A 72,089-nucleotide genomic window follows, 5' to 3' on the forward strand; every position below is an offset into this window, starting at 1 on the left:
ACCCCATCTGCCCTATAAAGGGTGGCATTAGCGGCCTTAATGCGAGGGTGAGGGAGGTAGATGCCGAGGCCAGTAGCTAAGGCTTTTTGAATTGCCCTATTAGCCCTGCGCCTGGCTCGAGCCATACCACGGGGGTCCAACGACTCCCGCCATCTGCGGCGGGGGAGCATCTCCGACCAGAATATATATACACTGGGCCAGCGGTTCTTAATTACCCGAAGGTCAGCAATCACCTGCAAGGACAGGGCTCTGCCTTTCAACAAACCGAGGTCATTACCACCCACGTGTAAGACCAAAATATGGGGAGGAGGACCGTTCCTTCCTCCAAACAAGAGAGGCAGCAACCCAGACCACCGAAGGCCTCGCCTTCCCAGCCATTCAATTGAAGCGTCTTCGCTCAGCCCGAGCTGAGCTCCAATCGGCGTCCGTCTGGCTTGCACCGCAGCCCAGAACACCATACTGTGGCCCGCGATAAGAATCCGCTTCCTTTCAAAGATGCTCCCAGCACCTGGAACAAAATTCAAACTGCGTGAGATGAAAACAACGGGAGAGGGCGAATGTATGACCGAAAAGCAGCCGACCTCCATCTGCCCACCTTCTGAATGGTCTTATCAGCATAGCCCATGGCCGCTGCAGTAGATGCAGCTCCAATCCGGAAGGAATGAGTGCCAAATTTGACACCCACTAAACCCAGCCGCCTCAGCGCTCTATCCGTGACGGCCCAGAATTGATAGCGGGTTAAGGGAGAGCGATCCTGGTGCCTAAACAACACCCCCTCATCTTCGCCCCGAACTGCCAGGTAAGAACGAAGAGCCCGCACTGGGCACAAGGCCTCGTCCTCACAGGGTCCCAAGGTCAACACAGACCCCACCCTCTTCTGATCGGTCTTAGACCGATTAATACAAATCAAAACTTTATCGCCCTCAAACTGGATGTCGCGGGATGATAAAGCCCTCCCAGAGGTGTCCTTCTGCGACTGAGTCACCAACTCGCTCACCCTTAATGCGCCAAAGAACGCCGTGAGAGAGGCGGCATGAAACAACCGGCATTCAAAGCCAGACTTGCAAATCTCCCCCCAAAGAGTTCCAAGACCTCTAAGGATCGCAGGGGAAATCGGCTGCCTCAAATCCTTAATGCCCCCAGACTCTCTGGACCAACCCTCGAACATCTTCCTGAGTCTAAAATCCCCCGTATGCTCCGGCAAACCACGCGCCTTGCTAGCAAATGCTAACGCAGCCATCTGGCCACGAATGGTCTTGACTGCAAGACCACGAGCCCGTTGGGCCACACAAAATTGCAGCAGGTGTTCTACAGGAATGGGCCAAACCTGACTCAGCCCAACCCCATTTCTAAAGTCCTGAAGCAGTCCTACCGCCCTTTCATAAGACCGCTGAGTGCTGGGAGCAATGGCCATCTGAATAGCTCTGGTCACCTCGACCTGCCAATCCGCCACAGCTCCGGTGGCATCCTGGAGGGAAGGCTGTCGGCACCGGGAGCGAGACGCCGGAAACGATCCATCTGTTGGCGAGACAAAGCGTCCGCCACACCATTGTCGACTCCCGGCACATGTCTAGCCCTAAACAGTATGTTAAGCTGAAGGCACTTCAATGTGAATGCCCGCACCAAAGACATCACCCTAGGTGACTTGGACGTCAGGGAATTAACAACTTGCACGACTGCCATGTTGTCGCACCAAAAATGCACAACATGGTTAGCCAACTCATGCCCCCAAAGAAAGACCGCGACCAGAATGGGGAACAACTCTAAGAAGGTCAAGTCCCGAACTAAGTCGCCCGCTGACCACTCGTCAGGCCATTGTTCGGCACACCAATGCCTGCGGAAGAACACCCCAAAACCTGTGGACCCAGAAGCGTCCGAGGCAACCTGAAACTGTGCCCCAACCAGCAACTCCTCTCGCCAAAAGGTAACCCCATTGAAGGAACCCAAAAATTCCTCCCAAACTTCAATGTCCGCGCGCATCCCCTTGTCAATACGAACTTTATGGTGAGGGGCGCGAACAGATGACATAGCATCGCACAGCCGACGCAAGAACGGCCTGCCGGGGGCAACCGCCTTGCATGCAAAATTCAAAGAGCCTACCAACCGCTGCAACTCAAGAAGGGATGCCTTCTGCTTGCCATGAAATGCAGCCAACAGCTCCCGAAGCTTACTAATTTTATCAGCCGGAAGTCGCAAGGACTGGTGCACCGAATCAAGCTCGATACCCAAAAATGTCATGATCTGGGAAGGGCCTTCTGTCTTTTCATGCGCAAGGGGGACGCCCAGTTCCCCCGCCAGGGACACAAAGCCAGCCAATAGGTTGGCACATTGTCCAGAGCCAACAGGCCCAACGAACATAAAGTCATCGAGGTAATGACAGGTGTCCCGGCATTTGAATCGTCGCCTAAGTTCCCACTCTAAAAATGAGCTGAAACGCTCGAAGGCAGCACAAGATATCGAGCACCCCATAGGGAGGGCCCTGTCCAAATAATATTGACCCTCAAAGAAAAAGCCCAGGAGATCTACGTCTTCCGGGTGCACCGGGAGCAGGCGAAAGGCTGACTTAATGTCGCACTTAGCCATCCATGCCCCGATACCACATCTGCGCACCACTTTGACCGCTTGGTCAAAGGAAGTATACCGCACAGAACAGAGTTCCTCTGGGATGGCGTCGTTAACCGACGCTCCCTTTGGAAAGGAAAGGTGGTGAATCAACCGATATTCACCTGGGGCCTTCTTAGGGACCACCCCTAAGGGAGAAACACGAAGATATGGCACAGGAGGCGTGGGGAAGGGACCTAAGACCCTACCCTCAGCACATTCCTTCAAAACTTTGGACCGCACAACAGCTTCCATGCTTGCAACAGAACGTAAATTTTTGGACATGGAAGAAACCCGCGGGCCCTGAAACGGTATCCTAAAACCGTATTTAAAACTGTTAAACAGGAACTCAGCATCCTCCCTCTTGGGATAACGCAGCAGCAAGCGCTCAAGCGCTCTCAGATTTACTGGGCTGGGACCCTTTTCCAGTCGAAAACTGGCCCCCGCCTGAGCGCTTCCCCCCACCACCCGACTTGGCTCTGGGGCAGGAGGAATAAGCATGTTGCCCGGAGCATGCCGGACATTCGTGTCTGTATTTACAGGCCCTCCTGGTACAGACACCCTTTGAGGTGAAGTCCCAACAGAGCAGCCGGGGTTGAACCTGCTGCCCCGCCTGGGAGCGGGGGGGAACAGCCGCCTGTGGGCGGTGGATCAAATGACCGCTATCGGCCCTATCTCCAGAATTGGGTTTCGACGGGGACATCACCTGCAGCCACAGCTGCTGGTGAATCTGGTCCCATGGCATCTGCGGGTTAAGCGCCGCCCTCATCCTGAACTCTTCGTCGTACTGCAGCCATGCAGTACCAACAAAGTCAGTATAACTCCGATAAATTATGTTGAGGTACTGAAAAAGGGACACCGCCCGTAAAGGTTGCGCCCTTCCTAAAACACCCGCATAAATTAAAAACCCCGGGAGCCAATTATGCCACGAACGATCCACCTTACGACGCTTAATTTTCTCCTTGTCCCGCTCCTCCAAATCCTCCTTGTCCTTCTTTTCCAACTCCCGGAAAAGAAGGGTGAACACATCCACGTATTCCCCCCGAACTATCTTATCCCTCGTGGCCTGGGTAAGATGGTCCCCTAGGGGGAGAGCGGTATCCCCATACGGGAGTGCTCTGTAAGGAACCTGACCATACATACCATAAGGTGGCAAGCCCCAAGGCGAGTAACCACTATACTGCCATCCAAAGGGATGAACGCCCGCGGCCATGCCATCTGAGCCAGGCCAAGGCCCTGAAGTGGCCCCCGGGGCCGGTGAAGCATTGGACACTCCAGAGGCCACACTGGCTAGACTCGTGTGCCCCGGCAACTGCCAAGCTGTGTTGAGTGAAGTGGATGGAGTGGTGAAGCCAGAGGACCCGGAGGCAGCGGCCTGACCCCAGGGTCCCCATGGCCAGGTGCATGCCTGTTGCGGCAAAGGTGACTTACCCTCATGACCACTAGGCTCCACCGCCACAGCCACTTGGCCACCTTCAGGCTGACCTTCTGGTTCGGCACCGCCAGCCACGACCTCCTCCTCCACTGGGCGCTCCTGTGCAGCCACCGGTCCCGAATCCATTGATCCTGTATTGGACTCGAGGGCGGATAGACGGGTTAAAATCTCTTTCCGAAATGCGGCTTTAGAAGCAACCCTAACAGGCCTACTCCATCCTGTAGAGGAACCAGCCGGGTCCGGCGCCCCCTTGCCCCTTTCCAAAGCTTCCAAACGTTTTAAGATAGCAACATTAAAACCAGACTCCTCATCGTCATCAGAAGATGACACAACAGGGGGAGGCCTTTTTGGAGGTTGCCTTTTAGCAGGCTGCTTGCCCTTGGTTGCTCCTTTCCCTTTTTTAGAAGCCATTTCAAATGACCCTGCACAGGGACAAGGCTAGCAAGGGCCTGACCCCACGAATGCAGCTGGACACCCAGAAAACCACGTGGGGAGGGGGGGAGAAGAACCAGACCCTTCCCCCAAATAATAGCCCTGCACCCAACGACCACAGCAACTACGGGTGTGGGCCAAAATGGCGGCCGCGACGCCGAAAGAGGCGGACTGGGACCAGGCCAGGGAGGCTGGAAACCCCCGGCCCAAGCTTCCACTGCAGGCCAAACTGGCAGGCCCAGCTGCAGGGAAGAGCCACTCCCCCCCCTCGAAATGGGCCCTAAGGAAAAAAACGGCGCGAAGCGCCCAAACCCGCTCCAGACGATGCGGGCCGTCGAAAGAAGGCCGCCGCGCCGCTGAGAGTGGCCAGGCAGCCGCCCGTCCCGCGCCTCGCTGCGCCGCCGGTGACTCCCGCCCGGAGCGCTCAAAAGCGGAGGCTGCAACGCAGCGCCGCCAGAAGGGCCGGAGAGAAGAGCCAAGCCGATCCGGCCGCAAAGGCTCCCTCCAGAGCGGGCTCTCCAAGCGACGGCAGAGCGGACTTGGAAGACGTCCTGCTCCTGCCGATCGCTTGGAGCAACTGCGAAGTGGGAAGGGCGGAGATAGAAACGGCTCTATCTCCGCCCGCCCCCTGAAAGCCCCGGATGGGCGGGAAAGTCCCATCCTCCATCCGAGGCTGCAAACCTGGCCCCCCGGTCATAGCCACTTGTGGCTGCCGGGAGTGGCCGAATTGTCTTAGAGAATGATGCAATGGAAATGCAATTATAGAACCACCTTTCCCATCTTGAAAGGAATTCTAATTATCCCATAATCAAGTTGATCTTCATTTAAAAAAGAGGTCCCTTGAGCTGAACTACACAAAAAACAGCAGCACAGTTATGGCTGCTCCTCATCACTGCTGGGGAATGCACGTTTGAACAACAGATTTAAGATTCCATGAATAAGGAAAATTAGCATGTCAGGAAGACTGGTTGGCTCCCATCCCCAAAATTGGTGTTGCAGCCACTGCCTGACAACCAGTGGGAATTCAGGTGTGCCATCAGGCAACAGCATGTTTTCACTTCTGATCTGATCTGTGAAAACCCAGTAATGATATCATACCTCTGTACGAATCTAAAACCATAGAGTTTCTGGTGATTCCTAGAGCTGACTGACATCAGTTCCAGGTTTTTCCCAAAAGTGAAATCATTTTTCTCCCATCAGTTGCAGGAGTAGTGATGAGAAATGGGAGCCAGTGGCAGGGGATTCCTAGCCCACAAGGACATTGGCAAGCCTGCCCAACAACAACATAACACATAAAAATTTAGTTTAACTGAAATTTATTTATTTACAGCTGATCTAAGCCTTATTAAATAACCATCTCGCTGTGTGGGCATTCTACCTACAAAGCTTCCAAAAACATGCCATCATTACAGAGTTTCACATTCTGGCTCCAAGATCAATGTGGCCGTAACTGACCCTGCTTACAATGGTATGCTATAAGGACCTGTCACTCCACTACTATCCCTCAGTGTGGCTACCTTACTTACTGGCTTCCAGGGACATGCTAGTGTTATGAGCTATCTCACCCTGGCTTCAAGCACAAAGTGGTCATAACCATCTATAACTTTTCCTACATATATGGTGCCTACATTGAATAATCCCTGTCTCTGGTTGCTGTTAACTTTACCTCTACAGGTAAGAGTACAGAAAGCAGAGCTTAAGAAGACAATGTGAATTGGTGGGCCAGGATATGGTCCGTCAAGTTTGTGTTAGGAAACAGATGGGCAGTGAAGGTATATCTTTCAACATATTGATGATATGATCCCTGAATCCAACTCCTGACAATTACCTGGCTGCTGCTTTCTTGACTAAGTGATGTTTCTGAACAGTTTTCAAGGGCAGCCCACAAAGAGCGCATTACAGTAAACTAACCTACAGGTGATCAGAGCATTAATCACTGTGGCCGGATCATGGAAGGCAATAACATGGGGGGGGGGGGCAAGAGAGATATCTGCAGGAACCCATGGTATAAATGTCACAATGCAAAGCAGCAACCACTCAGCACTATCTTCTAGGATCAGTTAGCCAAGTATCAGGAGAACCACAGAAGCATGAGACCCCCCTGCCCCAACCAGTCCAGCCAGCTTCTGCAGGAGGATTCAATGGTCAAGAGTGTCAAAAGCCACCGATAAGTACAAGAGAATTAACAGAGATACCTTCTGTCACTCCCCCAGCAAAGGTGAACAAAACCATTTCCATCCCAAATCCCAACCTGAATATGGATTTAAATGAGTGTATAATCTGGCTCCTCCAAGACAGTCTGAAGTTATAAAGCCACCATCCATTTGAGCACCTTGTCCAAGAATGGAATGCCGCCCAGTGGATGATAGTTATTTAGGTCATATGGATATAGGGGCATCTTCTTCAGAAAGGGTCTCATAATCACCTCTTTCAAAGTAGCTGGAACTACACTGTCCCAAAGAGAGGATTTTTTTACCTCCTAGACCCACTAGACCAAACCAGCCCATCTTGACACCATCAACCATAAAGTACAATGGATGTTGCTTGGCATACGAAAAGCCTCAGGTTCAATCCCTGATACCAGCAGTTAAAAGGCTCAGGTGGTAGGTAATGTGAAAGCCCTCTACCTAAGACCCTGGAGACTGCTGCTAGTTTGGTACCTAGTTTGATGGGCCAATGGTGTGATTCAGTATAGGGAAACTTCATGTGTTCATGTGTTCACAAGGATCCTGTCTAGCCATGGTAGGCCAGACATCTTTAACAGCTTGATATATTGTCTACTCCATCAGGCCTCATGAACTGAAATTCATCTATGCAAGTTGGACCAGACTGCACTGGCATATATAATGGCTCCCACTTCATGGAACTCCATGAAGAGTGGAGGCACCACTGCAAGTTTTTAAAAGGTGCTGTCAGATCATTTTGGTGTAATGGTTAAGAGTGATGGGATTCTAATCTGGAGATTCCCCACTCCTCCACTTGAAGCCAGCTGGATGACCTTGCGTCAATCACAACTCTCAGCCCCACCCACCTCACAGGGTGATTGCTGTGGGGATAATAATACAGCAACCAGGGTAACAAACAGCCAAACAGTCAATGTTATTAACATTGACTGTTTGACTGTTTGTTACCCTGGTTGCTGTACTTTTGAGTTGTTCGTGTTCCCAGGGGGTTCCCTTTGTTGTTTTTTCGCATACCTGTGGGGATAATAATGGCATACTTTGTAAACTACTCTGAGAGGGTGTTGTCCTGAAGGGCGGTTTATAAATCAAACATTTTTGTTGTTGTTGTTGTTATTATTTTATTTGATAGGACTTTTAATGGGGTTTAAGATGCAGTGGTTATGAGGGTTTTATTGTGTTTTGTATATTTTTAATTTGGAGATCGTAATTCTCCATGAACTACAAGGTAAAGGCAGTTTATAAATACTTAATTAATAAATATGACTAGCAAAGCATAAGCTCTCATGAGTCAGAGTTTGCTTCCCCAGATTCATGAAGTATACATGGTAAGATACTTTTTGTTTTCTCTAGAATTGCTTTAATTCTTCATGAATTTCCATGGCTTGTATGACAATACCTAAATGCCTAAACCATCATCACAGATAGGTGCTTAACTCTCCAGCTGAAACAATATGTACTATACTATTTCTATTGTACTGTTTTAAATTGTGTAGTCAACCTTCAAGCTAAGTGAGAAAGAGGAGCTGTAAATGAAGTAAATGAATAAATAAAACTTCTAAGAATTTATCTTTCCATAAAATTGAACCTCTCTCTGGTTCTGATGAGCATTTAGTGCTAGATCACTTTGATATATGAGGAAGTAGTGTATAATCTGTTCCTAAACTGAAGCCTTTCTGATTCTAAATTGTCTCAGCAATGCCTATTATTTCTTTTTATTATTATATTTTCTTATTTAACATAATCTAATCCATGCACAGCAAGTAGCCCTTCCCAATAAAAGCACATGTGAACATATTGTGCAAACATTCTCTAGAGAGAAATAATAATGGAACAATATTCTCATAAACGGTCCACCAGGGTGACATTCCTCTCCCGTTACAGATCTGAACCCAGTGTGACCCATCGGACAGATCCTTCTGCACTCAAATTTGTTTGCCTTGGCCTCCCACTGGCATTTGTTTGTGCCATTTCTGAGAACTCTGCAGAGCCACATTTAGTTCTGGCACAGACATTATTTGACCAGGTTTCACAGGGGAGAAATACAATGCAACTGAATGCTCTGGCTTCAAAATTGACAGAGTCCATTTTCATTCCTAAAGTCAGGCAGGCATTCACTGAACATGCATTAACCCTGTGGAGGAATAATAATAATGCTCTGTTTTCAGTTTTTAAAAAGACCATTACCAAGGACACATATTCAGTGAAAATTCATCAGATCCCCCCTCCCTCCAATCTATGCTCTTTGCTTTGTACATTGTGCGATGGGCTATATCTAGAGGCAATTCATTTTCTTTCTATCCTGTCATGAGCTCTGAAAATCTTGGGATGGAGGGAAGAGATTGAATGTGATTAGGCATTAAACCAAGGAAATGGGGATGTGGGGGAGGGTGGAGAGAGAGAGACTCAAAGGACTTCTATAATTCTTCACGAGAACTCAACAACAGTAATGGGCAGATCAGCTGGCAGAGTTATCAGGGATCCTCTTGCCAATTTGAGGATTCCTGCCCACAGAGCAGTCACCATATGTTTGGCTTCCAACCAGGCAACAGTCAGTCCTGAGGATGATACACTGAATTCAAACAGATTCCTCTCTCAAGAGCGTGCGGAGACTGAACATTTCCACTTGTTTGCCAAGCTATTTTTGTAGGACAATACTGGTCATGTTTGGTTCAATGCCTCAGTGCTTTGCACAAATACAGCATGGTCCAATCACCACCAAGCAAAATGGGCACATGCACAATAAAGAAGCAATTAGTGCTGAATAGTTTACTAATAAACAAAATGGATGAAACAGCCTGATTAGTGGGTCTGAAGAATGCATTTGTTTATCTTGTGCTTGCTCTAAATGCCTAAGGCTCTCCTCCAAACTAATTTGTTTGCCATACATTCTTGGAGTTAGTACATACAGCACATTAGGTCTCAAGTTAAATGAGATCTCTGAAAGCAGAGAGATGAATACTTTGAAATGAATGTCTCTCTGTTGGCACTGCAGTTCTTTAAGGGTTCTTATAAGTAGGATTTTGTATCCTTCCTTTCCAGGTTTGTCTTTTCTGGTTCATGTCCATAATGAAATAAAAGATTTGATTGCCAGCTTATCATTCCTATTAAAAGATACAAAGGGTATGGAATAAAAACTGTGCCTGCAGAGACCGTTTCTATATTCAAAGAAGTAAATTTTAAGTCGAGGATACTAATTAGTATTTTCTGATTTTTAAAGCATCTTTTCATCCTATGTTGTTGAAATGGAAAGAGTTTAAAGTTTACTGTTCAAATACTGCCTTTTATCACTAAGGTCAGAGAAGAAATATTCCAGTGGCAGAGAACTAGATGAGCAATGCTTATGAAGTTATGGGAATTGTATGTGATCAACTTTGACTTTCTGAGTTTCATCAAAGTCCCTTTTTATGCAGCCCCTTAAGCAACACACAACTAGATTTATGCATGAATTCCCTCCCTGTCTTTCTATCTCTCTGTTTATATACCAATATTTGTGTTGGTTATGATTAGTTCACTCTGTGCCAAAGAAGCAAGGAAGTGTAAAATTATAGGTCACTACACTTAATTTTTCCTTTTACCTGAAAGTGATGTCCATGTAGGAAATGCATCATCTCTAGCAAATGTTTAATCTATGCTTCCACTAATGAACTCAAGGCAGTTCCCTTTTCTTGTTTTCCACACAATGACCCTGTGAGACTGATTAGGCTGAGACAAATAAATAAATACTTACATACTTAAAATAATGTATTACTTGTCATCTGCTATTATTTTTCCATCATGGCACTCAAGGTGACTTACATAGGACTCTCAAGAGATCTCCTATCCAGGAGCAGCTAGACCCAGACCTGTTTAGCTTCAGCAAGGTTGGGATGTGCTTATCATTATGGCTGAAGAATAACACATTTCATGTGCATATAGCGAAATAAGCATGCACATTTTTCATATATATGCCTGAGGCATACATAATCATTCCAGCATATATCTAACATGCATGTAGAAAAAAACATGTATGAAATGTCCAAGTAGTCTTACAGCAGGATACACTTCCCATTCTTTTAAAGTACTGAGTAATATTACTGAGTTGGCTCCATTAACTTGTCAGCTGTAGCACCTTGGAAATGTAGTCATTATGGGTGTGCAAAATGAAACAAATGAGCTGGAAATATACCCAGAAATCACAGTTTTGTTTCTTTAAAACAGCTTCCAGAAGAGAGAACTGAATGTGGGAAACCCAAGGCTCTTTTCGAGGGGGAATGCACAGGAATGCAGTTCTGGCAGTTCCCCAAAGAGGTCACATGTCAGGTGGCCCCGCCCACTTGACTCTTGGCCATTTGGGGCCTGTTTCAGCCTGGATTGGGGCTGAAACGGCCCGGATCGGGCCTCTGATGGGTGGTGGATCACTCTCCCACTCAGCAGCAGCCTGATCCTGACCATTTGGGGGGCCCTTTTGGCCATTTTCAACCCTTTTTTGCCATTTTGGGCCCAATTTCAGCCCTGAATGGCCAGGATTGGGTCCAAAACAGCCAGGATAGGTGATGTCAGAAGGTGTGGCATATGCAAATCAGTTATCACCAATGACACACTTCCAGTGATGTCAAGTGGTGTGGCATATGCTAATGAGTTATGCTAATGAGTTCCTCCAGCTCTTTTTCTATGAAATGACCCCTGGGGAAACCAAATAGTAATGATATTCTCCCACCAAAACGTTTGTAAGTTTCCTTTCATTTTGGTCCTTAACTTGCCACAGCAGGCAGGCACTTGGACCACACAGCAGCATCTTGTTTTTCCTAAGGGCATTCACCAATGAGATCCCAAGGGGAGAGAGCTGTTCATCTGTAGAATGCTGGACACGGGCATTTGGGGTAAGACAGCACTCCTGACACTTGCTCGGTCTCATGTAATTCGTATTGTGTGGTTGGACTCTTAAAGGTGCTACTGGACTCTTTTCTATTTTACATATTATCTGTTGCTTTAAATATGTACTCCTATGTACTACCTGTGCTTTGTGTTGTCTAATGTCAGTCCTAGAATTAAGTATGCTCTGTTTCAGCATTTCTTCTACTCTATATTGGAGTCTTGCTAATGCTACGTCTTTGTAAACTTGTATCTATTTACCCTATGGCATTGTTTATGGAAATATCCTTGATACTGTATGGAAATATACTTGATACTGATTGTACTAATCTCATACTGTGTAATTTGCCTTGAGTCTCAGTGAGAAAGGTGGATGATAAATGACATAAATATCAATATATCAATAGAAGCATATGTAAAAAAATTAAAAGGGGCTGCTGTTATACCATTGATGATGCTACCAATGAGGAAAACATACTTGCTTGAAAATCCTGACTATTTAAGGTATGTAGAAATACAGAGGGAGGGCAGATGTGCAGAAGACCTGTACCCAAATTGATTACAATGCTTATTGATCTACTGTTTGGGGGAAAGGGAATAAGTCGAGAATATGGAAAAGCTCAGGGATCATTTGATTGGCTTAGTACCTTCTGGGGTGGGAAAAGAGCACCTATCACTGCAAACATGTTAAAAGCCTGAATAGGGAATTACATTTGCCTTTCCCAGGAGTCAGCAAAGGAAGAGGAGGTCCCTTGCTAGATAGATCCATGCAAGCCAAAACATGGCTCAGGATCTGTGATTCAGTAACCTAAGAAACAAGTTTATTCAGTTTGTTTTTGCTTTTTGTTATTTTATCCATTTTGCATTCTCCTGTCTAAATGAAATCCTTCCTTATTCATCCCTTACAAGTAACCTACCTTTCTAACTTAATCTGTTTTCCCCCAAATAAAATTAGAACCTGTTGTTTAAGAGAGCCTCTGTTCTCCCCAGAATGTTTGGGCATTTGGACTGGGTTATGTGTAGGTCAGTTGTTAAGTGAGCCAGGATGCATGTTTAAATTAATTGCAGGGGTGCGGGTAGATTGAGGAAGAAGTAGTCCTGTCAGACTTGGCTTCAGATTGTAAAGTGACAGGTGGTGACAGCTACCTGGTGAGAGTATGTGAGGGTGTGTAGGCTATTATTTCATGGGCAAACAATAGCCAGGGAGGCTGGAACAGTAGGGCCCTCTGTATCTGGTTTCCTCCTTGCCCTTATTAAGGGGCCTGAACACTCTCTGTTCTCTCATAGGGTTTGAAATAGGAACTCTGCATTGGAAGATATCAAAAGCCTCATTCCCTGTGAACATAATCAAAACATTCAGAATACCATAGTCTAAAACTGTCATGTAGAATCACCATAGAATTCGTGAGGTGAATTCCTGAAGTGGCAAGCTAAAAACCCAACATGCAAAACAATTCATCTAAACCAAGTGTCCCCAATGTTGTGCCTGTGGGCACCATAGCACTCACCAACACCTTTCCTAGTGCCCACCAGGTGTTTTAGAAAGTGAGTGAGGTCAGATGGGGATTTTGCCCAGCAGAGCTTCTGACTGGCCAGTGGAGATCTGGCTGGCTTCAGCAGCAGCTACCACCACAGCACAAGGATCTTCTCCCTGCATGATTGAAGGTAAACTGTAAGAAAATATTTTAAAACAATATTTTCATTTTAAAAGTCATCCTGTTAAGTACAGCTTCTGCTTGAAATGTTGAAGAGTTACTGTTAGAGTTATGAATAACTTCACTGCCTTATATTTTTTGGCTGGCTTCGCTTCCTGTGGCAGCCATCTTGTGACTACACCCACCACCATGTTAGAATTCCAAAGGAGTTCCAAAGCGATATGAAAATGGGAATCTCCTTACTATTAGTGTATTGTTTAGTTCTAGTCATTAAATGCTCCCCATAGGGAAAAAATTATGTGCATATAAGCACTGGTATATATCTCTTCACCAAACTGATCCTACAATATCATGCAAAGCTTTTATGTGGTATACAACTGGGTAGAAAGGAGATATAGTAGCAATGCAATAAAGGAAGCAGTGGCTACAATTCAGTTACATGTCTCACTAAAGGATCTTTCAGCCACTATACAGCTTTTTTTAATTAAAAATTTAATACAAGAAATGATAAAACCATAAAATACAAACAAGAAAAGAATTAAAATTAAACCATAAAATAATCAAAACAACTCTTGACAAATTGTTAAAAACCCAAGAATTACAATAAACAGGCATTTAAACTTTGTTGCATTTAGGGGATTACATCTTTGGTATTTAAAACATCTAAAACTGGTTTCCATATTTCAACATATTCGAATAAAGGGACTACCATATGCAAGTTCCCAAAAAAACTGATTATGCATAATCCTGCCTATCAAATAATGCTCCTAGATTTTCTGATACCATTTTTTTTAGCAATGGGCCTACAAGGGATTTCCAATTCCTAGCAATGACCACACGAGCAGAGGCAACCAACGTCAAAACAAGAGATCTGGTATTCCTATCTAGCATAGAGTCGGGCCAAAAATCGAATAGGAGAAATTCTGGGGAGTATGGCAACGAAAGACCCACCATGTTGGATATCTCTTTGTGAACCACTCTCCAAAATTCCTGAACAAAATGGCATTTCCACCACATATGTAGAGTCATGCCTTCCTGCTTACAAGATCTCCAGCATAGAGGACTCAACGACCAATTCATCTGAATCAGTTTATGTTGCATTAAATACCAATTGGACGACAGCTTGTAAAATTGGAGTTTAATATTCCAACAACTAGATTTATTGGAAGGGGAGTTCCATATCTGTTGCCAATCAGATTCTAAGAAAATTCGTTTTAAAGCATCAGACCATTTTCTTTGGTATGGCAGAGGGTCTTTATGTTTCACCGTTAATAATAATTTGTAAAGGGTTGAAATCCTACCCTGTTTACCATCATTCCCACTTCAAATCATTTCCTCAAAAGGATATATTGTCGAAGGCTTTCACGGCAGGAGAACGATGGTTGTTGTGGATTTTCCAGGCTGTATAGCCATGGTCTTGGCATTGTAGTTCCTGACATTTCGCCAGCAGCTGTGGCTGGCATCTTCAGAGGTGTAGCACTGATAGTGAAGGTATGATGCCCAATCTGTCAGTTTCCTATATGGTCGTACCGCCAAATGGTTATCTACATCCCTAAATATAGTCAAATCCAAAAAGTTAATTTCCTGGTCACTATACTGCCAACTAAAGTGTATCTGTGGATGAACCCCATCCATCCATCTGCAGAAAGGTTCTACTTGGTCAACATTAGCATATATGATGAGTAAATCATCAATATAGCGAAAGAACAAGATGATATACTCAAAAAACGTATTTACAGTGGGGTTACAGAAGAATTTTTGTTCCAAGGTGTTTATAAACAAGTTGGCCACACTAGGGGCAGCGGTGCATCCCATCGCCACCCCTCTGGTCTGCAGAAAGAAAGTATTATCAAACTTGAAATAATTCTTTTCTAATATTATTTCTAGCAGGGAGACCAGAAAGTGGGTGGGTGGTGAAAGTACGGTGCGTTGGTTTAACGTATCCTCCCCTACAAGTCTAGCCTCATCATGTGGAATGCTTGTGTATAACGAGGCCACATCCATGGTGATCAAAAATGCTCTCTCTGGTAAATGAAGCCCCTCAAGTTTACCTTCACTATCAGTCTTTCCACCCTCCGTATATAAGAAATAATGTCCCATATGGACAATTTCTTCGGTTAAAGAGGAACTCTAAATGGCCAGAAGATTACAGAATATACAGCAGAGTAATGACTGCCCAGTTCGTGTCCAGGGGCTATCCCACAACTCTGATTAAGAATGCACAACATAGGGCCAAGCTGACAAATTGGGAGACTCTTAACTTCAACTAAAAAGAGCAGTGGGTTCAACATTAAATGTGTTTTGGACTATACTCCCTTTGCCAATAAAATAAAAAAGGCTGTCATCAAGTACTAGGATATAGTGAGAGATATCCCAGGGTGTAAGGAGCCACCAGTAGTAGCATTCCATAGGACCCGTAATATTAGGGACCTCCTTATACGTTCAGAATTTGTGTCTACTCCCAAACCAGTCCCTGGTCAATTACCTGTGGGGCATTACAGTTGTGGGGGCTGTAAAGCGTGCCCATTAATACTGAGCGAACAGGAGTTTCAAAGGCTGGCCATAAAGACAACCCGGGGTTTTTCAAACTGAAACACACAAAATGTGGTATACGTGATCAGGTGTAACTGTGGGCTGCTATATATTGGGAGCACCACATGCCATGTGAAACAACGCATACTGGAGCATCAATCACGTATAAGGAATGGCATGTTGAAGGCTCCCTTAGTCAGCCACTTTCTGGAAGTGGGCCACACACGTAATGACTTTAAGTACACAGTCTTATATGTTTCCAAATTAAAATCATATGAGGGTATCCCTAATGATATACATAGGAAGAAAACCTTTTGGATACACAGATTGCGTACACTAGTTCCGACAGGACTTAATATCAACAATGACTTCTCGTGTTATCTTTAATGGAGGGCGAGCCATCGGTATGTCTCTTTAAGAGATTCTCATTAAGGATTCTTCAGCGTCTGTTTAAAAAGCCTTGCAGCTGTTGTTTTTGCACATGCACTTTATTATGAATTCCTTGTGAGGGTGATGGGCTGACGTGAATGGTAAATAGTCATCCTATTATGTAAGTATGGGCTTTTATTGTACAAATAGAGAATAAGGGACAGTGGCATGAATATTATTGGTTTGCTGTTACCTTTGTCAATTTCATAGAAGCAGAGTAAGGATTGTGTCAGCTTCTGTTTGACAACCTGTCATCTTTGAAAAAGATCCGAAACGGTCCTATGCCCTGGAACCGGTCCAGCCGTCAGATGGCACGTCCTTGATTGGACTTCTTCTTCCCCTCCACTTATATCCACGAGCTGTCTGCTTGCAGAATTTCTATGCAACGTTATGACTGTGGAGTGGCACATTGTGCTCTATGAATTATAATCATTGTAGCATTTGCACTTTAATTATGCAATGAGTGTTGTATAAACATTGGAATTGGCACTAGCACTTAATGTTTAAAAAAACCCTGTATGAACTCAACTTATTGTACTGCATTTTGCAGCTGCCATGGCAAGTTTTTTTTGTGTGTGTGTGCAATTGGTTATCTTGAATACTGTTTATAAAATGCATGCTGAAATATTGTAATAACTGGTTTGTGGGAGTAATTATTATTGTACTTGTTAGTTAGGTTGTCACGAATTTTTGTTTTGGCTACCACACCTCTGAAAATGCTAGCCACAGCTGCTGGCAAAAAGTCAGGAACTACAATGCCAAGACCTTGGCTATACAGCCCGGAAAATCCACAACAACCATCCTCAAAAGGAGTTAGAGGTCGAAGTAAATCCTTGGACCTGATCAGCTTGGTGAACAGATGTTTCAGCTGAAGATATCTAAACCAAGATATCCTAATTCTGAATCTTTCTTCCACTATAGATTTATCTAGACTTGTCCCATTTTTAATCCAATTAATAATCAACAATAACCCAGAGTCTTTCCATTCCCTAAACTCATTTAAATCCTTTCGTGGGGGAAACCAATCTTTGTTAATGAAAGGTGTTATGGGGAGAAATACCCAGAGATAAGATTTTCCTATATTTATCCCAGGTTTTCATCATGTTGTCTAATAGGGAATTGAAGGAAGTCATAACTGGCCTATTTTTAGCTGAGGACCAAATGGTTACTGGTAAGGAAAGTGGTAAAGAAAAGAAACTTTCTACAGAGATCCAGGCTTCCACTGGATTCAATTTTAAAGCCTGAATCAATACAGCCAAAGAAGAGGCAGCATGATATAAGGACAGGTCTGGGACAGTCAGACCACCTAAACCTGAGAGCCGACATAACGTCCAAAACCCAACTCTTGGTTTGCAACCAGACCAAATAAACTCATTGAGACAGCCACCATATAGCTATACTTCGACTGTGATCATCATGACAGTAAAGCCCCCTTACCACTCTTAGAAACCCATTTGCAGCTGTATCAGCACACACAAGCTACACTATGTGCATCATTACAGTTACACGTAATACAAAGAATAAGGTCAAGTTCTTCAAAAGTTTAATTTCTACTTTACAGACATCTATCCATCTGCCCATTCATCTGTCCATCCATCCAGCTAGAAAGCTATTTGATATAGAAATGGGGTGAAAGAGAGAAAATACATGCAATTTGCCTGGTTAATCTCAGATTTCATCTGAAGTAGAAGTATTCCTTCAAAATTCCTACATATTTTAAGTCTTGCTCACAAGGTTTGGATTCATCTCTTAAAGCACATCCCATACTTGCTTGAGCCATAACAGAAAACACATTAAACCAAGGATTTTTAAAATATTATAACATTTGAAGGGATATACTCTTTACTCTGGGTTGAGAGAAGCTGGTGAAGATATGGGATTTTGTAACTTGTCTTTTTTTAAAAAGCCTTGAGAATTTTCTGGCCTAGATTAGCCATTGGTGTGTTCTCATAATATCTGTGCGCTCTAGACCCAAGAAATAAACAAAAAATAGCATTCTTAATCCAATTTTGGTAATTTTGATACAGCCTTATTGGTTAAACACATCCTATTTGCTGAATCTTAATCAAGCAATTTAAAAATACCTATTTTAGTTGTCTTGGGAAAACGTTGTGATCTTTAACTAGAAAAGGCACTGTGGCATCCAAGCCCTGACAGAACACAGCTCTGTGTTAGAACAGGAAATAAATTCCTTTGTCTATATAATAAACGATAGTATAAGCAGAAAAGATTGTGCTAGTCCACAAATAACTGAGGCATGTTGTTGGAATATGTCAGGAATAATCCAAGGCTAATGAATTTTATAAATGAAAGGATATACCTATCTCTACATAAGCACCGTATTACAGAAATACAGGTAGAGATCCACAGAGGCAGTGCTCCTCATGTACAGAAGGGCTCTATTGCCCCCCTCCAAATTCCCGCTACATCTCCCTCCAAGAAAGCTGATAGGGAGCTGTCTAGAATTTAATTTGTCATGTTTTCTGTAGATACCTCGAGTATATTAGTTATTATGTGTTTGTACCTTTAAGACTGTTGGAGAGTGCACCTTTAATGAGTCCTCTTTAAAGGATTAGTTGAGTGTTATCTTGTTGCGGCCAGTGGATTAGTTGCACGCGACAAACGCAGGAGAGCACTCAAGCACCAGTCTTGGTAAGTGCCTTCACAATATATGTTTTTAGAGAAAAGAGGCACAATTGGCTATAAAAAGCTGATTAGAATTTAACATCTCATTACAGATGCATGGTGGCAAGGTTTAATGACCCTGATGAAGCTTAGTTTTTGGAAACAAGCATCTTGATAGCCAGTCCCCTGTTGGATCTGCGGGTCCTTGGCTGCTGTATATAATCTGTCTCCACCTGAGAAAGAAAAAAGAAAATGAATAGCTCAAGATACCTTTCTATATTGCCTTCATTACTTACCTTGATGGTTGGGGCAGTTCCTTGGGAATGCTCCATCAGTACTGCACCTTGAAGAGAGAAGAAAAAGAATTATTCTTGTTATTATACAAGAACCTATGAAAAATGCTTTAAATGTATTTCCATTATTTACATGATTATGTTTACTCCATGGCTGTTTGTTGATTGCATTATGCTACTGTCATGAAATCATGTTCAAATGTGTATCTCTGCATTTTTGATTCTCTATTGCACCTTGTACGTACTTTTGTTTGACAATTTTAAATGAGGGTTATATCTATTATTATATGTACTGGGTCACTTTAAGAAAATAATAATACATTTACTATTAATTACTCTTGAATGTTCTTTGGGGTCCCTTAGTTGTGGTTTTCCACTTTTGGTTTTGGCATTTTCTAAGGGAGCTTCTTTTGTTAACAAAGGGAACTGTCCAGGGCAGTTCTCAATATGCTAAGCACCATTGGAAGAGAAAGAGCAGTAACTCCTTTAGGTACACTTGGAAATCTTTAAATATGCAGCATTCTTTAGACAAAATCTATGACCAATTGATAGAACTTGAGCTACATGAAACTATCACTTTAAAATATATTTTGATCCATGTTTGTATCACCTATTTCCAAGATCTTAGAAAAGGAGAGGGCAACTTGTTTGTCCCAAGTGCCAAAATTTAAGATGTCTACTTTTGAAGATGTTAGAGTGCTAGAAGAGAAAGGAAGGGGGGGGGGTTATACTTGGAGCAGGGGTCAGGTATGCTGAGGAAACCAGAGTTGGATGTGAGACAGCTTGTATTGCCACCCTGCCTGCTCCTGCCATGGAGTCAGTGTCTGCCAGGGCAAGCAGCAGCCCTAGTAGGCACCCCTGGCCCTAGTGGATGTTTCATGGAGAACCAACTCATTCCCTCCCTCCCTCTAGAGTGGGCAGGAGCCATCTTCCTCTGTCACCTCCCACCCTTCCTCCTTTCCACACTTGCTTCCCTTTGGTGGCACTAGACTGCAGTGCCCTCCTGCCTCACTTTGGTAAGAGCACTAGGAGTGTGCATGATTGTTTCCCACCTCACCTAGCTTCACTGTCTCATGGTACCAGGAAAGAAGAGTGGGCAGAGGGGCTCCCAGCTACCTCCCATGACATAGGAGGGGGAAGGAGTGCAGGTGGTGAGTACTTGGCTCCCTTTCTATGATGTGGAAAGGGATATAGGAGGTAGGCGCTTGCACCTCCTCATGGTGTGGGGGGCAGGAGTGTGGGCAGTGGGCTCCCAGCTCCCTCCCTATGGCATGGGGGGTGGAAGGTGAATAAGTACCTAGAAAGCAAAAATCCCTTGGTCTCACCCTGCTTGAAGAGATGCTTGGAGCAAGCCAAAATCCAGCAATACTGCCAGCATCTCAGGAATTCATCTTGGACTTAGTTGGTGGCTGTGTAGTTCTGGGGGAAAGACAAGCATAAGCCAAGACTGTTGCCTTCTTCTGCACTGTTGACCTAACAGTACTGCCAGTGCTTCAGTAGTCTGGCTGGAGATCTGGCCCCAGATGCCAAGCAAAATAGTCTGGTGTGCCACTTTCAGCACACTAGAGAGGGTTTGCTTGGAACAAGCAGTGTTTTTGTAATATAACATTTATCAAATCATTCAAATCAAATTAAACATAATAATTATACCCTCAGAAGCCTACAAAGAGTCCTACTGCTGCTCCACATACAGTAACATGATGATTGTCTCACCCATTTATGCAAGACAGGCTGCAGACTTTTCATCAAGCCATAGAAATATGTCATGCAGGGAGGCAGGAGTTATAGAGGTGAGACAGGATCAAGAGTCCAATATCATGTAAAGGATCAGAGATAGCCAACAACTCTCTAGGGTGGGGCAGAAATGGGGTCAGGGTTTTGGCCATACATCAGGAACCCACCAGCAGTCCAGAGCAGAGGTTCATTCAGAAGAACTTGTACATTCTTCACACTAGCTAAGCTGCTCAGACCGAAGGGCTCAGTCAGTAGAGACAGCAGCTTTACATCTCCAGCCTAGATCTTATTAGATCCTTCTATTAGTTGTTTCCAGCAACTCTAATTGGGTACCTCCAGGCAAGGTATGTTTCCTCTGCTATTAGGGTTGCCCACTCCGGGTAGGAGATTCTTGGAGATTTAGGGGTGGAGCCTGGAGAGGGTGGGTCTTGGATAAGGGAGGGGCCTCAGCATGATACAATACCACAGAGTCCACCTTCCAAGGCAGCCATTTTTCTCCAGAGGATCTGAAGAAGATGCTGTGGTGCAGGGGCGACTGAACCAACAGCCACTTTCATGAAGACAGGCAACTCAGGTAGCACACTGAGCAAGGCTCTAGGCCAAAACTTTTATGATGCCCATCAGAATAAAGTGCTGATAGTGGTGTGCAATTCGGGTTTCAGATTCGAGTAAAGTACCTGAATCAGACCTGATTCACAATGATTTGGGATTTCCGAATCAGGAACAGCATGTTGGGCCCGATTCAGAAACCGTGAAACAAAGCTTCCCAAAGCAATTCAAATAGCTTCGGGAAGCTTTGGGTCAAGGGGTTTAAATGCCTCTTTCTGTGCTGCTGCTAAGCAGCACAGAAAAGGGCATTTAAACCCATGTATCAGTTGTTTGGTGAGGAGATCCCAACCAAGCAGCTGATCTGGGCCTTCCCTGCTGCCCTGCTAGCAGCTGTGGTGGAGGAAGAGGTGGCGCGGGCCCCAGAGGAACTGGTTCTGGGCTTCCCTGCAAACCAGCTGGCCACTGCGGTGGAGGAGGAGGCAGTGCACCACTCAGCTGGCCGCTAAGGCAGCGGAGGAGCTAGTGCAGGCCCCACAGAAGCTGGCTCCGGGCTTCCCCACCACCCAGCTGGCCGCTGCAGCGGTAGAAGAGGCAGTGTGGGCCCTGCAGGAGCCAGCTCCAGGCTTCCCTGCCGCCCAGCTGGCTGCTGCAGTGGCAGAGAAGGAGGCGTGGGCCCCAGAGGAGCTGGCTCCAGCCTTCCCCACCACCCAGCTGGCCGCTAAGGTGGAGGAGGCAGCGGTGCAGGCCCCAGTGGAGCCAGCTCCGGACTTCTCCATCACCCAGCTGGCCGCTAAGGCAGTGGAGGAGGCAGCATGGGCCCCACATGAGCCAGCTCTGGGCTTCCCCACCACCTAGCTGATTGACCTCCCCTCTCCCTGCCAGCCAGGTAAGTGGGATGGGTGGGTTTGCTCCAGAGGTTGGGGGTTGGGGTGGGGCTGTTGATTTGCTCCCCCTCACTTCAGTATACTCTGAATCTTTATGGAGCATATCGAAGCGAGCACCCTCTGATTGGCAAGCTACTTTGGGATTCCAGGTAATTCTGGATTTTTTACCACTTTGGTAAACCCAAAGTGGGAAACCCACATTTTGGGGGGATACACACCCCTATTCAGGACCAAAGATTTAATCTGGCATCACCTGAAAGCATTTAGAACAACAACAACAGTGTGCTTATATAACACTCTTCTAGACAGATTCACCACTGAGAGGGGTAAACAAAGTCAGTGTATTATTATCCCCACAATATAGCTGGGGCGCTGGAGCTGAGAGGAATGGCTGACCCAAGGCCACCTGCTGAGCTCATGGCAGTAGTGCGAGTCCAACCAGCAGAGTGCTGATTTTCAACCCAGCCACTTAACCGCTATGCTATAGCTGATTAACAAGGATTAGTTATCAATAGAGGATGTCTCTGTTCTTCATAATTTCCTTCCATATGTCAGAATGCCTACTATCATCACAAACCTTTTTGAACACATTAGCAACAGCTTGTGTAACAACAGTTTTCCTGAGCAGCTGACTTTCCAACACCATCCTTCCCATGCTGTACAGTAGTGGGGTACAAAGGGTGGAAACCTGTCCCTGAGGGGATCTCCCCAATTCCCATCTGGTCAACCATGAGAGGTTTGATGTATTGTCGAAGGCTTTCACGGCCGGAGAACGATGGTTGTTGGGGGTTTTCCGGGCTGTATTGCCGTGGTCTTGGCATTGTAGTTCCTGACGTTTCGCCAGCAGCTGTGGCTGGCATCTTCAGAGGTGTAGCACCAAAAGAGATCTCTGTCTTTTGGTGCTACACCTCTGAAGATGCCAGCCACAGCTGCTGGCGAAACGTCAGGAACTACAATGCCAAGACCACGGCAATACAGCCCGGAAAACCCCCAACAACCATCATGAGAGGTTTATTTGAGAAACCATTGCCCTCATTAAGATATATCTCAGGGTGTTCAGGAAACATCCATAGTCAAAAATCTGCACTGTTTCAGCCTACCAGTCAGAGACTACCCAATCTCTGTAGTAAATAGAAGGATGAAGTAGGTGAGGAAAAAGACCTTTTCAAACAACCAATCAAACACACACACACACACACACACACACACACACACCGCTTTTTCCCCTCCCCCCCCCCCTCTTTCCACCCTCTGGTTGGCTTTGAAGCCAAACAACTATTATTCCCAGGACTCAAAGTGCCTGTTGATTTTACATTTCTTTAAAAGGAATGCTAGACACCACCACCACCATCACCACCTCCCTGCACATAATTAAGGTGGGAAACATAGCTGCAGCCAACCGGATAAAGCAGAGGGCAGTTTGTATTTGCTAAACTCACACCATTGTATATGGCTGCAGAGCTGCCTTTCAGCAAATAATGAATTCAATTGTAAACACAGCAAGCCTACATTACCAACATAACTAGTCCAATAAATATCATTCTTTGAACCCTCATCTGTTTTTATTTGTTACTAAAATGGGAACTACACTTAGAGTGTCTTGGCTTCATCTTCCCTTGGTTTACCACATCCATCCCTGATCATGAGTTACAACCAAATAAGCTCACTGTTATGTCAGGGAGTACCTTTGTGACTACAAAAGAAATAGTTGATTTTTGTAGAACCATACCCTCTGCAATTCTCAGAAAATGTGTGAAGCAAGAAAGTATAGATCCCGTGATTACAAGTCAGAGACTTTTAAAAAAAAGTTATATCAAGATGTACGGTTGTAGGAAGGAACTCCTCTGATTCTGAGCAAACCAGTTGTATTCTAAGTTAAAAAAAAAAAAACCTTCTTCCTCTGCAAATCTGGTCTCAGGACTTAGTAAGACCCTGAGGGGGCATATCTTGCCCTTACTATTAATACAGAACTTGCTTCAAGGAAAAAGAAGTGTTTGTTTGTTTGTCACATGGGTGTGTGACTGTTCTGAGGAAATTTGCTTGGATTTACTTTCTCCTGAAAGTTTCCTTTGTTAACAATGGTTTTTAAACTATTGAGACTAGCCATAGGCCAGGACTCTTGGAGACAAACAATTTAAGGATTTTAAATTTGAAACAGCTTGTTAATCCCCAATGGACTGTGCAAACTGAACATATCCAATATATATTTTTAAGTTTTGAAGACATTTATGATATTCTATCCTCCTAGGAAAGCTAGATTATGTGGGAAGTAAAAACACCCACCAAAGGGTTTAGAAAGTAGAATATTCTTAGCCACAGTGATTTTTCAGTCTAGATAGTGCCATTCTAAACAGAAGGATCCTACGCCCATTGAAGTCAGTGGGCTTTAAAGGGTATCACTGATTAAGATTGCACTGTTAATATTTTAAATATATTATCACTGATTTCATCATTCGGTTTAGTACTGAAAATTCAAGCCTACTTGGTTTCTGGGAACATATACACTACAATGCCCAAGAAATATACCAGAGATCACATAACTACAATTTGCTTTTATTTCAAGTATACATAAGGACACCATTAATGGAGGAAAGCTTCAGCTGTGATTGTGTGTGTGTGTGTGTGGGTGGGTGGGTGTGCATGCGTGCACCTTCAGATACTGTGTGGCTTTTCTGGGAGTTTATGTATCTTTGAACAGCTCACTAGTTCTACATAAATACAGAATGATTTATTATTATCAGTGAAGTGGTACTATGCACTAGGTTTGTATGCCAAAAGCACAAATCTCTGTGCTTAAAAAAGAAAGAAAATAGTCACTAGAAATGTTCTCAGTGCTCCCCCACCCCTGAACCTTGAAAGACTTTTGATCCATGTTGAATCTTTCCTCCATCCAAATTGCCTTTCCCTCTCCACCCTTGATGCAGCCTTTTAGAAACCATCTTTCTGCAAGGTGTATTTATCCTTGGAGAACCACAGAGAACTCCAGAAGCAGAGTTGATTTTTGTTGCTGCTTGAATTAATGTGAAGCTTTAGATCTTTGATGGGATCTTCCATACATTGCCAGCATGTTACTATTAGGACCCAGATCTGTGGTGTGGAGCGGGAAATGGCACACTGCCTGCCTTTCTCTTTGCTGTTGTATTTTCTTAATGCAACACAATGAAGTGGATTTTGTAGACTCTACAACTTGATGCCATAACATGTTAACATGATAGCAGAATATGGAACTCTAGAGAATGTGATGGATAGAGGATGACAAGAAATCTGCTTCAAGAGCTCTTTTCAGACCTTGTGTACCATGAGCCCAACAACCACATGTATCAGGTGTGTGAGTTACTCACAATGCTCTCAACCTGTGTGGTCACAATGTTGTCTAAACAGGGGTGACTTGCTTTGGTAATGCTGTCTCTGCTATTCTTAAATATATATGGGCTGTTCCATTAAAAACTAAACTGGTTATTCTGTTGTCTTTTTTTACAGTCTCTGACCTCCTCTTTCATCCACTTCTTTCCTTCTTTTTTCACTCACTTTTCATAGCCTCATGGAAAATGGTAGTCCTCAGGACAAACCAATAGAAACTCTAAACAGACAAACTTCTCAATATGCACAGGGGGAAAGTCTACAGTCAAGAGGAAGCAGCCATTGTTCTGTTGTTGCCTACATGATGGATTCTCCTCTTGTGTTGGTAATAGTTTGCTTTCTTGGTTTCTGATTGATGACCCAAACTCTTGAGTTTGCAGCCAGTTCTCTAGGAGAGATGCAAGAGTAGGATCTGATCTAAATGCAGCATTGGCATTTAGACAGAAGAACTTCCCCATGTGACATCACATGCTTACGCAGACCACTGTCAATATGTGTGCCTGCCACACAGCACATCAGTTCCGTCAAACATGCCTTAACATGACACACATCTGGCCCCATATAAGCATAACAGTGAATGTGGACAACGTTGCACAGAAAAAATCAAGATCATGTTTCAATTAGGACTAAATCTAGTATCTACACCTACTTATATGGCTGTCCAAGTTAAGCCTTCAGATATTTTCTACCAGTCTCATATAGTGTGGAGATCATTTCAGAGGGGTAGCCATGTTAATTTGTTGTAACAAAATAAAACAGAAGCTTCCCAGAGTCAGACCTCACTCTGAGTCTCGGCAGTCTTGCTGTGGTTTTACCATTTTCCCTGTCACTAAGTATGCTTCAGAGCAAGAGTGTATATGAAAAAACACTGCCATTTCCTCTTCCACTTAGCAACTCCTCACCTAGCTCCAAATGTCATTTAAAAACCTACTATATTTACAGAAATTCATTCAAATGTAATTTGGTCAGTCATATTTCAACTGCAACCCCTGAATCTCATACTGAACCTCTTGCTACCTATATAATTTACAAAAATGCCTCCCCTCCTCTTCCTTTTTGGTGGCCAGATAATTCTCCCAATTCCATTTAGTTTCCAATAAGGGTTTGGTTGTCCTTTTCCTCCTACAACTCCAAAGCATTCACATAACCTTATCTCTACACTGATACTAGCTTAGGAAATTGCTTTAAAGCCCAAATGAAAAACCCTTTTTGTCCTGATATTTTCGTCTATCACCTCTTTGCAGAGGACAAATTCCTTCATACCTAGTTCTGCTGAGAAGCACATGATTGGTTTCACTGAGTCTGGTATTATAGCTAGGCACTATTGCACAAGGATAAGGATAATAAAGTCTTGCCCCCTGGATTCCACTGTATATGTCAACAACATACTGAATTGCAGGCTGAAAAAAACAAGATATGACTTAGAACCATTTCTGCTGCAGCCAATTCCCCCATCTCCAGCTGTACTTTGAGACATTGACTTTATTTAATATAACACTTCAATACATATGACTCCTTTAAACCACCATCCCCTCCACTTATAAAACATAATGCTAGCCTTCTATGATTGTTTTCATGAAAATATTCTATCATGTGAGTCGAACCTGCAACATGAAGCTGTAAAGCCCAGAAACAGGTTTACTACCTCAGTGCAAATTGCAACAATGTTCTCTCTGAGTTTGGGCAAGTTCATTAAGGGACCAAGACTATTTCTGGAAATAAATTTCAAGGCAGTGCATAACAAGTACACAAAGTGACCTCCAAAATGACTTGGTTGGGTAATGTCTCAGAGCCAAGCTACAAGTGACGTCTTACACAGGTTGGACACTTGTCAGCTTCCCTCAAGTTCTGATGGGAAATGTAGGCATCCTGGTCTTGCAGCTATAATGGAGAGCCAAGCTGTAAAACCAGTACGCCTACATTTCCCATCAAAACTTGAGGGAAGCTGACAAGTGTCCAACCTGTGTAAGGCATCACTTGTAGCTTGGCTCTCAGGTTGATAGCAGGAATTTAACCACAACCTTTAACCTGTGAATTGGTTATACTGAATGGAGCATAAATCCAAGGGCATGGGTGGTAAAGCAGCTATATTAACTGTGTATATGTTTTCAGTAAGGCAGTAAATTAATGCACAGATTTGATCTTTCAAGAAGCCTTTGCAAACATTTAGTATGCATATGTTCAGTTTGCTTCATTATACATGTACTGTAGACTGTACATACACATATGGTATTCTTAAAGCCATGTGTGTTTTCATTCAATGCACACATACATTAGTATGTGTAATCAATATGGATTTTCCAGCTACATCTAGAGGCCACTGTGCTCCAATAAATAGTTTTGGAAATCTCATTTCAAAATGTACTTTCCCTATTACTGGTTAGATTTGTTTAGTGTTTTTCTGATTTTTTGTGATGCTTATATAGTTCTGCATGAACCATATGCATCTAGCCCTCAAATATTATCCCAATATAACCAGGGCCTTTTTTCAGCTGGAATGCAGTGGAACGGAATTCCAGAACCTCTTGAAAATGGTCACATGGCTGGTGGCCCCGCCCCCTGATCTCCAGACAGAGGGGAGTTTAGATTGCCAAGGGCGCGGAGGACAATCTAAACTCCCCTCTGTCTGGAGATCAGGGGGCGGGGCCACCAGCCATGTGACCATTTTCTCCTAGGGCTACCCACTGAGTTCCACCACCTCTTTTCCCAGGAAAAAAGCCCTGAATATAACACAGTGTTAAATGCACTTTAGCCAAATAATTCCAGTTCCATACCGAATTCTGTATTGGCTATAATTTTCTGAAGTTCATGGTCAAATACTTTATGTGGATCCTACTCCAATCTCACCACTCCATTGAGCCAAGTTGATTGATTGATTTAAAACTTTATGCTCCAACTTTCCTTTTGGCCCAAGTCTGAGTACTCCCTCCAATCTAAGGAGTCTTTCTCCAACTTTAAGGGGTTCTGCCTTTAGAGGAAGAGTTGGAGGATGACTACTTAGATGATAGTTGGATCCACCCTACTGGATCCAAGAAACATGGCTTTTGACACATAAAAATCCTCTTTCTGGACATGGGGCATTATTGGGTGGGGATGCCAGTTACACCGATGCCTTTGGAAGAAAATAAGACCAACAATTTTAGACTGGCCTTTAGTTGTTGCCTTATGGATAGTTTTCTTTCAGCTCAGTGTCAATGTTTGCCAAAAGATAAATACATATTTGCATATATTCAAATGACTGAACTGAATTCAAATGACAAAAAATAGATAATTTGTTTTAATTGCAGGGCTAGCCTGACATAACAAGGCAAGAGTGAAAACAGAATTAGGCACAACACATCAAAAGGCATTTTATCTACCAACATTAAACATTAGATGCCGTGAAATGGTAATTGAAATTGAATGTACTAACTCACACTGTGTAATCTGTCTTGAGTCTCAGTGAGAGAGGTGGACTCTAAATAATGTAAATAAATCAATAAAATAATATAGCTGAGGGAACAATACCTGTCTACGTGCTCTGGGAAAGTCCTAAAACACCGGAAAGCTGCCCTCACTCTTAAAGTTTTCAGTTTCATTTTATCTATTTGGGAATGAGACTCCTTATTTGCATTATTGATAAAGCTACCCCTATTTTTTTTCTCTTTCAGTTATATGGAAGAATTGATTAGTCCCAGCCTGAAAACAAAAAAGAACTTATTGGCTGTCAGAGAGTTGAGAATTTTTTATTATAAAAATGAAACATTGCAACAAGATGTTCAATTAGTTATTGAAACTATCATTTGGATAAGGTTTCACCTGTCTGAGTCTGAATCATAACAATTCATTCTGGGGACAGGGAGAAACCCATGGAATACTAAAACCTTTAATCTGCACTCTTTACTTAATTTGCACCCTTGTGCAAAGAAATACTGAATACCAGACACAAATGGTGTCAGGTGCTTATATGTAGGAAAACATGCTTGCCATGAGAGTACAAAAATAAAATTTATTTGTTAAATTACACATAAATATAAGGTACAAATGTATTTTTAAAATACAATTAAAGATAATCACACTTGCATTGTGTACATATGAAAATACAGTATTTTAATATTCAACATACACAGACACATTTATGATAAATGTAACTAATTGGCAATGCCAGTTCTTGTCATTCTGGGTTTCCTTCCCTCAGTTTTCCATAAATATGGAAAATTAATACGCTATGAAACAAACCCCTCTAGTTCTGCCGGACATCTTGTAGAAGCTTGTTAATTTCTGCCACAAGCTCACTGGCATCCATTAGTTCATGTTTCCCATCGCTAAGGTGATTAAGCACATTGTCAAAGTCATCTTCTTCATAATTCTCTGGAATTTCCTCCATGGCAGGCAACCATTTAGAAGATGGCTGAGCCCCTGCATGAGTCCCCAAAGTCAGCCCGTTATTATTCGCAGGGTTTTGGAAATGGGTGCTGGCTGCCCACGCTGCAACCCCTTGGGGGTAACTTACAGTCTTGGCAGGCAAATGTCCTTTCCTGCGCTCTAAGGAGCTAGGAGGATCCATTTCATTGCATTCTGTGTAGGCATCTAAGGAGGGAGGCAATAAACGCTGGAAAACACTGTTCATTTCAGAAAGCAGGGAGGAAGTGCAAAGGTCAGCTGCTTCTTCCTCATTCTGACTATCTTTGCCAAATGTTGAGAAGCTCTTTTTCTTTTCAGATGATTCGACAGGCTGAGAATCATCTTCCAGTACCTGCTGCTGCTGGGGCTGACTTTGCTGGGGCTGAAATTCTTCTCCGGGGATGAACATATTACTTCTATAATCAGAAGATGGAGAGGGCAGTGGTGGCATCCAGCACTGGTCAGAGTGTCCCAAGACTCTGCATTCCTCTGTGCATAACCTCATTGCTGGAATCAAAATGAAAGTGAGAAGTTAGTATCTGTCAACTTAATTCAAATGGAGACTGTATGCCTACAGAGAGAGAACTGTTGTTCTTACCATGTTAGACTTTTGTATTGTACACCACCTTAAATGTCTATAAGTGCACAAGAAATAATCAACATTGGTATACATAATATTTATTATTATTCCCAGCACAGTCCGTGGTATGAGCTTAATCTATACAGATCCATTCAATACGGACCCTACTTATCTGACAGATGATGGCCATGTTTTCAACTTACATTTTCTGCCTTGGAATGCATTGGATATGTTCAAATCTCTTTGACCATACGTTAGGATTTATGTTTGCCTTCTAGGATTGCCAGCCCAAGGTCAATCCCAGGGCTGGCAACGAGTGGGAGACTTACCATGGAGGGGTGCTGCTAGCAATGAGATGATGTCACTTCCGACACAACCCAAGAATGATATCATCACATGGGGTGATGTTCTAGCACTCTAGTACAATGCTAGAGTGCCAACCAACATGACGACATCAATTTGAGGTTGCACCAGAAGTGACATCATGGCAACAGTGTGACACTGTTTGCCTCATCCATTTCCCCCAGCATTTACCCCTCACTGCCAGCTGAGTAGTGGTGGACAAAGCCAGACAGGGGGATCTCCATCCAGAGCAGACCTGACCACCCTGCTGTCTTTATCCCGAAAGAACACTTCCTCCCATTTCTATATTGCATGAAGAACGTTTCTATGAGTGTCCACGGCAGGTGGATGTAGGATGGAGAGCTCTCTTGATGGTGGCTCCCCAGTTATGGAAATAATTGCCCCAAGAGGTTTACCAAAGCTACTTCTATCTCTGCTTTTAGGAATATAGGCAAAACAATTCCTTTCTCAGAGGATATTTATTTAAGTACAATAATTTTAAAAATTAAAACAGTTTTCAAGGTTTTTAAAAATTATCTTAGCAAATTATACAAGTGGTATACTTAGGAGCTTCAGGAAAGCTATTTGTGTATGAGAGGGAGGGGATTTTGTCATCAGCTTGACTCCAACCATTCTGTTCCTAAGAAGGAAGGGCACATTGGAAAAGGACGTGGCAAATTCTCCTGAGTTCCTCTTTCTGCTGTAGACCTCACTTGGCATACATGCCCTGGTTCCCAATGGTAGTATTTCAGGGGTTCAGTGGACTGCAATGGAAGGGGAAAACTGGAAAGTCCTGGTCTGTGAGGTCCATTCCACAAGAATTTACATAAGCTAAGAGCATTCCTAGGTTGGGTATTTCAAAGAATTTTTTGGGGTCTATTGCTTTCATAACATTTTTATATATCTTCTCTCTAAATCAGAGAGTAAATGGACTCATTGCAGTTTGCCAGTTCCACACAATATATCCTGTATTATTCTGGTGTTTTTTTCTATTTCGTTTTTCAGAAAGATTCCAAATAACAATTAACATTGATTTTTATATTGGGACTGCAGTGCTGCTCATTTCATTTGCCATCCAAATTGTATACATCCAATTGCATTCTTTGCATTTAATGCTCCTCCAGGTTTGCACTTGCTTCTGTGTTTTTCTTTGCAGACACTGAGGCAGCTAGGATCCAGTTACTATTACAATGGATGTGGCGAGAAATAGTTGGTTTATTGATGAGCTACAAAAAGGCTGTGTGGAAAGAAGACGGGGACTTAAAAGTGCTGGCTTAAAAGGCCTGCAAACTCAGGATAAAAGATACTGAAAAGTGAGCAGCTGAGGTTATACTCAGAGGCCCATGATTATCAGGGCTCAGTCTGATTGGTGTAGGGTTGCCATTGGGCTGGACATTTCTGGAGGTTTGGAGGTGGACCTAGGAGAGGACAGAGTTTGGTGAAGAGAGGGATGTCAGCAGGGTATAAAGCTACAGATTCCATCCTCCAAAGCTGCAGTTTTCTCAGGGGGGGCTGATCTCTGTCATCTGGAAATCTTTTGTAGTTCTGAGAGATCTCCAGGCCCTTCCTGGAAGTTGGCAATTCTAGATTAGTGCTAAAATGGGATACTTGTTTGTAGGCCTTGTAGAGTCATCTAGTTATTCAATGTTTGAAATAGGATTCTGTAATAGATCAGCTATTAGCCCAGTCTAGCGCACCTGATCTTTTAATTGCCTAAGTAAGCCTGATCTGCCCCAAGGCATTAGACCACCACAGCAGCATGGCTTGGTGCAGTTATACTGGCCTTAACCATCATCTTGCCATGTTAGATTGGAACATTGTCCCAATCAGCAAAATGGCATAGGTTTGTGGCATGAATGGGAATGCCTTCCATGGAATTCCAAAAATATCCCATACATCTGAAAGCTAGCAGCTCTAGCACAGTTCTAACTAAGTACTTCATAACTGGCAGCAACCTTTTAAAATCCTTGTTCTTGCCAACAAGTGCCAAATGCAGGCTGCTTCTACTTCTGGGTCAGCATTATGCACATCTATAAGACTGATCCATTTTTAAGAAATAACGAGAAATATTATCAGCTGAAACATCAAATGATGAAGCACCATAACTATCTTCTGTAGGTAAGATTATTGGGAAGCATTCTGATTCTATGGGTCTACTTTACCTGCTACTGCCAGTGCAATGGGTCAGAGGCAAGAAACTCCCCTTTTGCTGTGGCAGGCCTTAAAATGCCATGCTGCAGGAAATTTGGAGCGCATTGATACTGACACAAGGTGGTCAAATATTACCTTGGCAGCTGTCTGTATCCTGTGCACAGCACAAGGAGCTAATCTCCATTCCTGTCCTGTTGTACTTTCATTCCAAAATAGCACACTTCACAGCACACAGAGCCTGAAATACGGCAGTTACACAATGTTACTGTTGCATCATGGATGCAACCCCATTGTCACCAAGGGGACAGCTTGCTTCTTTCCTGTGGGCCCTAGATTCTTCATACTGTGAGCTCTGCTTCAGTGCCGATAGTTTCAGGTGGGTAGCTGTGTTGGTCTGAAGTGGAAGAGCAAAATTTGGGTCCAGTAGCACTTTAAAGACTTAAAGTCTTTTAAATGTCTATTAATACACTGTTGTTTTAATGTAGACGAATTTTTATTGTATTTTAATATGTTGTTATCCACCCTGAGCCCGCTCATGGGGAGGGCGGAATAGGAATTTGAAATAAATACACTAAATAAAAATAAGGTGCTACAGGATGCAAATCTTGCTTCAGTGCGGAAGCTCTTGGGATCAAACTGTTGGACATTTCTTCTATGGACACTCATATTCATTACTATAAAGCTCTTTATTAGAGAACTGAAACATTTGTATAGTATTTTAATACTCTTATTTAATTCAAAAGAATCTAAAAATAGTGTCTAAAAAGATTCTAGCGAACTTCAAAAAGGCTTGAACTAAGCTTTCTATTTGACGCATTAGCATTGGGGCTGAAGGTTCAGTATTCATCAAATTTTACACCAAGTTGCTTCATTCAACAGGGTATAGACATTGATTGGATTTAGATGGCCTACAGTGCAATCCCACACAGAGTTACACCTTTCTAAATTGACTGATTTCAGTGGACTTAGTAAGGTGTAACTCTGCTTAGGACTACTCTGCTAAATTGGCTTGGTGATTCTGCTACTGTAGTGTTTTAAGAAATGTATCCCATTATTCTATATCTAAAACTCTGGTTAAATCTTCTAAGAATAATGGATGTTCCTTGTCATTTTTACTCTCACCTGCTACCACAGAGACAAACAACTCAAGTTATTCTACAATACCTGGAGAAGAGACTGCAGTATAAACTGGGTTATACTTCTCAGGTGTACAACAATCTCATGCTTATTTGTCCCTTGTATTTAGGACAATAAATATGCTGTGGAAAAGATGTTACAAGAACCAGTTTGTCAGTAGTCATCACACAGAGAACTAACCACAGGTGACAATGATAGGAGCTTACCTCAGCTGACAGCACAGAGACCTTAAAAGGAATATTTTATATCGCTAAATAACTGAATGTAGAAGTAAAGATCCAAAACTGGCTTGCAAATGCCAAACATGAACTGTAATCACCACTCTAACAACTGTGATATCCAGTATTTGAAGCACAGGGGAAAAGGCAGGGGGGGCATTTTGTTTCAAATCAGGCCAGATTCAGTTTAGCCATGGTCCATTCACTATCTTGAAGCATATAACTGATCTGTAAACTATTGAAATGGGTGTTCACAAAATCATCAGCCATTGCCAAGAGTGGAATTACTATAAAAGACAAAGGCACTAATGAATGAATATGGCCTTGTATTCATCAATACCAGTGTAATGCTGCTTTATCCTGGGGTGGTTTTCATTGGTTAAAAAGAAGTGGGATGGTTTTAGGTCCACTTGAAAATAATAATAATATTCGATTTATATACCGCCCTTCATAACAACTTAATGCCCACTCACCACGGTTTACAAAGTACGTTATTATTATCCCCACAACAACTATCACCCTGTGAGGTGGGTGGGGCTAAGAGAGCTCTGGAAGAGCTGTGGCTGACCCAAGGTCACGCAGCTGGCTTCAAGTGGAGGAGTGGGGAATCAAACCCGGTTATCCAGATTAGAGTCCCGCTGCCGTTAACCACTACACCAAACTGGCTCTCAGTTTGGGATGTCATCCTAACCCAACTCAGTGAACTCTGGTGTTAACTAGAATGTATCTGGCATAAATGTGGGCTTTCCTCATTCAGTGGATACCAGTTTCAGATATTCAGCTCCAAGCAGGTTTTACTACTGAATACAACATATTCCAATGCAAAGTACTTAAAGCATTGTAGGTGTGGAATATGTGCATAAAATCACAGAGGTAGAGGTATATATTACATTGCAATTCAAGTACTGGGATTCAAGTTTGGTTCCATTACAAAGCTTAAGATACAAGAATTACTTGTGGCTGTTTGCTTGTTTGGAGAAGGATTTAAAGAGCAACTTTATGGAGATGTGAGTAATACCAAGAGCTGCCATCCAGCTTTGGTCAGATTTTTAACACCAGCCTTCCAAATACACCAGCAGTGTACCACTTTGAGGGGGGGCACTTTGTGGGAGGGGGAAATCACAAAGTGTACCACTTTGAGGGAAGGGTTGTTACAAAGAGAAAGGACAAAGTAAAAAGGCAAAAAGTTTCTTTTTCCCTTGATGTGAACTTGCCTCATTGTGACAGTAAGACAGCAATGTAAATGAACTATTCAACTTTCATTGCATTCTTACCTGCAGGAATTCTCCCGTCTGTAAGGAAAAGGTCACTGAATCCTTCTCCAAGAAGTCTGTCAATTGGAGAATCTCTCCCCAAATCATAATCGCTGTCTCCTGCTTCACTGTCACCACGACCGCTGTCTTTCAAGCTGAACTTATCCATGTCTTGAAGGGCATACCTGTGATAAAACAGAAGTGACATGTTGATTGCATTATCCTTTATTGGCTCATGTAGCATGTGCTCACAGGTGAAAACACTTTCAACATTGATCTAACTTAAACCCTTACCTGTAGCTTCGGGAATATTTGTTTCCTCGAAAACTTGGCCTTGGCTGATACTGGCCTTGATGAAGCATCGAGAGAAGTTGAGAGACCTGCTAAGAAAAAGCAAAAAACACTGATCTCTGGGAACAATATCTACAAATCTTCAAAGAAAACAAATTCTTCTTGTTCCCCCCGCCAACATTTTTTTTAATTAATTGAAACCTATCCATATCACGGTAAGCAGACTGAGCATGGGAAACACTTAACAACACTTCACTAATACCATTTGTTAATTAGCCTCAATATTCAAAATAATTAGTCTGAAGTCTGATCTCAGTTTTGATAACCTGAAGTATTTGGATGGGAATGGATTGAGTTCTGTTGAAATCAATAGCTGACTAAGAATCAGCTTATGTTAAGTGACTTGAGCTGCAGCTCATGCCCTGAACACATTCATTAACATGTTTGCACATCCTATAACACAAGCTGTTACTGCATCTGAAGCTACAATCCCACCAAAATATTTCTAATATTCTCCCTCATTGTTGTGTATTATTTGTATATATAAAAACATATGAAATGTCTAAATAAAAAAACAGAGATGGATGTGTGATTCTAGCATATTGGGAACACTGATGAATAATGTTCCAAATAAAGTAGGATGGAAAGATATTGATTAGCAACAGCAATATAATTAATAAACACTCTGTTTGACATTTAAGTGATATTGCACTGTGCTTTTGAAGAAAATGACTTGCTTTCATTATTCATGTATACATACAGAGTACATGTATCCTAAGGGCCACATTCCATGTTATGTATTTTCTTCACAAAGATCACTTTCTATAGCAAACAATATATAACCCATGGCACACAGGTGCAGCACTGTGTGTGCACAAGGTTTACAAGCACTGGGAAGCTGCAGCCAATCATGGCTTTCTAGTACACAGACGACTACACTGAAAATACAGGTACATGTAACAGTTGACTGATTTCAAGTGCAATTTGTGTAAGCAACATTTTATGTGGAAATTGGCTGTAGAAGGTTCTTTCATGAATGCTAGTGTATCTATATAGTACATCATGTGATCTTACCTCAACAGCAGGAGTAGCGTGTGTGAGCTCAAGAGAGAAATTCTCCAGCACATGATTTGATGAGATGGTCACCAGGCTGTTTAGAGACTGGTGGCTGTGATGGCTTTGACGACTGCTCATTTGTCCTCTTTCTAGTGTTGGTGATGATGAGGGTGAAGCTTTGTGGTGAGCCCTGATTGGTAAAGTACCATTAGCAGTTGGCACAAGAGTAATGTCTCCTTTGTGAATCTGTCTTGATGGCCTTTTGGGATGATGCTGGTATGTGGATTCTGCAACACGACAGTTATAGGATCTAGTGTCTTTTTTCTCACAATTGCATCTTGTAGCAAAGACAACCATGATGACAAGCAGCACTGCACATATTGCTCCTAAGGAGATAATTGTGATCATGGAAACATCTGGGGAGTGGCTAATATAAGGAGCTTCTGTAGATGAAGGCAGGTAAACATATTTAAAAACACTGCATTTTAGAAGTGCTTTGGTACTGAGCTGAGGACTTCCTTTGTCCTGAACAACTACAAGAATTTCCCACTCTGTTGACTTAGCAGACTCAATGCTAACATTGAGATAAATGTCACAAGTTTGTGGGTCCATAATGAAGAGGCTGTCTTCACTACTACTTGCTAATGAGCAGCTTAGCTCTGAGTTCATACCTGAGTCTCTGTCTATGGCTCTTATCCTTGTGATGTGATAGTTACTTTCAGCTTCTTTGGGGATTGAAATCTCTGCTGTGTTGTTGTGCAATACTGGCCCCACAATTACAGGGGCATTGTCATTTTCATCAATGATGGTTAGCACAACTGTAGTATTGCTGGCAAGCTGCTGGCTCCCTCCATCTCTAGCTTGAACCACAAAGGCAATTTGGTTTACTTCTTCATGGTCAAAGGTTCTAAGTGCATAGATTGCTCCATTGGAGGGATCAATAGTCACATAGGTGGTTATGGAACTTCCCAAAATAAAGCTTTCCAAGATAGTGTAAGTCACCTGTCCATTATCTCCAAGATCAGGATCTGTTGCTGTGACAGAGGTGATATATGCACCTGGGGAGTTGTTTTCCAAAATAACAATTTCATATCTATTTGTCTGGAACTGAGGTGGGTTGTCATTTTCATCCACAATTTGGACAGTAAAATGTTTCACTGTAGAGAGACTTGGCGTTCCTCTATCTTCCGCTATGACAGTCAAGCTGTATTCAGATCTCTTTTCTCTGTCCAGAGTGGTATTTGTCAAGATAAAATAGTTATTCTCATAGGTCTTCTGAAGTTTAAAGTGGCCATGGCCATGAAGCTTGCAAACCACCTCTCCATTCAGTCCAGAGTCTTTGTCTTGCACCCTGACCAGAGCAACAAAAGTCTCTATGGAAGCCTTTTCAGAAATGTAAGAAATCTCTTCCTTCCCAGGAGACATCAGATTTAAGTTGATTTCTGGTTTATTGTCATTCACATCAACAACTTTAATGATGATTTTGCAATGAGCTGGGATGGAATTTGGACCCAGGTCCTGCGCCTGAGCATCAATTTCATAAGATTTGGTGGTTTCATAGTCCACTGGTTTCAAAAGGGTCAGCTGTCCTCGTTCAGAATCCATTTTAAAAGTCTCTATAATTTTGGAAGACACATGACTACTGAAGGAGTACACAACTTTACCATTAGCACCCTCATCTGGATCAGTGGCATTGAGGTCAAGGAGCAAAGTCCCAACACGTGAATTTTCTAAAAGCTGAATAATGTATGTCTGTTGCTCAAAAACAGGGCTATTATCATTGGAATCAGAAATGCTGATTTTCAGGATGGAGGATCCAGTTCGTTGAGGCACCCCATTGTCAGAAGCAGTGAGTTGGAGCTCATAGCTGGATTTCAATTCCCGGTCCAATTCGCTAACCACTATGAGTTCTGCATATTTGGCACCATCAGTCCTGGTCCGAACTTCAATAGTGAAGAAATCATTGGCAGACAGCGAGTAGGTGTACAGGGAATTCTCCCCAACATCTGGATCAAAAGCACTATCCAAAGGAATGCGGGTCCCCACAGCTGCACTCTCGGAGATTTCAATAGGGATAAGCGCCCTCGAGAACTGCGGCGAGTTGTCATTAATATCCAGCACTTCCACTTCGACGTGGAAAAGCTGCAGATGTTCCGTCGGTAGAGTGATCACATCAAACTCTATTGAGCAGTTCAAGTTTTTCTGGCAGAGTTGCTCCCGGTCGATTTTCGCCCCTATGCTGATCTCTCCGTTATCCTCACGGACCATAAGCAAGGGAGAGTTCCCCCTCTGCATGGCTCGGAAACGGACTGAGGAAGGGTTCGGCATCCTATACAGAACATCAGCAACATCCTCCGAGAGCCTGGCAATGACCGAGCCCACCCGCTGCTCCTCGTAAATCCTGTACTTCAGAGTCTTGCCCACCGCGCCTCTCCAACAAGCCAGGAGCGTCAGGGCAAGGAGAACTCGAACGGGCATTTCCTTGCTCAGCTGCGGCATCTGGAAAGTCTCCGGATCTCGTCCTCCCACCCAACAAGTTAAAGAGCGGTGCTGCCGGCTTCTTCAAGCCCCTCCAGTCCAGCATGCATCGAGGTCTTTCGGCTCAGAAGATGCCCTTCGATAGCACAGCAAAGTTTCAATTGTCTACCCGCTCCAAAAAAGAAAGTTGCTTACATACATACAGATGGCAGCAGGACTCCTGCACGCATCCCCTTGGCAAGCCGGGCTGCTCTTCTTTCTCAGCCGTGAGATTTGTAACATCAGGGTCTCCTTCCGCCGCGGTTAAAACTCACCAAGCGCTGGGGAAGGGAGCTGAGTGGGCACGGCGGCTCTCGTTGTGAAGCAGCGTCTCTAGCCTGCTCCCGGCTCCACTGCCAACTAAGCGGCGAGATTGCTGACTCTTGTCTAAAAAGCCTGTGGAACTTCAGCACAACTCAGACAAAGCTTTTGCCTGGCTGCATGTGTTCGATCGCTCCCAGCCAATCAGCGGGCTTCCAAATCAAAGGGCGGTGAAGTCAGACAGGCGAGCGGGAGAGGGAGGGACGGCGCCTCCTTCTCCTCCTCTTGCCGTCCCCGTTTGGTGAGTGTAGCCGAACAAAAAGGAGACAGATGAGTGAGGGATGAAGTTTGAATCAATTTCTTGGGCTCCTTTTTAATGAACATTTCTGTTGGGCTGGCGATTGGCGCGGGGAGTGTGTGTCAGTTGAGCAAGAGTTTTCACAACCCCCAGTCTCTCACACACCACAGGGCCCGGGTGTCAGTTGAGGCGGTGGAGGCAGTTGCCTCAAGCCGTGAACTTAAAAGTTGGCACCGACCATGCTCCTTCTCCACCCCTTTGCCGCTGCTGCTTGGGTCCTGGCAAGCTGAGCACCGGGGCGGTGCGGCAGAGAGCGGGAAGGCAAATGGGGAAGTGGGCCACACCGCTCACCTCTCCCTCCCTTCCTCGCTGCGGCCCGCCTTGGCTCAGCTGCCAGTAAACCAGGCGCACTGGAGGCATGGCAGCATGGGGGGAGGCGAGTAGGGAAGCAGCCACCCAGCTTGCCTCCCAGCCCCTTCGCTGCTGCTGCCCCAACGGCACAGCAGCAAGCGGGGACTCGAGAGGGGAAGTAGGCTGCCCCACTCACCTCTCTGCCCCTTTGCTGCTGCTGCTTGATCCTGGCAAAACTAGGGGAAGCTGGCTGCCCCACTCGACTCCCAGCCCCTTCACTGCTGCTGCCCCAACGGCACAGGAGATAGTGGGGAAGTAGGCCGCCCACTCAGATCTCCGCCCCTTTGCCACTGCTGCTTGATCCTGGCAAAACTACCGCCCCGGGGATGTGGAAGCAAGTGGGGAGGTGATTAGCGAAGTGGGCCACCCCACTTGACTCTCTGCCCCTTCGCAGCCTGCCTCGTCTCGGCTCCTCGCGAGCCAGGCGCCCCCGTCAGTGTAACAGCGAGCAGGGAGGCAAGTGGAGAAGCGGGCTGCCCTGCTAGAGGTGACTGGGGAAGCGGGCCTGTCCCACTCACCTCTCCACCCCTTCACTTCATGGCCACCCCGCTGGACTCTCTACCCCTTTGCAGCTTCTACCCACCTCGTCTAGGCTCCTAGCGAGCCAGGCGCCCCGTCAGCGAAACAGCGAGCAGGGAGGCAAGTGGAGAAGCGGGCTGCCCTGCTACAGGTGACTGGAGAAGCGGGCCCATCCCACTCACCTCACCAACTCTTCACTTCACTGCTGATGCCCACTTCAGCATGGCTCCTAGTGAGACGGACACATCTGGCAGTGAGTGAGGAGGCAAGTGGGGAAGTGGGCCACCCCGCTCGCCTCTCTGCCCCTTCTGCAGCAGCAGCGAAGGGGCAGGGAGGCGAGCGGGGCAGCTGCTTCCCCACTCGCCTCCCCGCATGCTGCCACACCTCGCCAGCTGGGAGCCTGACGAGGAAGAAGGGGCAGAGAGTGGAGAAGTGGGCTGCCCTGCTAGAGGTGACTGGGGAAGCGGGCCCATCCCACTCACCTCTCCACCCCTTCACTTTACTGCTGATGCCCACTTCAGCAATGCTCCTGGCTAGACCGAAGCATGTGGCAGTGAGTGAGGAGGCAAGTGGGGAAGCGGGACGCGCAGCTCGCCTCTCTGCCCCTTCTGCCTCCTCGAGTATCCCGGCAGGCCAGGCGTGGCAGCATGCAGGGAGGTGAGTGGGGAAGCAGCCACCCCGCTCGCCTCCCAACCCCTTCCTTGCTGCTGGCCAACAGCACAGCAGCAAGCGGGAACTCGAGTGGGGAAGTAGGCCGCCCTACTCACCTCTCCGCCCCTTTGCCGCTGCTGCTTGATTCCGTCAAAACTAGTGCCCCAGATATGTGAAAGTGAGTGGAGAGGCGAGTAGGGAAGCTTGCCGCCCCACTTGACTCTCTGCCCCTTCGCAGCTTCTGCCTGCCTCATCTAGGCTCCTCGCGAGCCAGGCGCCCCGTCAGCGTAACAGTGAGGAAGGCAAGCGGAGAAGCGGGCTGCCCTGCTAGAGGTGACTGGGGAAGCGGGCCCGTCCCACTCACCTCTCCACCCCTTCACTTCACTGCTGATGCCCACCTCAGCACGGCTCCTGGCTAGACGGATGCATGTGGCAGTGAGTGAGGAGGCAAGTCTGGAAGCGGGCCACGCCACTCGCCTCTCTGCCCCTTCTGCCTCGTCCAGGATCCCGGCGGGCCAGGCATGGCAGCATGCAGGGAGGGAAGTGGGGAAGCAGCCACCCCGCTCGCCTCCCGGCCCCTTCCTTGCTGCTGCCCCAAGGGCACAGCAGCAAGCGGGAACTCGAGTGGGGAAGTAGGCCGCCCTACTCACCTCTCCGCCCCTTTGCCGCTGCTGCGTGATCCCGTCAAAACTAGTGCCCCAGAAATGTGAAAGTGAGTGGAGAGGCGAGTAGGGAAGCTTGCCGCCCCACTTGACTCTCTGCCCCTTCGCAGCTTCTGCCTGCCTCATCTAGGCTCCTCGCGAGCCAGGCGCCCCGTCAGCTTAACAGCGAGGGAGGCAAGTGGAGAAGCGGGCTGCCCTGCTAGAGGTGACTGGGGAAGCGGGCCTGTCCCACTCACCTCTCCACCCCTTCACTTCACTGCTGATGCCCACCTCAGCACGGCTCCTGGCTAGACTGACGCATGTGGCAGTGAGTGAGGCGGCAAGTCGGGAAGCGGGCCACGCCGCTCGCCTCTCTGCCCCTTCTGCCTCATCCAGGATCTCGGTGGGCCAGGCATGGCAGCATGCAGGGAGGGAAGTGGGGAAGCAGCCACCCCGCTCGCCTCCCGGCCCCTTCCTTGCTGCTGCCCCAATGGCACAGCAGCAAGCGGGAACTCGAGTGGGGAAGAAGGCCACCCCACTCACCTCTCCACCCCTTTGCCGCTGCTGCTTGATCCCAGCAAAACTAGTGCCCCGACGATGTGAAAGTGAGTGGAGAGGCGAGTAGGGAAGCTTGCCGCCCCACTTGACTCTCTGCCCCTTCGCAGCTTCTGCCTGCCTCGTCTAGGCTCCTCACGAGCCAGGCTCCTGGCTAGACTGACGCATGTGGCAGTGAGTGAGGAGGCAAGTCGGGAAGCGGGCCACGCCGCTCGCCTCTCTGCCTCTTCTGCCTCGTCCAGGATCCCAGCGGGCCAGGCATGGCAGCATGCAGGGAGGGAAGTGGGGAAGCAGCCACCCCGCTCGCCTCCCGGCCCCTTCCTTGCTGCTGCCCCAACAGCACAGCAGCAAGCGGGAACTCAAGTGGGGAAGTAGGCCGCCCTACTCACCTCTCCGCCCCTTTGCCGCTGCTGCTTGATCCCAGCAAAACTAGTGTCCGACGATGTGAAAGTGAGTGGAGAGGCGAGTAGGGAAGCTTGCCACTCCACTTGACTCTCTGCCCCTTCGCAGCTTCTGCCTGCCTTGTCTAGGCTCCACGCGAGCCAGGCGCCCCGTCAGCGTAACAGCGAGGGTGGCAAGCGGAGAAGCGGGCTGCCCTGCTACAGGTGACTGGGGAAGAGGGCCCGTCCCAGTCACCTCTCCACCCCTTCACTTCACTGCTGATGCCCACCTCAGCACGACTCCTGGCTAGGCTGACGCATGTGGCAGTGAGTGAGGAGGCAAGTCGGGAAGCGGGCCACGCCGCTCGCCTCTCTGCCCCTTCTGCCTCGTCCAGGATCCCGGCGGGCCAGGCATGGCAGCATGCAGGGAGGGAAGTGGGGAAGCAGCCACCCCGCTCGCCTCCCGGCCCCTTCCTTGCTGCTGCCCCAACGGCACAGCAGCAATCGGGAACTCGAGTGGGGAAGTAGGCCGCCCCACTCACCTCTCCACCCCTTTGCCGCTCCTGCATGATCCCGTCAAAACTGGTGCCCCAGAAATGTGAAAGTGAGTGGGGAGGCAAGTAGGGAGCTTGCTGCCCCACTTGACTCTCTGCCCCTTCGCAGCTTCTGCCTGCCTCGTCTAGGCTCCTCGTGAGCCCGGCGCCCTGTCAGCGTAACAGCGAGCAGGGAGGCAAGTGGAGAAGGGGGCTCCACCCCTTCACTTCACTGCTGATGCCCACTTCAGCATGGCTCCTGGAGAGACGGACGCATGCGGTAGTGAGTGAGGAGGCAAGTGGGGAAGTGGGCCGCCCCACTCACCTCTCTGGCCCTTCTGCAGCAGCAGCGAAGGGGCCAGGAGGCGAGCGGGGTGGCTGCTTCCCCACTCGCCTCCCCGCATGCTGCCACGCCTGGCTGGCTGGGAGCCTGACGAGGAAGAAGGGGCAGAGAGTGGAGAAGCAGGCTGCCCTGCTAGAGGTGACTGGGGAAGCGGGCCTGTCCCACTCACCTCTCCACCCCTTCACTTCACTGCTGATGCCCACTTCAGCATGGCTCCTGGAGAGACGAACGCATGCGGTAGTGAGTGAGGAGGCAAGTGGGGAAGTGGGCCGCTCCGCTCACCTCTCTGCCCCTTCTGCAGCAGCAGCACAGGGGCCGGGAGGCGAGCCAGGTGGCTGCTTCCCCACTCGCCTCCCCGCATGCTGCCATGCCTGGCACGCTGGGAGCCTGACGAGGCAGAAGGGGCAGAGAGGCGAGCGGGGTGGCCCACTTCCCCACTTGCCTCCTCACTCACTGCCCCATGTGTCCGTCTCGCCAGGAGCCATGCTGAGGTGGGCATCAGCAGGGCCCTCTTCCCCAGTCTCCTCTAGCAGGGTGGGACCGCTTCCCCAGTCACCTTTAGCAGGGCAGCCCACTTTTCCACTTGCAACCCTGCTCGCTGATACCCTGCCGGGCCACACCCCTTTCCTCTCTGCCGCTTCTACCTAGTCCTGTATCCCAGCAGGCCAGGCATGGCAGCATGCAGGGAGGCGAGTGGGGAAGCAGCCACCCTGCTCGCCACCCGGCCCCTTCCTTGCTGCAGCCCCAATGGCACAGCAGCAAGCGGGGACTCGAGTGGGGAAGTAGGCCACCCTACTCAACTCTCCGCCCCTTTGCCGCTGCTGCTTGATCCTGGCAAAACTAGTGCCCCAGCGATATGGAAGTGAGTGGGGAGGCGAGTAGGAAAGCTGGCCACCCCGCTCGACTCTCTGCCCCTTTTCAGATTCTGCCCGCCTCGTCTAGGCTCCCGGCGAGCCAGGCGCCCCCGTCAGCGTAACAGCAAGGGAGCCAAGTGGAAAAGTGGGCTGCTCTGCTAGAGGTGACTGGGGAAGCGGGCCTATCCCACTCACCTCTCCACCCCTTCACTTCACTTCTGATGCCCACCTAAGCACGGCTTCTGGCGAGATGTACGCATGTGGCAGTTAGTGAGGAGGCAAGGGGGGAAGTGGGCCGCCCCGCTCGCCTCTCTGCCCCTTCTGCAGCAGCAGCGAAGGAGCTGGGAGGCGAGTGGGGCGGCTGCTTCCCCACTCGCCTTCCCGCATGCTGCCACGCCTGGCCCGCTGGGAGCCTGACGAGGCAGAAGGGGCAGAGAGTGGAGAAGCGGGCTGCCCTGCTAGAGGTGACTGGGGAAGCGGGCCTGTCCCATTCACCTCTCCACCCCTTCACTTCACTGCTGATGCCCACGTCATCACGGCTCCTGGAGAGACGGACACACACATGCGGTCGTGAGTGAGGAGGCAAGTGGGGAAGTGGGCCGCCCCGCTCGCCTCTCTGCCCCTTCTGCAGCAGCAGCGAAGGAGCCGGGAGGCGAGCGGGGCAGCTGCTTCCCCACTCGCCTTCCCGCATGCTGCCACGCCTGGCCCGCTGGGAGCCTGATGAGGCAGAAGGGGCAGAGAGTGGAGAAGCGGGCTGCCCTGCTAGAGGTGACTGGGGAAGCGGGCCTGTCCCACTCACCTCTCCACCCTTTCACTTCACTGCTGATGCCCACTGCTCCCCAGCACAGCTCCTGGAGAGACAGGCACATGCGGCAGTGAGTGAGGAGCAAAGTGGGGAAACGGGCCGCCCCGCTCGCCTCTCTGCCCCTTCTGCCTCGTCCAGGGTCCCGACTGGCCAGGCGTGGCAGCATGCAGGGAGTCGAGTGGGGAAGCAGCCACCCCGCTCGCCTCCCGGCCCCTTCCCTGCTGCTGCCTCAGTGGCACAGCAGCAAGCGGGGATTCGAGTGGGGAAGTAGGCTGCCCCATTCACCTCTCCACCCCTTTTCCACTGCTGCTTGATCCTGGCAAAACTAGGGGAAGCTCGCCGCCCCACTCGACTCTCTGCCCCTTCGCAGCTTCTGCCCGCTTTGTCTAGGCTCCTCGCGAGCCAGGTGCCCCATCAGCGTAATAGCGATCAGGGAGGCAAGTGGAGAAGCGGGCTGCCCTGCTAGAGGTGACTGGGGAAGTGGGCCCATCCCACTCACCTCTCCACCCCTTCACTTCACTGCTGATGCCCACCTCAGCATGGCTTCTGGGAGATGGACACATGCGGCAGTGAGTGAGGAGCCAAGTGGGGAAGCGGGCCGCCCCGCTTGCCTTTCTGCCCCTTCTGCCTCGTCCAAGATCCCGGCGGTCCAGGCGTGGCAGCAAATGGGGATGCGAGTGGGGAAGGGAGCCATCCAGCTCACCTCTCCTCCCCTTTGCCACTTCTGCCCACCTCGGCTGGATTGGCACAGAAGTGAGTTGGTAGGCCAGTAGGGAAGCAGCTGCCCTGCTCGCCTCTCTGCCCCTTTGCCGCTGCTGTCCTGATGGCAAATCAACTAGCAGGGACTTGAGTGGGGAAGCAGGCCACCCCACTCACTTCTCTGCCCCTTTGCCACTGCTGTTCGGTTCCCAGCAAAACAAGCGCCCCAGCAGTGCGGAAGCGAGTGAAGAGGCAAGTGGGGAAATGTGTCTTCCCACTCACCTCTCTGCCTCTTTGCCACTGCTGCCCACCTCTGCTGCTTGAGTTCCGGCAAAACGAGTGTCTTGCTGGTGCGAAAGCAAGCGGGGTGGCGAGTGGGGAAGTGGGCCGCCCCACTTGCTTCTCTGCCTCTTTGCAGCTTCTGCCCACCCCGTCTAGGCTCCCAGCAAACCAGGCGCCCCGTTAGCACAGCAGCGAGCAAGGAGGCAAGTGGAGAAGTGGGCTGCCGTGTTCGTCTCCCTGCCCCTTCACCTCTGCTGCTTGAGTCCTAGGGAGCCGAGCACCCTGGTGGCGTGGCAGGAAGTGGGGAGGCGAGTGGGGAAGTGGGCCATCCCACTCACCTCTCTGCCCCTTCACTGCTGCTGCCCACCTCGGCTTGGCTCCTGAAAAGGGGGATGCACTGGCAGCGCAGGCGTTAGTGGGGGCAAGTGGGGAAGTGGGCCGCTCCACTTGCCTCTCTGGCCTTCACTGCTTCTTCCCACCTCCTCTAGGCTCCCGGCAAGCCAGGTGCCCTGGCGGTGCAGCAGTGAGCAGGGAGGCGAGTGGGGAAGTGGGCCGTCCTGCTTACCTCTTCGCCCCTTTGCCACTGCTGCCCGCCTTGGCTCAGCTCCTGGAGAGCCAGATGCCCCGGCGGCACAGCAGCAAGTGGGGAGGTGAGTGTGGAAGCAGCCATCCCACTTGGCTCTCCGCCCCTTCGCTGCTGCTGCCTGCCTCAGCTCAGCTCCCGGCAAGCCGGGCGCCCCGCTGGTGCAGCAGCGATCAGGGAGGGGAGTGGGGAAGTGGGCGCCCCACTCACCTCTCGGCCCCTTTGACACTGATGCCTGCCTTGGCTTGGCTCTTGGCAAGCCGGGCACTCCAGAGGCATGGCAGTGGTTAGGAAGGCGAGTGGGGAAGCGGGTCGTGCTGCTCGCCTCTCTGCTGCTTCGCTGTGGCTGCCAGCCTCAGCTCGGCTCCCAGTGAGCTGGGTGTCTCAGCAGCATGGCAGCAAGCGGGGAGGGGAGTGGGGAAGCAGCCACCCAGCTTTCCTCTCTGCCCCTTCACTGCTGCCCACTTAGGCTCGGCCCCCAGCACGGCAACGAGCGGGGAGGCGAGTGGGTAAGGGGGCCACCCCGCTCGCCTCTCCACCAGTTCACAGCTGCTGCTCGGGTACTGGAGAGCCGAGCACCCTGGTGGTGCAGCAGCGAGCAGGGAGGTGGGTGGGGAAGCAGTCCGCCCCACTCTCCTCTCTGCCCCTTCACCACTGCTGCCTGCCTTGGCTCAGCTTCAAATGAGCTGGGCGCCCCTGTGGTGCAGCAGCATGCAGGGAGGCAAGTGGGGAAGCGGCCACCCTGCTCATCTCTCCACCGCTTAACTGCTGCTGCACGCCTAAGCTCAGCTCACGGCAAGCCATGCACCCCAGTGGCATGGCAGCAAGTGGGGAGGCAAATGGGGAAGCGGCCGCCCCGCTCACCTGTCCACTCCTTTGCTGCTGCTGCTTGGGTCCTGGCCTGTTGAGCTCCCTAGTGGTGTAGCAGCAAGTGGGGAGGTGAGTGGGGAAGTGGGCTGCCCCGCTGGCCTCTTCGCCCCTTTACTGCTGCTGCCTGGCGAGCTGGGCACCCTGAAGTCATGGCACCGAGCAGGTAGGCGAGTGGGGAAGCAGCCTCCCCACTCGCCTCTCCACTCCTTCGCCATCACCACTGATGCCCACCTTGGCTTGGCTCCCTGAAAACCAGGTGCCCCGGCGAGTGGGGAGGCAAGTAGGGAAGGGGGCTGCCCCTTTGCCACTGCTGCCCACATAAGCTCAGCTCCCGGTGTTCCAGGTGCCACAGCAGCACAGCAGCGAGTGGGAAGGTGGGTAGGGAAGGGGGCTGCCCCATTCACTGCTCCACCCCTGCGAGTCGAGCGCCCTGGTGGTGTGGCAGCAAGCGGGGAGGTGAGGGGGGAAGTGGACAGCCCCACTGGCCTCTCCGCCCCCTCATTGTTGCTGCCTGGTGAGCTGGGTGCCCCAACGGCAAGGCACCGAGCAGGGAGGCGAGTGGGGAAGTTGCCACCCTGCTCGCCTCTCCACTCTGCCATCACCACTGATGCCCACCTTGGCTTGGCTCCTGGTGAGCCAGGTGCCCCGGTGAGTGGGGAGGCAAGTAGGGAAGGGGGCTATCACTCTGCCCCTTCACAGCAGCTGCTTGGGTCCCAGCGAGCCAAGCATCCTGGAGGTGTGGCAGCGAGCAGGGCGGCGAATGGGGAAGCAGGCTGCCCTGCTTGCCTCTCCACCCCTTCGTGGCTGCTGCCTGCCTCGCCTTGGCTCCTGGTTAGCTGGCACCCCGGTGGCAAGGCAGCAAGCAGGGAGGTGAGTGGGGAAGCTGTAGTTAAAAAAGCCCTACTAATTTCAATAGAAGGGAATTAAAGCACTTGACTGTGGTTTGATTATGCCTTTTTTACTTTTCTGTGTAGAAATTTTCTTCTAATATTAACAGGAAATTTTGTAAAGAACTTACCAATTATTGATCTAGGGAGATCTACAAAAACATGGTAATGAACACCAAGAGGTAATTCCTTTCTCTTCAGCTTTTCTGATAACTGTTGTTGGTATGCAATTTCCTGGTTTTTGTCAACTGCTGTTATTACAACTGCATCCCAGAATTCTCCAGTCAGTACAATTTTACCTGTTTGAAAAGAATAATGTTATCATAAGAGATGGAAAAATTGCTTACGTTAGAGATGTCCTGGAAGTATGCTGGTGCTCTTAGTAAAATAAGTTCCATGAGGCTTGAGAAGACTGAATTGCTGGATTAATTGGTCTACTATGTAAGTCCTCCAACAGTGTCTCCCAAGTCTCACCAGACAAGCCTGAAGCCTATTTTAAGGGGATACTAGACCAGGTCCGCCCCGCCTGCAAAGTGCAACGCAATATATCCTAGTGCTTCAGTTATGATCTTCAGGCAGCCTCTTGCTGGCTTTTGGTTTTAACTGAAAATGTATTTTAACTACTTTTGTAAGCTGCCTTGAATAGGATTGCCAGGTGTCCAGCTTTCACTTGGATATTCCAGTATTTTGGGAGACTGTTCAGGGCAAATGCTCCCCCAAAACTGAACACCTGGCCCCTCACCTTCCCCGGCCCCCTCAGCCTGCATGATGCCACTGTCAGCCTGGAGAAGCAGCCAGTTAGTCCAGGCACCCGGGCACCCTCCTGCAGCTGCACAGTAATGTCCAGGAGTTACCAGCCAGCCTGGGCACCCCGACAACCTCCCGCAGCTGCACGGTGCTGCCCAGGAGAGGTGCCCAGAAGTGTGAGCAGTCAGCGTGATGATGTCCCTTCCTGTAGTGATGGCATCATGCTACCTCAGGAGTGTGCACTGTACATGCATGAGGAAAGTAAGTCCCTCCACTTCTCTTGGGGTCTGGTATTAGTCTGGACACCATCTGACAACCCTAGCCTTGAACCACATGTAAAGGTAGGGTATGTATGTTTTAATGAATAAATAAATACATAAGAGAGCCTTAGTTCTTGTAGCTGTGCACTGTGAAGAAAACATGTTATAATAAAACATTTTTATTTTATTATTAATTTTATTTAAACCATGTGTGCTGCCTTTCTGCCCAATTTGAGCTTTCAGTTAAAAGAATAAAAATGAACTTGTAAAAAAAGTACACCTGAATAAAACTGACAATTAAAAACAAGCTAGAAAGATGGTAATAAGCGTTCAGGAGAGCTTTTCTATAAAAAGGAAAAGGACTGTAATAGACTCGTTCAGGAATGTGCTTTATAAAGGAAATGGGACTGTAGACTATACAACTGTGTACAGGATACATTTATCTGTGGGTGGTATATATTATCCTGTTGTCACTGCATTATTTTTTACTAATGTAATAACACTAGCTTGATGTCCGTGCTTCGCTATGGTATTTAACTACTTTAAGTCCAATTATAATACTTGTGGGTATGTAACATTTTTTAGTTCGGGGGCGGGGGGAGTTGGTTTTGTAGTATAATAGCATAGTACCCAAGCTTCACAAAAGTATTTGAATAAAGCGAAGTGTGTTGATGCTGAAAACTGAAGTGAAATTCAAAATGTAAGATTTATTGAAGAGATTTTTAAAAGGAAAGATTGTAGTGCAAGAAATAAAGTGGAAAAATACGTACAACCATGTTTTTTTCTACTGAAGGACCTCTTTGTAGACCATATTGGTGGTTTCCCCCTAAGGTGCTAGGATCACTAGGCTGCTGGGTGAGCTCACTCTGGAGCAGGCCACGTAGAACTCTCCATGTGAGAAGCAATCCTCCCTCAAGTCAATTCCTGCCACCTTCAGTGTCTGCCCCTGGGACTTGTTAATTGTCATAGCAAAGCAAGCCTTGAGGGGGAACTGCAGTCTCTTAAATTCAAAGGGGTTCTCTGATGGTATGAGTGGTATGTCTGGTATGAACCCCCCCCCCCCAAGCACTGCTGGTGAACAATGTGGCCTCGATGACATTCCTGTGGAGGGCTTTCACTCACAGCTGGTTCCATTGCAGAGTTTGGGTAGGTTGAGGTTCAGGAGCAGCATCACGGGAGCCCCCACTTTGAGGAGAAGCTTGTGGGCTGGGAAGCCAAGAGTGTTGAGGAACTCCACAGGGTAGTGGACCACGTCATCCATTTGCCCCACTGAGTCCCCAGATCTGTACTCCATTTCTGCCCCTTTGAGGGAGTTGTGTTTCATTAATGATGGCAGCCTTGTCATTCTTGGGGGTCAGAATGGCACGCTTGCACAGCCAGTTCATGGACTTCTCCGTTATAGTGACGATATCAGGGTATGTTGTGGCTGTTAGGTCTGCTAGGGTCGTCACTACTGTGCCCAGATCTGCAGGTATGGTCAACTTTCCCTTGAACTCAGGATACTCTCTGTCCCCTATTTCTAGTAGGAGTTCAGAAAATTCCCCAGTGGACACCTCGCCTCTCAAGTGGACCCTCATATTCTTTCTTAGTGAGAGTTTTCTGATGAGGGGCCACAGATACGATGCCTTGACACACACAATAACCTCGTCAGCTCGAGTTCCCCTTGGGACTACTGGCAGAGTCTGCCAGAAGTCTCCAGCCAGCAGCCTGATGACTCCCACCATCACTCTCTTGTAGCCCCTGACATCTTTGAGGGTTATGCTCAGTGCCTCAAAACACCCCTTCCTCCTTTTAGCATGGTGTATCCTGCACGATGTCTGCCAAGAGGCTTCTTGGGGGGAGTAAAAGGTGATGGCTGCAAGAGGTATGAGGTGGAGTTGGACTGAGGGAGGGGTGGTGTGGTGGGCACTTTGACAGGTTCATGTGAGAGGTTCACATTGAAATGGCCCCTAGAAAGGTCATGCACCATCTCCCCATGAACATTTAAAAACTCAATTGCCATACTGACTTTTATATAAAATCCCTATTCAGGAGTCTTGTACTGTCTTTCTTCAACTGTCTGCAGTTTCTTGATCCGATTTTTACCTCAAAACACAGAGTTCCACAACTGAACCATCAGAGAGAAGGGGGTGCAAGCAGACAGGCATCACAGTAGGGTTGCCAGGTCCAAGTTGGGAAATTCCTAGAGATTTTGGGAATAGAGCCTGGATAGAGTGGGGTTTGGTGAGGGGAGGGGCCTCAGAATGGTATAATACCATAGAGCCCACTCTCCAAAGCAGCCATTTTCTCCAAGCCAGCCAGAGACCAGACAAAAGACACGGTCGTGAAATTAACGTACTGTGTATCAAAGAACATTATTGTTCCCGTGAAAGAGAGGTGCCGAAACAGGAGAGTATCCGGAATCCTGTTGGGAAGTTTGGAAGGGGATTTACCCGAGTTAGTGCCTACGGGGTTTCCCAAGCTGCAAGGTATTCCTTTGGAATCCTACATTGGGCTGAAGATAAGCCTTAGTTGAACTTGTTTGCAGTGATTTTACCACAAAGGAGGAAACTGTATACTCTATAGAAATTGAATTGTAACAAGAAAATTGTGGCTTATGTATAACCTACATGCTGTGTTGCATTATGTTTAAATTGTTCTATATCTTGTAGCTCCGATGAGCATTGTACAAATTGTATTCTAGTTTTCTGACCGTCATTAGGGGCATTTTTTGATTTATATATATATATATATATGATTAGATAATTGCATTTGCACTTGATATAATATTGACTAATACAATATAAGTGAAGTGTCATTACGGGGTTTTCTTTTGGTAACCACCTAGAGTTTGGCAACTCTACACCACAGGGAGATTGGCAACCCTAGGGAACTTTTAGGAGAAGACTGTGAGGTGCTTTTTACCTCAGGACACATTCAATGACTCCCTTAGCAACTGTTTAGAATGTTTGGCTGATCCAGATATGCAAATACATTTGAAAGGTAGCCCAATTGGGAAGGGTGGTTGAGTTGGCGGGGGGAGGGGAATGAGCAACCTCCCAGCCACACAGGGAAGCTGTATTCTACATTTGACATCAAAGGCTGATTCCGCACATATTGGATAATGCACTTCCAATCCTCTTTAGAGATCATTTGGAACTGAATTTTTCGAGTGTGAAACAAAAAACCCACTTCCAAACAATAGCTAAAGTGCATTGAAATTGCATTATCCAACGTGTGTGAAATCAGCCAAAATGTAACATTTATTGAAGAGATTTTAAAAGGAAAAGTGAAAAATATGTACAACCTTGTTTTTCTACTGAAGGACCTCTTTGTAGACCTCATGGGTGGTTTTCCCCTCAGGTGCTAGGATCACCAGACTGCTGCGTGAGCTCACTCTGAAGCAAGCCAAGTAGAACTGCCCATGTGAGAAGCAGTCCTCCCTCAAGTAAATTTTTGCCACCTTCAGTGTCTGCCCCTGGGACATGTTGATCATCATAGCAAAGCAGACCTTGAGGGGGAACTGCAGTCTCTTGAACTCGAAGAGGTTATCTGATGGCATGAGTGGTATGTGTGGTATGAACACTGACTCCCCCCCTGATTTCTTCCTCAGAACACAGAGTTCCATGGCTGACCCATCAGGGAGGGGGAGGACCCTGCCAGCCACACATGGAAGCTGTATCCCTATTGGAAAACACATTTTACCCCTTTTTTACCCCTTAGGGGATGAATTTCTTAAAATCCCTTCTTAGTGAGCCCCTACATCACAAAAGGAACGTGCTGCCCACATTTCACATTTCTAGGTCCAGAGGTTTGGGCTGGGCATTGATGAGTCAGTCAGGACATTTGTTTTTATATATATAGACTAGCTTGATGCCCGTACTTCGCTACGGCATTTAACTACTTTAAATCCAGTTATAATATTTATGGGTATGTAACATCTTTTGGTTTTGGGGAGGGGGTGAGTGGGTTTTGTAGTATAATAGCATAGTACCCGAGCTTCACAAAAGTGTTTGAATAAAGCAAAGCATGTTGATGCCTAAAACTGATGAAGTGAATTTTGAAATGTAAGATTTATTGAAGAGATTTTTAAAAGGAAAAATATGTACAATCATATTTTTCTACTGAAGGACCTCTTTGTAGACCTCATTGGTGGTTTCCCCCCCACTTTGGAGACCCCACTTTGAAGAGAAGTTTGTGGGCTGGGAAGCCAGGAGGGTTGAGCATGTTGAGGAACTCCACAGGGTAGTGGATCGCATCATCCATTTGCACAACTGAGTCCACAAATCTGTACTCCATTTCTGCCCCTTTGAGTTATGTCGTTCTTGGTGGTTAGAATGGCATGCTTGCACAGCCTGCCCATAGACTTCTCCATGATAGTGATGATATCAGGGTATATTGTGGCTGTTAGGTCTGCTAGGGTTGTCACTACTGTGCCTAGGCCTGCAGGGATGGTCACCTTTCCCTTGCCTCGGGACTTGCTGGTATTTGGCCACTGCTGCTCAGTGCAGCACAGGAGTACGCTGTGCATATTTCTTTGTCACATCTCTAAGTTGCTTCCTCCTTTTAGCATCAGTATATCTTGCACAATGTCTGCCAGGAGGCTTCTTGGCGGCAGTAAGAGGTGATAGCTGCAAGAAGTGTGAGGTGGAGTTGGACTGAGGGAGGGGTGGTATGGTGGGCCCTTCGGCAGGTTCATGTGAGAGGTTCACATTGAAATGACCCCTAGAAAGGTCATGCACCATCTCCCCATGAACATTTAAAAACTCAGCTGCCATACTAAATTTTATATAAAATCCGTTTTCAGGAGTCTTGTACTATCTTTCTTCAACTGTCTGCAGTTTCCTTGACCTAATTTTTACCTCAGAACACAGTGTTCCACAGCTGACCCATCAGCCTACTAGCCACACAGGAAAGTCAGGCCCCACAGGGAGATTGGCAACCCTAGAGGGCCAGACTGGGAAGTGTATTTTTACCTCACATTCAATGACTGGGAGTCATTGAATGTGTCCTGTGTACTGCATGTGTCCTGCAGACTGTTTAGAATGTTGGGCTGATGGCCAATCAAGGACGCATATGCAAATGCCCTCAGGGCAGAGTGGCTGAGTTGGCAGTTGGGAGGGGGGACAGCCTGCCAGCCACACAGGGAAGCTGTATGCCTATGGGAAAACCCTTTTTACCCCTTTTTACCTCCTTAGGGGGTGAATTTCTTAAAATCCCTTTTTAGTGAGCCTCTCCATCACAAAAGGAATGTCCTGCCCAAAGTTCAGGTTTCTAAGTCCAGTGCTTTGGGCTGAGCGTTGATGAGTCAGTCAGGATACTTGTAATTTATATATAGATTTTTCTGCATTGCATGTGCACTGTCTATCATTATGCTTGTTCATATGTCTGTAATCCTAGTCCTAGTACACTGCTTAATAGATGTCTCATCACAGTGACTATAGCAACTACACTTTGTAGTCTGCTTTGAGTCTTAGTGAAAAAGACGGACTATAAAGTCAGTAAATAAATTAAGAGTGAAATTCTAAATAGAGCTATTCCAGTGTAAACCCTTTGAAATCAATGGGCTTAGACTGTAATAACTCTGCCTAGGATTTCACTGTAAATGTACCATCTTGGCAAGATGGTACATTTTCAGCGGCAGCAAACAGGGAGGCGAGTGGGGAAGTGGGCCGCCCTGCTTGCCTCTCCACCCCTTTGCTGCTGCTGCTCAGGTCCCAGTAAGCAGAGTACCCCGGCTGCACGGCAGCGAGCAGGGAGGCGAGTGGGGAAGTGGGCCGCCCTGCTTGCCTCTCCACCCCTTTGCTGCTACTGCTCAGGTCCCAGTAAGCAGAGTACCCCGGCTGCACGGCAGCGAGCAGGGAGGTGAGTGGGGAAGCGGGCCGCCCCGCTCACCTCTCCGCCCCTTTGCTGCCCACCTCATCTCAGCCCCGGCAATGTGGCAGCGAGTGGGGAGGCAAGCGAGGAAGCGGGCCACGTCCCCGCTTTCCTCTCTGCCCCTTTGCCACTGCTGCCTGCCTCAGGCAAGGGGGACACAAGTGACATAATTGCACAGGGCTTTGCATGTGTGCACGTGCACACACAGAACAGGTATCTTGCCTCAGGAACCAGAAACATTGGTGATGGCACTTCGAAGTTTCATTAAGTAAATCAAATCGTTTGAATAAGTTTGCCTAGTGAAAGAGTTTAATCCTCCTCCCCCTTAAAAGAGCAATTCGATCCCCCTCTTTCAAGACTGCATACAGCTTCTGGTTTCTAATAAGCCATCTACTTTCCATCCCACCCCTCCATTCCTTTTTTTAGACATCCTTTCTTTGCCTTCATATTAAAGTTTGCTTAGCCTCCCCCTTCAGCTGGCTTCTGATGAAAGTGTAGATAGCACTTGGCAAGGCTTTGGCTGCATTTGCTTTCTGTGTGCTTTCTTTTACTACAGCTCTTTAGAAGCTCCCTTTCATCTTTGTTTTAAAAGCAAAGTGTGTACAAGTCAGATTTGGATGATTTTTAAAGGATCCTCTTGAATTCATATTAATTTTTTTTTTTGCACTGGAGCAACAGAAACCTGCCTTCATACTGTAGTTGATAAGAATGTAAGGAGAGCCTGCTGAATCAGACCTGTGTAGTCCATCTAGTCCAAAATTCTATTTCACACACCAGCCAGCATTTCCCTGGAGGGCAAAGAGAGCATAGAGGCCGACACTCTCCTCTGCTGCTGCTTCCAGCACTGACATTCAGAAATTTGCTGCCTCTGGATATGGGGCTTCCTTCAGTCACTTACATCCATATGGTGTACACAAAGTGCCATCAAGTCACAACTGACTTACCCCTGCTGTGGCTTTCAAGGCAAGTGAAGTGATTGGCCATTGCCTTCCTCTGCAGAATCTTTCTTGGTGGTCTCCCATCCAAGTACTGACCCTGCTTAGCTTCCGAGATTGTTTATACCATACTGCCTCCCCTCCCACATATTCATATTGAGTGCACCATAAAAACAATGAGTTGCATTCAACCAGTTTTTCTACTGGTGAAAAGAGGAGGAAGGAGTCACCTTTGATTACCCCCTCCCCCAAAACTGTGCTTGGGCTCATGGGACCTGACTGGACAAAAGTCATATGGAACTGAAGCTGTAATAAAGAGAGGAGATGTTGTGCAAGAAAGTTGGCTAGGGCTAACCCTATGCATCTTGTGCTTTATGATGCTATCATGGTACCAAAACACTTTTGAAAACATGGGTCCCTATGGATCCTCATTGTTTTAAAATTCTTTCCCTATGAATTCATCATCAAACTATTTATCACAATCATGTGTACGGAGTGCCCCACAAAAAACATGGATCCATAATGTTGCAGTGGCACATAGATCCAAGACATGAATCCCCATGATTTTTACACGGAGCCCCCATTTCACCATTGAATAACACATGAAAGCCATGTCTACAAACGGCAACACTCAGAACATGGTTCCAGCACTGTGTGGCACAGCCACGGAGTAAAAATATGGACCCAGGACTGAGATCCTCATGGATCCTCATGATTTTTACATGGAGTCCACCAAAATCCACTATAAAACCACACATTTCATCAGCATCCATAGACTGAACTAGGAATGCTTGACTCCTGTGGGTTTGGACCGTCTTCCAAAATGAATTAGTTTTAAAGCATATACTACCTTTTGTTTTTCTTATTAATGAATTCTGAGTATAGCCAGCCAGCATGATTTTTCTGCCTTGTTGCAGAGGAGCTCAGTGTGGAGGTTATGGTTACCCATAAAAACAGAAAGGGATTTGGAAGAACAAGGGAATGATAACTACTTGGTGATAAGTGCCATGGATAAACATATGATCTCTGAAGTAGAATAAGGCTGGGTTCTTCATCTGATTATGCCTGCTAAAAGATCCTTGGAAAGACTCTCCCATCCCCTGTCACAATCCTATCTTCCATGAACAGTAGTGAGCAGCCAGTCCTGGGTAGGGCCACCAGTCCCAAAGTGGGAGTGGGGGATCCCCCGCTCCAAACCTCCACTCCTCACCACCACTCCTCTAAAAAGTGGTGGTGGGGACTACAGGAAATGGGCCCAGGAGTGCTCCAGAGCTCTTCCTTTTCATGCCTGCAGGGGGGCAATTTGATGAAAACAGTGGTTTATGAATGTGTTTCCAGCTCATTTGCTTCATTTTGCACACCCCTAGTTTTAACCTCAGGGTAGTTTTTTTTTAAGATTTCAGGGTTTTTTCCCCTTCCAAATTGTTTTTTTTCTCTGAGATTTGTAGAAATAATTGTCTATTAATGGCTTCAATCTCTACATTTAAGTATCCACAGATCTGGCTATGCTGAGAATTACCTACAGGACCACCTCCCTCCCTATGTTCCTCCATGGCAGCTTTGTTCATCTGAATAGGGTCTCCTGCAGGTACCAGGATACACACAGGTGAAGTCAACAGCAGCCTGCACATGGGCTTTCTCTGGTGGCCCCTATCCTGTGAAATGACCTGCCTAAGGAAGTCAGAAGAGCGCCCACTCTCCTGGCTTTTCATAAATGATACAAAACTGAACTATTCAAAAAAGCTTTTTACTCAAATGAAAGTACTGTATCATAGGGATGGGGTCTCAGATGCTTCGCTAATGAGTTAGGGACCAAAGACTTCATCACTATATTGCCTTACATATTATCTGCTGCTTTAAATATGTACTCCTATGTACCACCAGTGTTGTGTAATGTTAGTTCTAGAATTGATTATGGTCTGCTTCAGTATTTTTTCTACTCTGTATTGGATTCTTGCTAAAACTACGTCTTTTAAACTTGTATCTATTTACCTTATGGCATTGTTTATGGAAATGTCCTTGATACTGTATTGAAATTGTACTAATCTCATACTGTGTAATCTGCCTTGCATCTCAGTGAGAAAGGCGGGCTATAAATGACATAGACAGACAGACAGACAGACAGACAGATACATACATACATACATACATACATACATACATACATACATACATACATACATTCAGGGGTCATCTCATAGAAAAAGAGCTGGAGGAACTCATTAGCATAACTCATTAGCATATGCCACACCACTTGACATCACTGGTGTCATTGGTGATAACTGATTTGCATATGCCACACCCCTTGACATCAACTATCCTGGCTGTTTTGGACCCAATCCTGGCCATTCAGGGCTGAAATTGGGCCCAAAATGGCAAAAAGGGGTTGAAAATGGCCAAAAGGGCCCCCCAAATGGTCAGGATCGGGCTGCTGCTGAGTGGGAGAGTGATCCACCACCCATCAGAGGCCCGATCCAGGCCATTTCAGCCCCAATCCAGGCTGAAACAGGCCCCAAATGGCCGAAAGTCAAGTGGGCGGGGCCACCTGACATGTGACCTCTTTGGGAAACTGCCGGAACTGCCTTCCTGTGCATTCCCCCTCGAAATGAACCTTGAATACATTGATGATACAATATCTTGTAATCCTCTTGGTATTACTGCTACAATAGTTAATAGGGTTTTAAACTGAGTGCCTATGTTAATTGCATTGACAACCACTTCCCAGAAATCACAAGCTTGTGGACCACTTCATGTGATAAAAGAAATGTGTTCTTGTACTTCAAGCCAACACTTACCTTCTAAAAAAATATTCTTATTAAACATATTTGCTAGTCTGCTTGGTGATAAATGCCATGGATAAACATGTTGGTTAATATTTTCTTCAATTACTAAATTCACAGAAAATATGGGCCCTTCAAACAATTCCTGACTATTGGACTAGCTTGTGTTAACTATATTTTCTGTGATTTACTATATGAATATTGATGAGGCATCATTTTACACTGAATTTCAGATGCATCCATATAAAACTTATGAGAATCCATAAGCATCTATGCCTTGGATCAATATTTTTATCCCATGGTAGTGCCATGAAATGCTAGATGTGTGGCTTTTAAAGTGTAGTCTGTGGACAAAGAGCCCCATGGTGCAGAGTGGTAAGCTGCAGTACTGCAGTCCAAGCTCTGCTCACGACCTGAGTTCGATCCTGGCAGAAGCCAGGTTCAGGTAGCTGGCTCAAGGTTGACTCAACCTTCCATCCTTCCGAGGTTGGTAAAACGAGTACCCAGTTTCCTGGGGGTAAAGTGTAGATGACTGGGTAAGGCAATGGCAAACCACCCCGTAAAAAGTCTGCCAAGAAAACGTCATGATGTGACATCCCCCCATGGGTCAGTAATGACTCGGTGCTTGCACAGGGGACTACCTTTACCTTTTTAAATCTGTGGACATTGATGTGTTATTTGAACAGACAGTGGGTTCTCAAGGACTGCATGTGAAAATCATGAGGATCCATGCCTTGAATCCATATTTTCATAGCACACTTTGAAGCACTGGCTCTATGTTCTTTAGGATGTAGTATGTGGACATGGAGTTGAATGGTTATTTGAAGGTGGATTTGTAGGGAATAGGTTCAGTGTAAAAACTAGAGGGTCTATGGGCTTTTGTTGGAGTGTGCCCCCAAATCAGAGTTGACTTATGGAGACCCTGGCAGGGTTTTCATGGCAAGAAACTAACAGAGGTGGTTTGCTATCGCCTGCCTCTGCAATCCTCATCTTCATTGGAGGTCTCCCATCCAATTACTAGCCAAGGCTGACCCTACTTAACTTCTGAGATCTGATAATATCAGGCTCATCTGGGCTATCCAGGTCAAGGCCTATGTGCTTTTACGTTTTTGCTTTAAGGAACAGCCGTTATTTTTTGCTTTTTACAAAGAGAGATCATGTTAAGCATTTGTCAGACAGTAAAAATCTTCTCTAATAAGGTTAGCAGCATGCTATAGAGCAAATTTTTGAAAGCAGTTTTACAGAGTATCACCTACTGGTGACAAAGTTCCCATGGGTTTTAATAAAGCAAAATTTCACCAAGTAGGGAACTGTCACTCATGAGATGGATAGGCATTGTCAGACCGTGGGATCAAGTCATCCCCCATAGATTTCCAATATAAACTTCAGCATAGTTCCCAATCCTAAGGTGTGTCCACCACCTCTATTGCACTTACGTCCTCTCAGACAAGCAAAAACCCAGTCAACCAATTCTGCCCCTCAAGTGTAAACAGTAACAACACATCTTTGGCATGGCCCTTCTGGGCCCTTGTTTCACACTTCAGCTGCTCTCTCTTGTGTGACTGCATCTTGGCTCATGTACTGGAGTGAGCAGCTGAGATTTATATGGCAAGGACTCTGGCAGAGCCTGCTGTCCACACCGGGTGCTAATGAGTCCTGTCTCTTGCCTGTGTCTCGGCTACAGTCAGTGGGTGGGACAATGTTGCTGGCATTCACTTTTTAATCAACACAAAATGTGACTGGCTCCTGTTAAGATATCATTTCCCAGCCAGGAATTTATGGCATGTTCTCACAACTGCGTATGCCACATGCTCTGATTAACAATTTCTTATTAGGTACAGGAATTCCAGTGTGCAAGGGAAGGCTAACAATCAGCATTCATTTACCTGGAGAAAGTAGAGTCACATATGTATTTCTCAGTCAGTTTATTCATTTAAAATAAAAAATATCTATATGCCATTTTCCCACCCAAATAGGGCCTCCAAGGTAGCAAACATCAAACATTAAAACATTTAAACCATTTTAAATAAATTTTATATGTACACATAATAATTTAATTAAAATATATAGAGACATACCAAAAAACATGGAGTGGTTCAATAACAATTATCAGAGGTACTCCAACACAGAACAAAAATGTCTGGTGGAAGACAATGACAGGAGACAAGTAAATCTTCCTGGGGAAGGCATTCCAAATTTTTGGTGCTAAGACTGAGAAGGTCCTTTGTTAGGTTGCCACCTAACTTCCTATCCTCAAATGGCAGGGAAACCTGAACCAGGGCATCTAAAGATGACCAGACAGAACAAGTGCAGTTGATAGAGGACAAGGTTGTCCTAAGGTATGCAGGCCCCAAACTATACAGAGCTTTAAAGGTTGATACCAGCGACTTGAATTGGCCCCGGAAACAAAAATGGGAGCCAGTGTTGATGGAACAAGACTGGAGTGATATGGTCCATACAACCTATTCCAGGCAACTTTCTGACCACGCATTCTATATCACCTATAGCTACGGAGAGGTCCAGGAGAAGAAACAAGGTTATGCCCCCCCCCTGTCCATCTCCCAGTCAATGTCATCCACCAGGGTGTCCAAGGTTGTTGCAGTCCTATAACCAGGCCTGAAATCAGATTGGAACAGATTCAAACAATCAGTTTCATTCAGGAATGAATGTTACACTGTTGATCCCATGAAGGTGCTTTATACTTGGTGAAACCATTTATCTGCAAAGGTCAGTATTATCTACCCTGACTGATGGTGGCTGTCCAGAATCTCAGGCATCTCTTTCACATCACCTACTACCTGATCATTTTAAGATGCTGCTTATTGAGCCTGGGACCTCTTGAATGTAAAGCAAAAGTTCTACAACTGAGCCGTGGCTTCTCCCTTGCATTCAATCCACTTAAGTGAATAAGGCAGTCACATGAGAAGGTAATCTCTGTACGTGTCCTAAAGAATATGGAGGCCTGGATGGGCCACTATATTGCCATCTTTTAGTTTATGGACACCCTTGCAACAGTTAGGGTATCTTCTCAAAATACAGAAAGCTGAAAGTTAATACACATCTTAGCACACCTTGGATTTGGGGATGGCAAATTCTCAGTAGTAGCCAGAAAAACAACCCTTGCATTCAAACTACAAGCTATATTTACTAATACATATGAATGTATGTACATACATGCATGTAGAATTGGCCCCAGAAACAAAATGGGACATTTATATATGCTATTGAAGCTGTGGTCAAACTGGCCACCATGTATTTTTTTACAAAACAGCCATTCTCTATGGCTATAAGGTTAGGCTGAACATCAGGTATTTATGCCATCTCCACCCTCCTTCCAGATCACAGAAACACAAATTATTTTCAAGAATAATGTAATTTCTTTTGCTGTTCTGCATTTTCCTTCAAGTTTATTTCTATATACCTAGAGTTGGATCTTGTGATCTACTAGTATCCAACACTATTTCTTCAGTTCTCCACTCCACAAGGAACCAGTTCCAACCCTTGGAAAATTTATTTCCCATACCATGGGTCCCACAGGGAGTAATACTGCATAGATCGGGAGACTGCCAGGGAACAGGTGAAGGGGGAGAAATCAGTCTCTCCTGCTTCCTGCAAGAGTGAAACACCACCGATAGAGAAAGAATGAAGATATTTTCATCCTTCATCCTCCTTGCTGCAGCTCTTTGACTCTCATGGCTATTTTTTAGAATTGCTAACCTTTGGATTAGGGCATAGAGATCTCCAGGAATAACAAATGACTACGGGGATCTGCTGAGGTCACTCTTTTCCCCAAACTCTGGGAATAACCCTGGGGATAAACTTTCTCACATTTTGAAATGACTTCTGGAGGAAAGGAAATGTGGAGCAATTGGGGATCCTCCTCACAGGGCTTCTATAGCTCTGGATCATACCCATATTCTTGCTGCATTGTATTTTCCTTACATATTCTTGCTGCATTGCATTTTCCTTCTCTGACAGCATTATCCACGTTTACTGTTCCCATCACTTCCTTTTCATGTAGTTCTCTCCTCATTGCATGCCTACGCTCTAAATATAAGTAAAGCATTAAGGGTTTTTTTAACTTACATTTTTTTCCAGCAAAATTCAACTGAAGTCATTAAGAAACTTCTTATGACAAAGAAAGAAGCCAGAGAAGTCTCAGTGTGAACTCTCCTTCTTTTTAAGCATTCAAAAGCATTTTAAAAGCCATTGTCTTTCTTTTTTTCCAAAAACTAGTGCCGTGTGGCAAATTGTGTAGAATAGAAATGCCTATAATGAATGTATTTAGTAGTGGGTCACGCTGATGAACATTCTGCCCCCATGAATAATACTGTTTTACAAGTTTGCAGCCCTTTCAAAGTTTTGATCCGCAAACCCTATAGGCAAACGCAAAAAGCTAACACAAGCAATGGGGACTTCAGAAACCCATAGCCATCTGGCCTAAATCTCTAACAATCCAAGCCAATAATTATATCAATTCAGGCTTTAGTGAACCCCTTTGTAAACACCAAAAGAGCAAAGAAAGGAATTAGTGGCCATTCTACGTTGGGGTGGAGAGAATTCAAAGATAACCTAATACCATTAGTTCATGAACAGTTTTTCTTGCAACTCTAGTAAAGCTTGCTGAAACATTTTTTCCATAAATGCAATTTTTGTTCTGACCATAACTGGGGATTGTTTTTGAAGGCCCATTTTAATGTCAATTAAAGATATTATGTTGTTGGAAATGAAGTTGTTGCCCTTTTAAAAAGCACAAAATGAATAATTCATGGAAAGGGTAAAATGATTTTAGAACTGAATGCTGCAACATTTAAAATGGAATGTAAATTAATAGATATGCAAAAGGAACATGTTCTTCTTATGTGTAACAGTTCAGCAAATGTAGGGATGATTCTTAGGGTTGCAGCATTTATTACTCTTCCTTTCACACATCATCGTATTTTACTACTTTCAGCTCTTTTAGAGTTGGGATTTGGGGCAGATGTTATGGTTTAAGGCAGCAAAATGTACCTGTAGAGATCTCTCCAAATGTAGCATTTAGCTTTGCAAATGTATCAGCCAAGCAATTATGAAAGTTTCAGCCCTATCTGTTATATGGTTTATGGTAGCAACTGACATCAGTGCACCAAATATTTATGGAGCTCCTAGTTCAATCTGAATTAATATTATGAATGAGGTAGTGAAAACTCATGTTTTGAAAGGAACACATTTAGCAAAACCTAGACTAAGGGGGAAAACCTTGACTTTAAAAAACTATTTCAAATTTTGTAGGAAGAATAGATATTGGGGGTTATTATTTGGGTGAACTGCTTACTAAGCTGGAGAATTCTCTAGTTGTACTTCCATTGCCAGTGAAGGCATTTTATTCAACTGTCCCTTAAACTTCATCCCCCTTTGACATGGTAGGCTTTAGTTACAAAGAAAGGAGAGAGTTCCACGTGCAGCCATCAGACATGTCTTATGGAGGATGGCATTGTTAGCTGCAGTCAGGCATGTGAGTGGAACGCTGCTAGACTCCAGGATGGTTATCCTGGTTACATTTCTCATAATTGACTTTCATTTACAACAGAACTCCTCAGGAATTTCTTCGTTCAGACTCTGAAGACTCCTGTTGGATGAAATAAACAAGCCAATTCTAGGAAACACTTTTCAATACAACAGCACTACTTCTGAAGTTGTCATGTTCCACACTCTAATTAATGTTGCTCTTCCTAGCCAAATATAGCTTTATATTTGTTCAAAGCACATACTAAAATTTTACAAGGAGAACTTCTGAGCTTCCTCTAAATCTGAATCTATAATTTTAACTTGAGTAACATTAAGCATCTAAAATCCAGCACATAAATAAATAAATCCAGTTTGGAGTATGGACTTCAGGTGGGGAGGTGTTATTAGATTATTACTCCCAGAACAAGAAGATGTGTTTGCCGTAAGTCAAACAATATCAAGCAATGGCATTAAAGAAAACTATCTTATTTTAAAATATGATTTCATATTTTGCTTCCACCTGGTGTACTGTTTTACACCACATCATGTTATATCATGTCATTCCATGCTCTAGGAAGCAAGATGTACTAAGGTAAGATGTAATTTGACACCTTTATAATGATGTGAAAAACATGACTTGCCAAGTCAGAATTACTTTTTAAGAGAATATTTCCATCATAATGAAGAAATCAGGAACCATGTTTAGGTACATGGCAATGTGACTCCCTTCTGTGCAGGCGGAAAGTATCATCTTATCACAGGTAAATGTAGCATAAGCTCTTCATCCTTAAAGGACAATCTCAAAACTGAAGAACAAGGCAATGTGGTATAATACTTAGAAAATCAAAGAGAACCACGTTTAATTAATATGGGGGGAAATCTATCTTCAAATCAAAATCAGTCATCAGCAGCATAGGCTAGACATAGGCTATATGGCACACTATTATATAATATTAGGATATTAACTAACAATTCAAGAGGGTGCTTTATTTATTTATTTTCTTTGTCCATTTTATCTCACTTTTCTCTCCGACAAGAGCCTAAAGCAGCTTGCATTTAAATCAAAAGAAAAAATAAACTAGATGTCTTAAGCTGATGTCTGTTCAGAGACAATGATAGTAATGCACAAAAAACAGTGAAAAATGTACAAGGACGTTGACAGTAATGCAAAGAAAACACAGCAATCCATGCACAAAAACTCAGCAGTGACATTAACAGTGATACACAAAAAACACAGCAGTTAATGCATAAAACTCAGTAGTGATGGAATGCTGGCTAATATCCCGTTTCAAAATCTTCTTCAAACTATGCCCTTGTGCTTTGTAGCTTCCAGCTAAATTAAGCAAAGAAATCTTCTTCAAACTGTGACCTTGTGCTTTATAGCTTCCAGTCAAATTAAGCAAAAATGTCCTATATACAATGTTGGTGTAGGTAACATTAACAACTAAACTGAAAAAAAATTATACTGTGTGCAATACAGGTCTGCAATAAAATAACATAATAAATAAATCACCCACAAAACTACAAATAATAAGTAAAATAAACATGTCATAAACTTGATTAACTTACAATAAAGCCGGTCACACACACTCATCTTAACTTACCTCACAGGATTATTGTGAGGGTGACATGGAGGACAATTATGTAAGACACCTTGAGTCCCCACTGGGGATAAAAGTGGGGTATAAATAAATAATTAAATAAAACTTTAACATTTCCCTAGAAGTACGCCTCGTTGACTAAAATGGGACTTACTTTTGAGTAGACATGATTAGGATTGTTCCTTCTGTCTTTTAGTTTGGAGTCCATTCAAGACAGTTTAGACTATGACACTTACACATATGACATGAACATTAACCCTTCTTCTTCTCAAGTCTTGAGAAGTTAGCAATCTGGCTAGTATAATCATATGGCTAAAGACAAAGCATGGGAAGAGTAGTGGGAGGGCCTTACACTGAGTGTGAGTAACTGGCCTAAGCTCCAACATACATGACAGAATGGGGATTCAAATTTGGATCTCCCAGATCCTTGTCTGTTACTCTTACTGCTATTAGGGTTGCCATTCCCTTGGTTGGGGCAAGAGATCCCCTGCTCCCATCCGCCATTCCCCGCTACCACTCACCTAGCAAGAAGTGGAGAAATGCAGGTAAACAGGACTCCCAGGCACGTTCCCAGGGCGATGCAACAATGTCACTCCTGGCAGTGAACGCCCCCCCCCTTTTGGGGTCCACATTGGCCCAGTGTTAACTGCATCCTCCTGGGCCTGCATGATGACATCACTTCCTGGAAGTGATGTCATTGCACTGCCCTGGAAGCACATGCATGCTTTGCGCTCATGCTTTGCGCTCATGCAATGAGGAAGAGTAAGGTAAGTGCCAGGTACACCCCACTTCCTGCCAGGAAGGTAAGGGAACCTGGCAATCCTAACGGCTATATTTTATATTTCCTATCACTGTGCTGTTATTCGCTAGAAAAAAATAATGAGGAATACACATCTTTGGCATGTTTTATTTCTTCTGATTGCTAATAGCAACATATGGGAAGAAAGCAATTATATAGACAAAAATGTGCAGAGATAAAATTGTTAACCACCACTACCCCTCACAGACACACAGATACAATCTGCATGATAATAATCCAAATAAAGACTCCGTGGAACAGAAATTTAGCTTTAAAAGTCACTGGGATGATCTGTGGTTGCATTAATATATACAATTCTCAACATAGGGCCAAGCTACAAGTGACGAATGACACTTGAACGGCAATTGAATTGAGTTGAGCACAAGTGAACAGGGAGAAATACACTTGCCGTTCAAGTGTCATTCGTCACTTGTAGCTTGGCCCATAGTTCCATCTATAGATACTTAAATCTGGAGACTGGGACCATGAACAGACAAGCCAGATCTTCCTACAAACCATGAGAAAAGTCCCATTTTTTCAGAAAAGTGTGAAAAAACAATTGGCTAATTCATTTGGGTAAACCTTCTCTCCCAAATTATAGAAGCAGCACCTCTTACTTTAAGAAAAGGATGCCCTCTGAGAACTCGCTACTGTGGAAGTTGCTCAGCAACCACAACAATTTTGCCAACCTTCAAGCCTTAATTTCTGTCAATAAAAATCAGAGGGAGGGGGCATTGCTTTTTCCAGTTCTGTTTTAGGCTTTCAGGCCACCCCTGCTCCCCTCCTATCTTCCTTAGAGGGAGGACTCATCAAGGCCAAGTCTGGCAGCAACAGCCTAGTTATTTACTACCAAATGACAAGGAAGCAGGGAAAAGGAAGAGGATATGAGGGCAGCCAGGATAACAGAAAGAAGAAATAGTATGGGGGGATATTGGGGGGAATGAGGTGTTCCCCCGCAAGACCTTAGGTTCCCTGCTTGTCAAAATTGTCCAGAGGTGGCATTATTATTTATTTTATTTTATTTTATCATATTTATATTCCGCCCTTCCCGCAAGCAGGTTCAGGGCGGATTATAATACCACATACCCTTTGTGCACTCAGGAAATAACAATAAAAGACTTGTACAATATACATTCTACACCAGAGTGTGTGTGTGTGTGTGTGTGTTTGTTTGTTTGTAATCTGACTATAAATTGTAGGGATGTGTGATTTAGTATATCCTGTTTAAAAATATACCCCAAATAATACCTTTCCAGTATTATTTGGCTATATCTGGATTCATCTGTCTTATATGGGTATATTCGGCTAAACAAGTATTTACATTCCTGAATAATTCAGATATATTGGGGAATATCCAGGAACCATATTTTAAAGGCTTCAGCTGCTTGCCCCCCCCCACCTTTGCAGGTTTCCCAGGCAACAGGAGGTGGGGAGAGAGAGGCAGCTGTGACATATTGCACATTTTTAAAAGCCTGGATGGGTTGTACACACTGCTGCAGGACATTTAAAAATTAATCAAGAGCTGTTGAGTAACAGGCTACTCCAAGGCTTCTGATTGGGTAGCATGAGCTGAAAGGAGGAGGGCCTTAATTTCAGGAGAACTGTTGGTGTTAAACTGAGGAAAGCTGGCAAGGAGGTTTGGGAAGTAGGTGCAGATTCCCAAATGGGCCAAAGGAAGGAAGTAGATCTTCTAAGGAGAGGAGATTTTCCCTACCCAGTCAAACAGGGAGGTAGCTCTGGAGAGTGAAGAGATCTCTGGTTGGGTGTGGTTGGAAATAGACATGGGCATGAACCACAAAAAAACCAAACTCTGCGGTTCGTGGTTCATGGCGTTTTCACAAACCAGGAACCACAAACTGGGGCAAGTTCATGAAAGGGGCATTTAAACCCCCAGATCAGCTGCTTGTTGGGGAGATCCCCGACAAGCAGCTGATCATTTAAACAGTGGGGCTGTTTAAATGGCCACTCCCAGCAGCAGGGAAATGGCCATTTAAACTGTGGAGTTCCTGGCCGGCCAGCCAAGTCCCACCCGCTCTTTAAATGGCCATTTCCCCTGCACTTGGAGCAGTGGGGGAATGGCCATTTAAACTGCAGATGGAGCTTGGCTAGCTGACCGGGAACTTCTGGCTGGGCAGCCAAGCCCCGCTGTTTAAATGATCAGCTGCTTAAATGATCAGCTGTTTAAATGATCAGCTATGATCTCCCCAACAAGCAGCTGATCCATGGGTTTAAATGCCCCTTTCCCTGCTGCTTTGCATTGCTAGGGGAAGGGGCATTGCTCTTTAAAACAAACCAGTAGACCAGTTCGTAGAAGTTCGTGGAAACGAGCTTCCATGAACCACTGGTTCACAAACCGTGAACCGGGTTGGTTCGTGGGGGTTTTTGGTTCATATTCCGGTTTGTGCCCATCTCTAGTTGGAAACTGCCTGTGGAGATCTTCAGATTGAGTTAACGACTGAAGGGAAGCACTGGTGTGTGCAGAGAAGGGGTTTGAGGTACTAGAAAGTGGCTACCAGTATTCCTAACTCTAAAAATGGCAGAGAATATTGAAAGTATACAAGAGTGTTTGGGGAAAAACAAGGAAACAAAAACCTCAAAACATAAGCCTTCATGTATCTGTGAAGAACAGAAGAACTGAAGACGGTATATGTTCTGATTTTACCTCAATGATATATATGTTGAATTACCTCATACATTTTCAACCCCTGATTTCTCCTGACCTTTCCTTTCTAAAATAAACTAGTGATTTTTGAATTTTAAAATTTTAAAAATGCCTCTGGTGCCATTTCTGCTGTTTTAGGCTGAGGGAATGTCATAGCAGCATTATGGTGTGTTTGTCTGTATCATTGCTGCAGCATCAGGAGATTCTTCACACCATTCTTGCATCTCCTCCTGGTTTGATCCCTGCTGCTCTTTCAGCCTCAGAACTGCTCTTCTCTTACATGTCTTGCCCAACTGCTGCTATTTTCTTCTGTGCTTTAGCTCTGCTTTTCACTTGGCTGGGAGAAGGAGAGGTTACATTTTATGACATCCCAAGAACGTTTGCATAGTACAGCTTTTCATCTGCTTCATTAAATTTACCAGAAGTCATACATGAACTGCCTGGATAGGCTAAATAATTTCCCTCTTCTCTGCCTAATCATAAATACCAAGTAACAGGCAGTCTCATTAGAAACGCTTGTTCTGAATGAAACCTTCCTGGTAAACTAAATTATAAAATGATGCAATGGCGAAAGGCTGTTTCAGCTTGAAATGTACTAAGAGCACAATCCTGAACAGTTACATCTTTCTAAGTCCCTTGAAATGGTATAATCATCTTCAGAAGTGCACTGTGAGTGTTTTGGTACAGTCCTTAGACTGTATGAATAGTTTAACTTTATATTTATGTATATATAGTGCAGCCTTTGCAAAACTTCCATGAAAATTTACTCACACAACTGAAAATCTGCTCACCAGCTCTTTCTTCTGATGATTGATGATAATGAAAAAAAACGAATATTTAACTTGCTTGTCAAAAAAATTTCTCACTTAGGGGCAGGTGAGCAGAAGGATTTTGCCAGACTGATATAATTTGACATATTACCTGTTTTCCATTTCTTCTGTTTAAAAAAGTATTTTGGGACCACTGAAAGGTCTAGATTCACAAAATATTTTGATAGGCTTTATTATTTGTGATGCCACAAATTCAAGTTTATTATTACGGCACTGTGCCAGTATAACATCCCTCTAAAAGTCAAAAGAGCATAAAATAGATAAAACAGATAATTACATAAGTTAAAAACTATCTAAAAATTATACAATAAACTATAAACTATAAACTTTGTGATGCAATTGTACCTTTATTCCATTCATGAATTTATGAGAATGTTAGCTGGTCAGTTCATACTAACAAGACGTACCTGGCCTAGACAGTGTTGTTCCTTATTATCTCTCTCAAGGTTGTACATTTTGGAGAATAGGTTAAATTGATTTAAGAGTTGGGGCAGGGGGAGAAGAAAGGAACAGTGATGAATAATTTTGGGAAAGTTTTAGGTTAGTTTGTTTTAGAGAGCAAAGATTTGAACTACTGATTGTATCCAATTGGGAAGAAACCTCCAACTACTTCTACTCAGTTCACTGGGCAGAGTAAAAAAGAATAAACAGGGAACCTTTCAGGTGACTAGGTTTGATCCATTCAGGTTTTTCTTCATACACCATATTTTCTAAGGTCCTGTGTTATGCTGGGATATAGGATCAAAACTAATTTCTGTCAGCCTATTGGGTGCCATCATTGTTCTGACAATCATTTATGACCAGAGATACATTTAGTATGCTTAGTTTCATTAACGATGCTTGGAAAGTGTGTAGTGTTTTATGGTCTTTCCTCAAGTTTGGCAGGGAATATTCCTCCTTATCGTAGTTTTAATCCTACTTGCAATCTTAACAAATGATGACCAGGAGGTTGAAAATGGAAAAAATATTTTTGGTAGTATGAATGCTCTTTATTGTTTATGCTGATAAAAATACTAACTTGTTTATGATGTCTATATATTTGCCTTTTTCTTTCTTATAAAACAAAAAC

General features: G+C 45.6%; 1 protein-coding gene across 2 annotated transcripts; it reads right to left on the reverse strand.

The window, feature by feature from the left end:
• Window positions 1–29,272: 29,272 nt before the first annotated feature.
• PCDH18 (protocadherin 18) lies at window positions 29,273–39,861 on the reverse strand. 2 transcript variants are annotated; one of them, XM_054990661.1, is made up of 4 exons: window positions 36,993–39,861; window positions 35,922–36,007; window positions 35,649–35,812; window positions 29,273–30,453 (listed from the first exon to the last, which is right to left on the reverse strand). In XM_054990661.1, the coding sequence occupies exons 1-4, from the start codon at window positions 39,471–39,473 to the stop codon at window positions 29,786–29,788; spliced, it is 3,399 nt and encodes a 1,132-aa protein (XP_054846636.1). In that variant the 5' UTR covers window positions 39,474–39,861; the 3' UTR covers window positions 29,273–29,785. The 2 variants fall into 2 exon arrangements, with proteins under 2 accessions (XP_054846636.1, XP_054846635.1); XM_054990660.1 differs by having other exon boundaries at window positions 35,922–36,010.
• Between the last annotated feature and the right edge of the window lie 32,228 nt (window positions 39,862–72,089).

Source organism: Eublepharis macularius, chromosome 10 (genome assembly GCF_028583425.1).
Source record: "Eublepharis macularius isolate TG4126 chromosome 10, MPM_Emac_v1.0, whole genome shotgun sequence".
Lineage (NCBI taxonomy): Eukaryota > Metazoa > Chordata > Lepidosauria > Squamata > Eublepharidae > Eublepharis > Eublepharis macularius.

Coding starts and splice junctions, on each gene's coding strand:
- PCDH18 (XM_054990660.1), bottom strand. CDS start 39,473: ATGCCGCAGCTGAGCAAGGAAATGCCCGTTCGAGTTCTCCTTGCCCTG. Junction 36,011..36,992: donor ACGCTACTCCTGCTGTTGAG/GTAAGATCACAT, acceptor GCTTTTTCTTAG/CAGGTCTCTCAACTTCTCTC. Junction 35,813..35,921: donor AAATATTCCCGAAGCTACAG/GTAAGGGTTTAA, acceptor GTTTTATCACAG/GTATGCCCTTCAAGACATGG.